The following is a 72089-nucleotide window of genomic DNA, read 5'->3' on the forward strand; positions in this document are numbered from 1 at the left end:
AGTCTCTGCTCATCTGACCCCACCAATGTCCTCTTTAGATAACTCTCAATGACACGGCAGAAGAGAACGTTAAACATTCACTTTAAGGCGGCCATATGTATATAATATCCCAAGGCGTACAAAAAGTCACAATATCCTGATTTTGTCCAAGAAATCTCTAATAACTGAAGAAATCCCTTAATACTTTATTTGACAGGTCCCTGTCACACCTGTCAGGAGATGCTTGCACTATGACACTATTGATTTTAACGGTGTGGTATTATGGGTTGTGTAACAGAGATTCGCACAGAGACAAACCAAAGGAGTTTACGAGCTTCACAGCGCGCCACGGGCTCTTTTATTACAGAATAAGAAGGGACATCGACTGATGGCATCTCCTCATGTCTCTAGGACATGTCAGAAAAGGTATTAAGTAGATCCTATAAGGGGAAATCCACTTTATCTTGCAATTACAACTCAAGGATCTTATACAATACATAGAAAAGTGAGACGAAAGCATCAGCAAAAATGGATAGGTGAACAGTTTACATTCATTTGTGCATAAATCAGTTTACCGCTTGGCATCCATAAGTGGTCACCTCAGTTGTATATGACGAAGGAGCTCAAAGATCCACGTTTCGGGTTTTCTATACATGGTGTTGGCTGTCTTGAGGGAACACTTTGGGCAAAATTGATATAATGTGATATATATCTAGTGAAGGGTCTTAAGGGGCGGTGTAGGACTCAAGAGATTTAAAGACTATGAAAGAGATCATCTCCTGTGTCATGCACCGCCCCATAGACCCTACACAAGTTGTGTCAGTTTTGCCTGAAGTGTTACTTTAATTTAGATAAGCTCCTTGGAACGAGGTGGAGTCCTATATGGATTTGGGCTTACAGCATCTCTGTACATGTTCCTGTAGATTTTCTCCATGCTCTCCTCGAATATGATCCTATGACTCTTTCCTTTGTATGTGGCCGCTCTATTGCACCAAAACTCCCCATTGTCCAAGTGAACGGACTTATCCTCCAAGAATGAGAGGCTGCGGGTGAAAGGTGGAGAAGTATTACTTACGGTACATCATTCCATGGAGGAACAGTTGGGAAACAAAACTTTAGCCAAACTGAAATACAGTTCATTTCAAGTCTAGAACCTCCATTGATTAGAAACCAAACTTTGGAAATCCACCTACATTACCTCTTACCACCACTTCTTCTCCCAGCAGTTGTACCAGGACCAAATAAGCTTCAGCAAAATCAAAGAGGAGTTAAATGATAGAGAAAATAACTATTGAAGTATTGGGTACGTTTGGGTAGTGCTGGTAGATCTTCAAGGAGACCTGCTTCTTGGACGGTGTCTCACATTTTCTAATCAATGAACCATAAAATATAAAAGTGGATTCTATTGAACATAGTGCTCATAATATTTGCTGCACTGAATGTCATGTTAGGTGGTCTTATCAGTGGGGGTAAAGAGCAGGAACCCAACAAATGTTCTGGAATAATAGCCAGTAAATAGATGGCCACGCATTCCCTCTCAATTGTAGGCTTCTGCTTTTTCCATTTTTTAGAATAAAGAAAAATGACCACACATACATGGTCTCCTCTCAAAAGACCCCTATGACTAAGAGCGTATGCATGACCACCTTATTCCGAAAAGTGGGTAATAGGACATCCCCAACTCCTGGATGTACCGTATACCATTCGGACTACTGACATGACAGGTAATACCATTGCCAGAAGGCCAATTTAATTTTCTAGAATATGTTGGAAAATGTGTGACTCACTCTCTTTCTGCTCCCCCTCCCTTCTCCATAGAATTGTATTGGCAGGTAGTGAAGTGACACCTCCCACGTACTGCAATCAGTCTCCTCTGCTCTGTAACTAGGGATGGATTTTGCATGACTACAGGAGGTGGACAGCAGATTACAGGAAGGGAGACACCTAGTAGCAGTAACTATACACACAATTTGAATGGATAAAACAACAAAATTTTAACAGTAAGTAAATGACTAAGTTGGTCTAGATCAGGTATACTATTCGATTAGCGTAAGTTGTTTGAAAAGTTAGTGTCCATTTAAAGAAAACATGTCACCTCTTGTGACGTGTCTGTTTTAGTAAATAATTGTACTCCCCATGAAAAAATGCTCTATCAGATTTTCTTAGAACTTTACATTGTGCTGTTCCTCTGTTATTCCTCTTAGAAATAAATGAATAAATTGACAACTGGGCTACTGGTTGGGGAGTGTCCCTACACAAACTGACACGGTCCAATCAGTGCAGACAGAGTAAGACTATGTGGAGGGACACGCGTCTTTGACAAGGGGAGTGATAACACCCAGTCGTCAATTTACTCATAAATGTCTAGGAGGAATAACAGAGCAATGGCACAACGCAGTGTATGAAAATATGTTCCAGAAATGTTATTTCATGGGGTATACAAGTATCTACACAAATAGACGTGTCCGGAGTGCTGACAGCTCCTCTTTAACTGTATTGAGCAGGTTACACGCACCCTATGTACATGGCATATATCTTGAAAAAAATAATAATAATTGATGCGGATTCAGAAGCCAAGAATGTCTGCTGGGGACCTCTTCCAAGTCCCCTCCAAGTTAGGCCTGCAGGCAAATAATCTCTCCAGGTTCTTTCTGAGCACAGCTCTGCAGCTTCTAACCTCCGGTAATAAAATACATTTTTAGTACCAGTGGATTTAATTAAAAGGAGTTGTTACCTAAATAGACTGTACAAGAGGGAACGACTCTCTGAGGACTATTAACATACTGTCCCATTACACAAAAAGTGTGCCCACAGGCGGCACGACTAGATAAAGAGGGAACAGAGCGGAGCACACGCTCCATCTCACAGTGCAGCTCCAGCTCCGAGGGAGCAGGCAGGTAGAGGGTTAATGATCAGTCTATGTATAAACTGGAAATATGTCATAATAAAAGATTGAAAGAGGAGTAAATGAGCAAACCGAAATGTAATATGGAAAAAAAATGGGCGGGGGTGGGCGTGGGGGGGGGATTAAAATAGGATCATTAAAAAAAAAAAAAAAAAACTATAAAAAACACAACTAAATGAATTCAGGATGATAGAAACACCTGGGAGTGCATAGAATAGAAACTGCTGAATTGTATAAGGTTAATATCTCCCCATGTGCCACATGTTTACTTATTTATATACAGGGTCACTATCATTACACTGCGGGCACGTGCCAATACAAGGTGGCATAGATGGTCAGACATCCTGCAATAGCCCTACAGATTCATTGTCTCACAACTCTGCTGACAGATCTGCAGGGAAATGGCAAAGATAATAAAATATATTATGGATATAGAGCTATGCAGTTCCTCTGCTATTCCTCCTGGAAACGTTTGAATAGATGGACTACTGGGCGTTACCATTCCCCTTGTCAATGGGGCGTGTCCCTACACACACTGACCAGATAGTGCTAGATTGTGTATGTACACTTGTTTTATGGGGAATTATAGTATTTACAATAGCAGACAGGTCCTCTGTGCTTTGACTACACCTTTAACCTCTCATGGGCTGAGCGGTATTGCAGAATTAAATGGGGTTTCCCATGAGAAAAAAAGTTTATGGCATGTATACTGGATAAGGTCCTACCACTGGGACCCCTAACACATTCCAATAATAGGGGGGGGGCCGGGTCCTCTGGAGAAGTAGCTGCACTTTTGTAGTCACTCTCCATTAGCCAGTGCAAGATACAGAAACAGCACATTATATGCCATAAAAAGAACGATCTCCAGGATGGCCCTTGGGAACATTTGCCCCAATATATGTCACTTAATCCTCTTTTTCTCATTGGTAATTTAGTTACCTAAACTTTACAATTATTGTGGTCACAATTCTGGTCTTGCTGCCATGACATGGACATCCTGGTGAGCTTGTGCTTATACACAGGAGCTAAACTGCACAGGCAGAGCTGCAATTTAAAGCATGATGAAGGGACCGAGCGGCATCCTGAGCCTCTACTAAAAAAAGAAATAGATTCCAGAGTAATCTCAGACTCGGATAATGCAGCTAAGCTGCCGTCACAGATTATTACTCTTCCCTCACAGAGCTGAAAACCGCACACAAAATTGTATATTAATTATTACAAAGCTTCAAAAAGGTCAGACCTCAAAAGTAAGTGAACCCTCACCTGTCCGGCAGCTCCATGGTGTTAATTAACTCATCATTCGCTGTGTTGCAGTGATCCGGTTCCTTCCAGGACACATTCTTGTCCTAGTAAAATAATTATAGTATTGGATGTCACAACCACAGTATATACAGCAGCCTATGGGGCATATTTATTATAGTCAATAATTTTAGAATAATTTGTTTGTATATTACGGTCATTTAACTGCAGATTACAGATCCGTTATGAAGAACGAGCCTCCTCTGGAAGTTTTAGGACATCATGATTGACTTTCTTATTCAATAATCCAGCGCCTAGCAAGTCTCGTGAATGTCAGATCAAAGAATTTGCTGTAGAATTCCCGCATGTACAAGTGCTGACCTCACCAAGAAGGCTACAAGCTGTGTCTTAGGTCTATCAGTGTGCTTGACACAGGGATCAATAATCAGAATAATCAGGTTAAGCGGCTTCCACCGTGCGGACAACAAAGCCGGACCTCGCAATATGACGAATGTACGATGGACGCCGCCATTAACGGATCCTGCTAAGAAATGTTCTACATATCAAAATGGCTGAGAGTGAATGATAATTACATTTCTATGTGAAAAAAACACATCTGGAAAGTGGGAAAATGATAAGAATGTTCTTCACCTGCAGGATAGAGGGACAAGTGTCTTCTGTAGCTTCGTCACACGACGGACTTGTCTAATAGCAAATGAATGAATGTCCGTCACTGGTGATCACACAAGAGCATTTTAAGTTCTGCATGATTTGGCAGCCATCTTGTGAACTAGGTAACATGGCAGCCATTCGGTGCTCTGCATGACATGGCAGCTATTTTGCACTATGGATGATATGACAGCTATTTTTATACCCTGTATTACATGGCAGCCCATTTATATCCTACACAACATGGCAGCCCATTTATATCCTACACAACATGGCAGCCCATTTATATCCTACACAACATGGCAGCCCATTTATATCCTACACAACATGGCAGCCCATTTATATCCTACATAACATGGCAGCCCATTTATATCCTACACAACATGGCAGCCCATTTATATCCTACACAACATGGCAGCCCATTTATATCCTACACAACATGGCAGCCCATTTATATCCTACACAACATGGCAGCCCATTTATATCCTACACAACATGGCAGCCCATTTATATCCTACACAACATGGCAGCCCATTTATATCCTACATAACATGGCAGCCCATTTATATCCTACACAACATGGCAGCCCATTTATATCCTACACAACATGGCAGCCCATTTATATCCTACACAACATGGCAGCCCTTTTGTATCCCACATAACATGGCAGCCCATTTATATCCTACATAACATGGCAGCCCATTTATATCCTACACAACATGGCAGCCCATTTATATCCTACACAACATGGCAGCCCTTTTGTATCCCACATAACATGGCAGCCCATTTATATCCTACATAACATGGCAGCCCATTTATATCCTACATAACATGGCAGCCCATTTATATCCCACATAACATGGCAGCCCATTTATATCCTACATAACATGGCAGCCCATTTATATCCTACATAACATGGCAGCCCATTTATATCCCACATAACATGGCAGCCCATTTATATCCCACACAACATGGCAGCCCTTTTGTATCCCACATAACATGGCAGCCCATTTATATCCCACATAACATGGCAGCCCATTTGTATCCCACATAACATGGCAGCCCATTTATATCCCACATAACATGGCAGCCCATTTGTATCCCACATAACATGGCAGCCCTTTTGTATCCCACATAACATGGCCGCCCATTTATATCCCACATAACATGGCAGCCCATTTATATCCCACATAACATGGCAGCCCATTTATATCCCACATAACATGGCAGCCCATTTGTATCCCACATAACATGGCAGCCCTTTTGTATCCCACATAACATGGCAGCCCTATTGTGTTATGGAATACGATTTCAATTTTACTAAGTAAAATTTGGCAATTTCAGTTTTCTAATAAATTCTTCTAATTGCGGCTTTGCAAACAAGATGGCAGCTTCCGGTTTATGCGGTAACAGGCATGCGTTCGGATAATACAAGCTAAGATGTCCATTGCCCATTAAGGTTGCGTATTTCACCTATAATTTTATCATTAAAAAAAATGTTCCTCGGCCTTGACACAGACAGACACACAGACACACAGACACACAGACACACAGACACACAGACACACAGACACACAGACACACAGACACACATTTCCATAGAGTGTTATAGAATTAGAAAAGGGAAAAGAGAAAAAAGGAAAAAGCAGCAATGTGAAGTAATGAGCCACAAATTGATGAATATTTTTAATTAAATGTTACCGAATTGAAAGAAGGAAAGAAAATTCCTGTGGGTTATAAATTTGAGAGAATCTACGGAGGCCTTGGAATCGCTGGCGCTTGCCATTCACCGCTCATGCCTTTAAACTCCCACGGCAGCTGAACATTTGTAAATCTGAACATCAGAATCAAATTTCAAAGCTCAGCGAGCTCTCCTGCTAATATGTTCTTGTTAGACATCTGATCATTTGTACTGGTTAGCTGTAATTACCGGCTTCTCTCAGCTATTCTATATTTTTTCAGAAGAACTTCATAGTCTTCGCTTCGCGTTACTGACCCCCAAACGCCATTAATGGTAAAATACGTGCTGGATTATCAAATTGTCAAAGAAAAATACATTAAACTTTATTGTAAGGGTATGTGCACACACACTAATTACGTCCGTAATTGACGGACGTATTTCGGCCGCAAGTACCGGACCGAACACAGTGCAGGGAGCCGGGCTCCTAGCATCATACTTATGTACGATGCTAGGAGTCCCTGCCTCGCTGCAGGACAACTGTCCCGTACTGTAATCATGTACATAAGTATGATACTAGGAGCCCGGCTCCCTGCACTGTGTTCGGTCTGGTACTTGCGGCCGAAATACGTCCGTCAATTACGGACGTAATTAGTGTATGTGCACATGCCCTAAGGATATAGAACCTTTAGGCCCTGTTCACACAGAGTTTTGTTATAGGCGGAAAAGTCTGCCTCAACGTTCCTTCAGGAATTTTGAGGCAGATTTTGACCTGCCTGCACTCATTTTGCCGAATTTTTAGCTGCGTTTTTCGACTGCGGGCAAGTTAACGCCACGAAAACCGCTTTCTCTGCCTCCCATTGATGTCAATAGAGATGGAAACGCCTGGGAAAAGAGCATGACGCTTTTTTTCTCGCAAGCGTTTTTTCCGCTCGCGGGAAAAAAAAACACCTCCGCCACCCATTGAAATTCATGGGAGGCGATTTTGGAAATCCTGGATGCTCTTACAAAGTCTCGCTCGACCAACCAGCCAAGTGAAAAATGAAGTTCACATATGCGGCATGCATTGTAGGTGTAGGAACACCCTCTAGCGGTATATTCTAAGGGAATCTAATAGGTTCCCTAAAGAGACACTCCAAGCAAAACTAATAGACTGTGTTAGGCCTAGCGCAGGGCCTGAAGGCGACTGACACAAGGATCTTCATGTCATGCATCCCCCTAAAGCATGACCCATGTTTTGTCCAAAGTGATTCTGTCCTGCATGCAGAAATTAGTACAAGAAAAATAAATTAAACATGTAATAATATATATATATATATGTTGTGTCACAGACATATTATTACACTGCCTAAAAACCAAAAATACAGTAATGTGGCACCCATTGTCAAAAAGTCAAGACACAGGTGCGGTGCACATAAAGTTTAACATCAATTTAAAGGTGTTCTACAGTATTACAAAAACTTGTCTGCTTTCTCCCAGAAACAGCACCACACCATTTCACAGGCTGTGTGTGGTATTGCAGGTCAGCTTTACTTATTTCAATAAAGCGGAGCTGCAATACCAAATATAACCCATGGGCAGGTGTGGGGCTGTTACTGGAAAAAGGCAGCCAGCTTTTCCTAATCTGGACAGTCCATTCAAGGTTGAGACCCTAAAAAAGTAGTCAAAACTCAATCCAGCAGAATTCCCCTTGAGGCTAGTCCTGGAGTGTCCAGCCAGGGTGTCCATAGCTGTGCAAATTTAGAACAAGCTCGTCTTCTGAGGTATATTGTTTTTTAATCAGCTTTATTATTATTATTATTAAGCCGTTTATTTTTTTTTTATCAGGTGGGAACGTCCACACGTAGCGTAAGCACTGTGGATCTTCCGCAACGTATTTCATTGCGGAAAATCTGGAGAGTAATACAGTAGTGGCAGGGTGGATGAGATTTTAACAAATCTCATCCACACACTGCGTAAAAAAAATTAATTGGCTGCAAAAAAACGTAAAAAAATTGCGGGGTGGCTTTTCTGTTGCGGGTTTTCTCCATTTAAATCAATGGGGATGTAAAACCCGCAACAAAATAGCAGATGTTGCGATTTTTGCAGCGAAAAAGCTGCGATTACAGACTGCAATTGTCATATGGGATGAAACGCCAACCCAGGAGACCAGGCTGCAGGACATCAGAGGTACGCCTTGCCATGACTATGGGTAAGTATAGGTTTTTTTGACCGCCGTTTTCTGCCATGGACCTTCCGGCTCCACAATTTAGTTTGTTTTTTCGGCCGGAAATCCCTGAGGGGTCCAGGGCAGATACTCTGTGTACTTTCAATGGAGGACAAACGCTTTGAGGATTTGCTACACTCACAGGTGGAACAGATTATATCTTACAGAACACCATAGCATGTACCGATAAATAATGAAATATCAGTCAAACTCACAAAATGGAGCTTCTGCCGGGCACTGTGCGTCCTTAATATGCTTTTAACTCGTTCATGGGTTTCCTTCCAGTTAACGGAGGCTCGGTGATCCGTCTGGAACCTTCAAGAATCAGATGTACAATGTTTTATCAGCATTATTTACTGTCCTGGTGTATGCAAAGGTAATGACATTCTAAACAGATGCACATAACGCATGGAGAAGTGGAAAGTTACAACATAAATGGTATGCACAGTTTACATACACAATTTTCTACATAAAAAGTTGAGACATTTTGGAAATACATTGTATTACTGATCTTGCATTGATCCGGATTGTCAGCTTGTATTATATTGCATCGCTGCATTCACAACTCTGCTGGTTGTCATTGGAAACGGTCAACAAGCTTGTTGTCAGACACAGCCCTAACATCTCACCTGAGCTCCTATAGTGCAGTGGGACAATCTGCTTTTCCTACAACAAATTACAGTACAATACCTGGTGTATAGCAGACAGAGTCAGTAAGGAATGCTGGGAGACTTTAGCTCTGAAGCCTACAGAATTATGAATGCAGCTCTGGAGTATAATACAGGAGAAGTACAAAAATAAAAATAAAAATAAAAAATGGAATCATTTTTTTTCCATGCATCCCAAATGATATGTATGCCATGTAAGCTTTCGTCGTGACGCAACAAAGCCCTGTCCCCTCCCTGCGGAATCAAATCCATTTCTCAATAAAGTAACCCTCCAGGGTCATAGCAATCGCCTGACCTGTCACAAAAACTTTTTAAAAGACAGAATATGTGGGGGGTCCATCCATGACCGAAGGGCACCCCATTGTTATAAGTGTAGTGCTCCCTTCTTTTTGTTTGGAGTCCAAATCTCTGAACTCCTGTTGATAGTGATGCTATGTGAAGGGGATTGTTATACACATAAGCACTGCATTCCCCTTATAACAGCATTGTGTACATTACAGTCCCATTCATTCCTATGGCAGCACCATGAAGATTAGCTCAAAGACCTAAAAAACAGAGCACTGACTATTACGAGCTAAAAGGTCCTTTCATCCAAGGGAGACTTAAGTTAGCAGTGATACATCCTTCCTTCCGTCACAATTGCACTGAATTTTTCTTATTATAAACAAGACCTTCAGTGAGTTAGATTTTGTAATTCCCAGATCAAGCCACTAGGGTGCGCTGTCACCTCACTAATATAGAAAGCCGTAGGCACCGCCAGCATCAGCCGGGAAATAATTAGCAGTCCTTTATGGCACGATCTTAAAAAATTTAAATAAAGGGATTAACGTTAACTGTGAAGTCGTAGCATTATAAATTGTATGTTCACATTACGTAAATGCATCAAGACTCTTTACCGCTGCGCAAAATGACACTCGCCCCAAGTGCTTAAGCCTTAAACTGCAGAAATATTTGTGGATTTTGTCTCTGTGCTCAATACTTACTAGATGGAAAATAAAATGTGTGTTTCTTTCAATCTGATCAAAACAGAAGCTACAAAATTCAGGAGGACTGCAGTTGTGCTTGAAACACAATCTTTGAGAAGGAAAATTTGGGAGATTTCGAAACGCGTTGCAAAAAAGCGGCAACATTTTTTTCCCTCATGCCTTGGCTATTTATATAGGACGTGGCCGTAACTAGGTCATTTGAATTATACATAGTGCATATGACCCCTCTTCATCACACCCAAGATTAATACAGACCCCATAAACTAAAACAGACCCCCTAAACAAATACAGACTGGGAGTAAACAATGAGGGAATTCCCTTTAAATCCTATAACCAAATCCTACTGGCCAAGAATGACAAAAAGGCAAAGGGGCAAAATTCAGAGAGCGCCATCATCTGTCCTGGCTTTATTTAACACCATTATGAGGCTCTAGCATGCCCTGGATTCCTTCATATATTCTCATTTTAACCCAAATTGATTAAAGACGATGTTCAGATGGTGCAGTGACCAACACGGTAATTTCTCTAGATTATAATCCATTTCTTTTCACATCTACCTAAATATTGTGAGGCTCGTAACATTCACACAGTGGGATGTGGTGACCACCAAGTTATTAAGGCAAGAGAATACCGCACCTTTAAATGATGTTGATACAATGCCTAATATTGCCTGCACAAACAATAGCTGGGGGCGTTGCATACGTCACCACCATCTCTGTGCTTAGGTTTGAGGTAGTTACCCTGCTAGGGGGAGATGTGCTTCCAATAGACTACAAAATCATATAGACACATATAGTACTGCCTTCCTATCTCTTCCTCGAAATGATGTAGCTACAGATAGTACTGCCTCCCAGTTTCTTCCTGTACATGATGTAGACACAGATAATACTGCCTCCCAGTCTCTTCCTGTAAATGATGTAGACAGATAGTACTGCTTCCTTGTCTCTACCTGCAAATTATGTAGATACAGATAGTACTGCCTCCCCGTCTCTTCCTGTAAATAATGTAGCTACAGATAGTACTGCCTCCCTGTCTCTTCCTATAAATGATGTAGGTGCAGATAATACTGCGTCCGTTTCTTTTTGGAAATTATATAGATAGTACTGCCTGCCTGTATTTTCCTGTAATCAATGTAGCTACAGATAGTACTGTCTCCCGGTCTCTTCCTGGGAACTATATTAGGTATGGATAGTACTGCCTGCCTGTGTCTTCCTGGAAATCATGTAGGTATAGATTGTTCTGCCTCCAGAGAAACAAGCACCATATTGGATGGCCCATTTTGATCTTTGCAATGGGGCCCCCTCTCAATGTACGTCACTGCCTAGAGCTAAAATGTGACATGCTTTAGGTGCCATTTTGTGGTGCCATGGGGTGTGTTGCATTCTTTCACATCAGTGTGTGAAGGGAGGTCTCCTAGTTAACCCTATATAAGCCTCCTGCTACTTACGACTGGAGGAGAAAGCAGAGATGCACGGCGCCACATAGTGCAGGTAAGCAGTGGTAAAATATGCAATAACAGATGAGCAGGTCAAATGCTCACCTTTTGGGGTTGTGCAAACCACAGTCACAACTCTGACGTCGGCTATGAAATAAATGATCAGGAAAGTCAGCTGTGGCCCGGTCCCTTCCGGTACCACAAACCAGTTACCGCAGCAAAAGGGTAATGCAAGGTTAGGACAACATTTTGAATTCTCTATCTTATAGTCTCATTGAGGCATTAAATAGGTTATCCGACGCGACAATTTAGATTAAGATGTCAGAACAGGCCAGCGTGTCCATTTCATCAATTTTCTGTGCGGAGATGTACTGATTACTGTATGGTTATAGCGCCCCCTAAAGTCGAGTCTCCTCACCCTTCAGTCCATCCACTTTCCGTACCCTGTACGGGTGGACATGCATGCGCAGTCGATTGCCCTCTTCACTGTATCTGCGGCAGTGGTGGAGCGACCCCTGCTGGTGAGCAGGCTGCAATTATTGTTGGCTTAGAAAAAAACGAGCACGCACAGCGGCATCCTCAGCGTCTCTAATAAGCAGAGTTATTGCCATCTTCTCCGCTTGCAAAAGAAGTGTAGCGCGCACAACTTTTGCCATAGCATGGGGGGGGGGGGATACACATGAATGAATAGCCGTGGTGATAATGCCCACCCAAAAGCTCTCACCGCAGCGGTGGCGCGAATAGGCAGACCAAATAGAGGAACATTTAAACAAAAAGATAAATTTTCACCCAAAACATTTAAATCTTATCTTTAGGTGGATGTAGGTGGTTTTCAACAGAATGGATTAATTGGGATAACCCCTTTTTGGGGGAGAATATGGAGGCAGCTCATGCAATACTGACCGGAAGGGTCCCTGTGCGCCGCCATACTGTCCCTATGAATTCAACCTTAGAGGTGCACCACCACCCACTAAATATCATGACTCCCTGTGCCGCAAGCAAAATAAATAAGTCTGGGAAGACCACTCACGAGCGACCCCACAGCTACCACGTATCGCCAAGATCGCATGATCCAATTCAGATATAGTGGGGGGATAGTTTGCCACGTTTACTGGGTCACCCACAGACTCCCCTTCAGAAGAAAATCCCAAAAATATTTTAAAAGCAGCTACATTCTTGTTTTCTAGTATAAAAATATGATTCCAATTCCCCAAAGATGTATAATCGTTAATTTAGGTGAATATACACAAAATGGAAATTTATGGCGACAGGCACAAGTGGTTATAAGATCTACAAATTGCATATAGTGAAGTGCATGGGACTTTCAGGCGTTAATCACGGTGGAGGTGGCGGCAGCGGCAGGAAAAGGAAATGGCAGCATTTACAAAGGGCACAAAAAACCTGTCCAAACACCAACACATAACACAGCCTGCAAATGTCGTGTGTTTGCCATACAGGGCAGAACTCTGGGATTATAGTGTTAAAATAACAGGGTGCTACACATGCTTATGCTGCTTAGGTGAACTGGACCGAGCTGCAATACCAGACACAGCCCATGTAAAAAGAGTGGCGCTGTTTCTTTAAAAAAATAAAAATTCTAGTATCAAACAGCCCCTCTAATACAGGGTTATCATCATCATAGGGACAGGAGAATACTGCATGCAGTATTTTTCAAAATGATGGACATTAGTTTTTCCATCTGCCGTCTCACGGATTTAAATGTAAAAAAAAAAAAACACACAACAGATTGATTATCCCATTAACTTCACTGATGAAAAAATTGTACGTTTCTGTATTCTTTGAGGCGCATGGGATGACTGAACAAACAACTACATTAAAGAAACACGCCGGTGATATTTTTTTTGCCCATAAACCCCACACCGGTAACTTAATTAAACAATTGCATAGTTGTAATAATTAGTGCAGTCCTCCATCTTACCGCGACCTCTTGAGTTTCTATAGCGGCTGCCATGTTGGGATTTTGTTCTTCATCAGCCCCTGCTCTTGTAGGGGTGTGGGAGCAGCAGCCAGCAGGGAGGTGTTAGCGGCCTGGGAGGGCGGCAATCAGACAACGCAACGTGGAGGACGCACATTGTAACCATCAGGAAGGGGGTCACCCAGGATGATGGTGACCCCCGGCTCATGCAGAAACTGCTATAAAACACAGGGGGCCGGCCACCTTAGGGCTTGTCCACACACAACAGAATTGCTGCAGAAAATTTCTGCAACAATTCCGTTGAGAATAGCAGACATTCCGCTGCGGCAAAAACACACCATTTCCTGCAGTTTTTACAGCAGAAAATGGTGCGTATTTTGCAGCGTTTTTCGCAATGTTAGGAGACGGTGACATCTCCTCTGAAAAACGCAACAATGCAGTCCATTTTCCGCAGCAGGAATGGACATGCGGAGGTCCGAAAATTTCACACCGCAAATCAATTTCTGATCTGTATTTGTTAAATCTCATCCACTATGCTGCTACTATATACTGCAGCGTTTTTTCCGTCTGCAATCCCAGACGGAAAAAACTTTGCAATTACGCAGCGTGTGGATGAGCCCTTTCAGTCACGTGACCCAACAGCATTACAACGGAACAGATTTTTGTACTGTACTTGTTGTCAACAAGTAATAATTACACACTATTATTAGAATAGGATCTATGAAGGCATGCAAAAAAAAAAAATTGTCGGAGTACGTCTTCAATTTGCCACTGGAGCTGATCATACAGGCTACAATGCTGTGATGTGACAACGTCGGTCTACGTGGGTGATATGATATTGCACTTTCATCCCACTGACAACTCGAAACAATGGTCAATCATGCTGATGATTGCAAAGTCTCCACGTTACTGGAGGGATGCTGTAGATGTACCTGCCCCAATCCAAAGAGGTTGTCAGGACAACCTCAATACATATGCTGAATTATGGCATATGGACTTCATAGACGGGGGTCACTATTTGGGACTTGTGTCTTTTTGCAGTTGCTCTTCACTATGGCTAATAAAGGCTCCCACACTGGAGAACCAGTGTGACCATGTATTAGCATATGAATGGGCAATATGTAATACCACATTTCTCCTGCAGTGGCCACTGCAGTCAAATTCATTGCCTGTAATTTGATCAACGGGGTTTCAGCTGCCAGACCCATAGCAATCAGCTAATCGCCAAAACCTAAAAATGGCGGCACTTCCGATTGTCATTTTTACGAAATGGCCACCACAAAAGAAATGGCAATATTAAACAGAATTAAAAAATTTGGGCCTTTTAAATTTTTTTCTAATTTTCAAATGTATGGCCTTCTATTTTTTATTTTTTTTTAATAGAAGTGTGTATCAGTGTTTTTGGTGGAACTTCCTAAATACATTTTATTAAAAATAAATGTTTTACTTTTTGAGTTACAGCTGTTTAGTATCCTGTATACAGAGCAGCTGTATCTAGAGCGGAGCCCTAAATCCGTCAGGTCAGCAGATTCCACGACAGCGGGTCCTGCATGTCTGACACGCAGGCTCGAGCCGTTACCGATCACATCTAAGTTCATAACAAAGATGTTCATTCCCTGCTGAACGCGTCAGTTCCACGGACATGACAGATTCAGGTCCTAGCAAACGATACAGCTGCTCTCTATACAGGATACAAAGCAGCTGTATCTCAAAAAGTAAACATTATTCTAAAAAAAAAAAATGTATTTAGGAAATTGCACCAATCACACTGTTGAACAATATTATATATAAAAAAATAAAAAATAAAAAAGATCTCAAAAGGTGTACATATATAGCCTTTAAAAGGAATCACCCACGAGAATTTACATTCAGGATCATTTCAAATTTCCAAGGTTACTCTATCATACTGCTGTGAGAAGCACGATCGTTAATGATTTGTTTTAACGTTCCCTATGAGGTTTGAATACAAATTCATAACACAGATAACGCAGAAGTGTAGCGATAAATACGTTTTTTTTAGGGATTTTTTTAATGCATGAGAGCAAAATCTCGACAAAAATGGCTCCTTTGTCATATATGGGAAAATCTTACAGCAAATGATTGTGTAAAAAATAAATAAATAAAAATGACAGACTGCATGTAGGCCAAAGACTAATATTCAGTACCTTTTCCATATGGAATCTGAACGAGCTCATGGGTATGTGCCCTCAAGCTATATATAGAGGTTACCATTGTCCATCCACAAATACAGATCAAAAGAGGCGAATGCATACTTTTTCAGGGTGAACTAACATTAGTTCCATAATCTGTACCTTCTTATTAAAGGGGTCCTCCAATCTGGACAATCCCTACTTTCTAGAAGAGTCTCTCTAGATCATAAAGTGTCCACCTACTGGGACCCGTAGCGATGAGCTGGAATCTGTGGAGAGACCTGGCAGTAAGTGTTCAGTTTCTCTGCAGCACCACCACAGGGGAAATTATGCATTACACAGTGCCCATTTATATCAAAGGGCTGTCTGTGTAATACATTACATGACAGAACAGGACCTCCAGGGCGAAAGATGCTCTTTGTCATCACTCTTCTCTGGACAAGAGATGCGGATCCGGAACAGAGGACTCCCCTCTATTAACGCAGATTTCACAAAAAGGATATATTGAAACAGGTTTTGGAAACTGGACAACCCCTTTAAAAAGGTGGCACTGGTCCTGGATTTGAATCCGATCAATGGCAAAATCTGCATGGAGTCTGAATGCTCTTTGGGGTTTCTTTATTTCTCCCCCACCCCCCCCGAGTTTCAATTTTTGCGGCGGAATGTCGCAACACTTGGCTTTCTATTGCATGTTTTGCATCCCCATTGAATTCAACGGGGAAAACTCGCAACGAGAAAAGCAACGAAAACGCAGCATAAATTGACAAATAGGGACCCCAGTTTATGCAGGTCACGATTACGCAGAGTTTTTTTTTCAGCAGAGTGGGCATGAGATTTTCTACATCTCATCCACTTTGCTGCTGCTGTAAACGCTGTGGAATTTCGGCACAGAATTTCGGAAATTCCACAGCGTTTACACTACGAGGGAACCCGGCCGAAAAGCCCTTTTACACCGGCCGATGCAGCGAGCGATAATCAACGAGACATCGTCGATCTGCGCTCGTTTGCTCCTGTCACACGGAGCTATGGATGGGGACGAGCAGTCGTTACTCCGATCCCTCATCCCCATCCATTATTATCATGTCGGAAGCGCGTTTACACAGGGAGATGTGCTGCCGACAACGATAATCTTTTACTTTTTTAAAACGATACGACCAGCAGATGAACGAGCATTTGCAGATTGCTGCCCTTTTTACACAGGGAAATGATGGGGAACGAGCGTTATAGGAGCACTCGTCTGCCCGATAATCGTCCTATGTAAAACCTCCTCTTAGGCTACATGCACACGTTGCCTAATTTGGTGTAGAAAATATGCATAAAACCGCAGATACACGCAGGTAATTCTGCAGGTAAAATCCGCACTTAAGGCCTTATTCACACGAACGTGTCATACGCCCGTGATTTTCACACGCGTTGCACAGAACTATGCTAGTGAATGGGGCCGTTCAGACTATCAGTGATGATCACGCAGCCTATGTGTGCTGCGTAAAACTCACGACATGTCCTATACTTGCCCGTGTTTCGTGCAGCACGCAAGCATTGAAGTCAATGGGTGCGTGCAAATCGCGCACGGCACACGGAAGCACTTCCGGGTGACACGCGTGATTCGCGCTACAGCTGGTAAAGACGAGAAGGGAAACATAAAATCCCCTCCTTCTTTAATGTGTCATCACATAAAAAGGGAGTGTCATAATGATGCCGGCTGCGTGAAAATCACGCAGCCACGCACCATATACACGTCACACTGAACTTTTGCACGCGCAAAACGCAGCATTTTTTGCGTGCGCAAAACGGACACGTTCGTGTGAATAAGGCCTCATGGTGCATTTTTCACATTTTGATGCAGAAACAGGTGCATATTTTAGTGCGTTTTTTTTTTCTTTTTCTTTTAAACTTGTCAGATACAATTCTGAGATGAAACATAAGATAAATGGATATTGCTGCAGGATTTAAAATATGCACCGCTGTCAATTTACATGCAAACAAAAATTCTGCAATGTCCAGATGAGATTACTAGAAATCTCATTTACTTTGCAGGTACTTTATTACGCGGACACAGGAAAATCTGCACGTAATACGCATTGTGTGCATGTTGTCTAAGGCTGGGTTCACACTACCTATTTTCAGGCGTAAACGAGGCCTCGAATTACGCCTGAAAACACGGCTCCAATACGTCGGCAAACATCTGCCCATTCATTTCAATGGGTTTGCCGATGTTCTGTGCCGACGACCTGTCATTTTATACGTCGCTGTCAGAAGACGGCGCGTAAAATGACAGTGTCGTCAAAGAAGTGCAGGACACTTCTTGGGACGTAATTGGTGCTGTTCTTCATTGACTTCAATGAAGAACAGCTCCAAATTACGTCCGTAAATGACGCCCCGCAAAACTCATGTACGAGCAATTACGTCTGAAATGCAGGAGCTGTTTTCTCCTGAAAACAGCTCCGTAATTTCAGCCGTAATTGTCAATATCGTGTGCACATACCCTTAGGGAAACAAGATTGTGAGCCACACTGGGGAGAGTCACTCTTGCGGGTGAGGACAATGTCTGTACAGCGCTGCAGAATATGTCGTTGCTATATAAGCAGTGCGCAACTAGTATAGACATGAAATTCTGTCCTATAAATTAGCTCGAATATCAGGGAACGAGGGAAAAAAAACAACATTTTCATTAGGAAAACCCCTTTCCCCGATTATATATAAAAATAAAAAAAACGACAATGCTTCAGTCGCATTCATGGTCATACTTTCAATGTTCCTCGGACCTGGCAAACATTTTGCGGTTACACCGGTTTAAATTGTTTATTGATTTCAATAGATTGTATAAACACTTAGGAATTATTGCTCAGCGACCTGAGAAAAAAAAAAAAAGAAAAGTCAGATCAATAGGAGACCTTCTCATAATTCATTTCAAAGATGCTCTGTCAAGTGTGATCAACCGGCCTCCTCTCTGGTGTGGCGGTGAGGCACGCTTCGCCTCTGTTTGCGTAGCGATAAAGACACAAATAAAAGAGAAAGGACAAAAATAAAGAAAGCAAATAATCTTCTCTCTCAACAGCAAGATTTCTTGATTAGCTGGAGTGACAATGGTGAGACTCTCCGCGGGATTAAAAGCTGGTTACTACAAGCTGAAACACAGGAAAAGAAAAAAAAATCCACAGAACGGTTCACGCTCTGACGGTTTATCACTCGATACAAAGTCCTGTCTCAAATGTCAAACAATTATCTTTTTAAAACAATGACATGCTGGAAACATCTGTGGGGATCGCAACGAGCACGGGAAAAAAAAGACAAAGCACACAGAATCTCTGCAAATAGAACGCTCAACTTTTCCAGCTTCCCCCGAGGGTGTGCATATAGGAGGAAGAGAGATCGCGGGACACTGGCACAAAGGGGCTCATGTTATCAATGGTGGAGTTTCTTTGACACATCGGTTATTAAAGAGAAACTAAATCTTGTAAAACATGGGGGAGGGGGATTGTAAAGTAAAGTTGATCTATGCAAGTTGCTACAGTAAGAAGTTGAGCAGAAATCTAAGGCCCTGTTCGCACGGAGTATTTTGACGAGCTTTTTGGAGCGGAAACCGATGCGCAAAACTAGTCAAAAACCTGCCGAAAATGTGTCCCATTGATTTCAATGGGAGGCGGTTTTCTCCGGCGAGCGGTAAAACCGCCTCGCAAGTGAAAAAAGGACATGCCCCATCTTCACGCGTTTACGCCCCTGACATCCCATTGACATCAATGGGATGCAGAAAGAGCGTATTTCGCAGAGTTTTTTGCCCGTAGCACTCAATGGCCGCGACCGAAAAACGCGGCGAAAATCACGGCAAACGCCGTGCAGGAAGGACAAACTCTGCCTCAAAATTCCGTTTGGGATTTTATTCCTGCGAAAAACTCTGTGATCAAAGCCTTACAGGCAGAGAAATAACTCCCGTCTCCCAACCTCCTCCATCTTTAGCTGCAGACCGGCTAATATCTCTCTCTCTGTGTGGGCTTAATGCGGATTCGGGTTCTCCAGGATATTTACATTGATGGCCTATCTTCAGGATCGGTGGGGGCCCAAGTCCAGGCACCCCCGCCGATCAGCTGACTGAAAGGGCCGTGGCAACAAACACTGCAGCCTCTTCGGTGTTTACCAGGCACGGTGCCATATGCTCCCGTAGCGGCTGTGCCTTGGATTGTAGCTCCGTCCTATTCACTTGAATGGTACCAGAACGGCAATCCCAGGCACGGCGTCTACGCAAGTGTATGACACGGTGCCTGGAAAGTGTGACAAACACTGCGCCCACTTCATTCAGCGATCGTCAAGCGTGCCAGGACTCGCAGCCCCACCGATATGATATTGAAGACCTATCCTATGGATATAAAACATCAATATAAAAGTCCAGGAGAACCCCCTTAACCCACACTGGATAGCGCCCTGTAGAAGAGGTTTACACTAAGAGACATCACCCTGTATGAGTGTACAGTATGTATGTATGTATACTATATAGTATCAGCGCGACTGTTACTTTAAACTCATTTGGGGGAATTTATTAAGACTGGTGTTTCATACTAAAGTCTTAATATAAAGCGCAGTGGAGCAAAACGCGCCTAAATTATTACGAGCTGGAGTAGATTTCAGCTATAATGCACATCAGTTTCTGGCGTAAATTATAGGGACTGCGCTGGGCTGCCGTGGCCCTGCACCTCCCACCACACCCCGCTCACAACGAAGCAGAGGTGGTGTAAAAATGCAAAAAAAAAATTGTGCAAATTGCAACTTTTCGACGCCAGTAAACCACCATAGAGTGCTTAATAAATTCCCTTCGAGCGACCTCAATTTTTTCCTAGGAGGGAAAAAGTTTCGGGGGACTAGGGACTACGGTAAGAATGGCGACTAGGTCAGAATTCGCGTGACTTTTCTCCCCATCAAGGTCCAGCGTGAGTGTCTTTGAGTAGTGGCTTTGATAAAGTAGGTGGAAGGAAGCTGAAAGGCCTAAATCAAGTGCATCCACGTGTGAAGCTTGTACAAGTGGCTTAGCGACCAGGTATCATCACACCGTCTGTTCCATGTTCCATTAAATTCCAGGTAACAGGGTCTGTAAATTCAGTTCAGTACAAGGATAAAGCACTGAGGAAATTTCAGCAGTAAAGGCTAATAAAATATCCTATTCCTATTGTGTTTTTACTGTCGAGGGGGAAATTGAGGAAGCTGCAAAAAAATGAAATTATAAGATCTTAGGATCAGACATCATGTTTTATTCTGAGCCAGAAAGGAGATTTTGATTTAGAGAAGCTTTAGCACAAGGTCTATTAAAGTGGAGCTTCCCCTCATATTGACTGTAGTCCGAAAAATATCAAAAACAAACACCTCAGCGATATATTTTACTACGTTTATGCTTCATTTATGGATGGTTTTACTTGAAGCTGAGTGCAGCATGTAATGGCGAGGGCTGCACAAACCCTGGGGCACTTTACATTTTTTTCTACCCTCCTTCGTTATTTAGATATCGGCACAGTAATATTTGGCGCCCGATATTTAAATAACGCCCTGAGCTGTCAATGGGGCGTGTACTGTCAAGGGGGCATGTTACTATAGCTGTGACACTGTCCAATCAGATATGGACAGTGCCACAGCATGAGAGAGTGTGCGATTGCAGTCTTTTCACCCGAACAGTCAAGGGGGCGTCAGTGCTACGGACAGTGTGAGCGCTCCCCAGCTCTTACACTGTCCGTAGCAGTGACACGCCCCCTTGCCAGTTCGTCAGGCAAAATACAAGACTGATCTCTCACAAGAGCTGAATAGACGAGAGCGCGCATGCGCACTCTCCTCTCCAGCTCACACTGTCCGTAGCACTGACGCCCCCTTGCCTGTTCGGGTGAAAAGACTGCAATCGCACACGCTCTCATGCTGTGGCACTGTCCATATCTGATTGGACAGTGTCACAGCTATAGTAACACACCCCCTTGACAGTACACGCCCCGTTGACTGTTCAGAGGGTTATTTAAATATCGGGTGCCAAATATAACGGCACCGATATCTAAATAACGGTGGGAGGTAGAAAAAAAAAATTCATGTGCCCCAGGGTTTTTGCAGCCCTCCCCATTACATGCTGCACATGTATGGGGAGGTGAAAGGGTCTCTTTAACACAAACGGTAAGCTGCTGTTGACAGATCTTATAATTGAATAGCTTGTATTAATACCCAGGAGAGCTCAACTTATTAAGGCCAGGATCACACACACAGTTTTAAAGCAGTTTTTGGAAAAATTTTGGAACCCAAAGCCAGAAGTGGAACCAAAAGGAGGGGGAAGATATAAAGGAAAGACTGATGCATCTCTTTTCTTTAGTGCCCACTTCTGTGTTTGGCTCAAAAAACTGCATCGAAACGGTGTGTGTGATCCTGGCCTTGTACAAGAACACCCAAATGACCACAATATTATATGAGTCATGAATATTCGCACTGGATATTATTGGGTTAGTCGAGCTGCCATGGGTGTTAAAGGGGTTTTTCCACCCCCGTCCATGCGTGCTATTAGGTCCCCCTCCAAAGCAGAGCTGCCTCAAGGAGTATTTATTGCGCTTGTGGACTAGGTGCATTACTCACTGATCAGGCACCGTGTAATACCAGATTTGGACAAAGTGGACGAATCAGCAGCTTCCCTTAGCAATAACAGTTTATCACCAGGAGGTGGACCCCATTGGTCAGCCCAAAGGGAAGATACATAGCTTTACAGTGCCTTTAAACCAGGTTCTCTCCCTAAATCTCAGTTTTCTCTGAGCTACTTGGTGGAGCCTAACTGCTATCATGTATATACACTGCACACATAGAAGAGGAGAATCCATATACATAGAAGCTGCATGGAGAAGATTACAGCAGTAACAGTTGAGAATCCAGCATCGGAGTAACATAATATTTACAAGAAGCTGCTGCAGAATCTCGGTGTGACTCTGCCTCTCTCACTCTGCTCCTCTTCCCTACTCACCATAGACTTGTAAGCCGATCCTTAACACCTCTTGACATGAGGAGATCGGGCTAAGAAACACGGTCGGAGTGTCGGCTGGATTTCCCGGTCCGACCGCGGTATAGGTGAACGGGACTCCTGGCATCATAGACATTTTATTATGCTAGGAGTCCCTGCCTCCCCACGGAACTGCTGTTCTGTACCATTTTGTTCAGTTCGGAACAGCAGCTCCGTGGCGAGGCAGAGACTCCTAGCATCATAAAACGTCTATGATGCCAGGAGTCCCGTTCACCTGCACCGCGGTCGGGCCTGGAAATCCGACTGACGCACGGGCCATTTTTTACGGCCGGAACTTGGTCGCGTGCAAGAGGTGTAAGTGAGCCAATAATCCGTCTGGTCTTGAGGAGGTGGATTTAGCAGTAAATTCAGAGTGAGTGAACAGTTAGGAGGGGGAGGAAAGGAGCATCAGAAGTGGGGAAAAAAAAGAGGAATTTTTCTCGAATAACATATATTACAAAGTTTTTTATATTTGCTTGTACTATTAATTTATGCAAAGTTGGTTGAAAAGCTAGTGACTATTTAAAGATGCTACTGAGCCAAATCAGAACCACAGCAAGATATCAACAAGCACCCAAAGTATTAAAGGGGTTGTACAGCCATGAGGCGGTTTTTCATACGGATGACCTATGCACAGGATAGGTCATTACTATATAATTGGTGGACGCCGCACCGATCAGATGTTCCGGCTGCCTCCGGGCACCAAACGTTATGCAGTAGTTGGTGCCGGAAGCAGGTTGTTCTGCTCCTAATCACTTGAATAGGAGCAGAGCTGCAGTACAGCCGCTGTACCGTGACCAGTGCAATCTTCTTCCGGGCTGACCACTGCTTAATATTCGGTGCCCGGCGGTAGCCGGAACAGCTGATCGATGCGGCGTCCAGGTGTCGGACCCCACCAATCATATACGGATGACCTATCCTGTGGATAGGTCGTCAATATAAGAGAATGGCCCAATGTCTGGAAAACCTCTGTAACCGAGATTCAAAGTAAAAATAAATCAGATCTGTCAACACCAGCTTGCTAACAGTTTCCAATAACGAACAAGAGAATAGTATTATATAGCTTTATATGTAATCATGTTAAATCAAAAAGATGGAAGTTAGTCTTTAGGCCTGGTCATTTTCCTGACATGGTACAATTTAAAGCTTGTACCGAATGGTCGTTTTGACTGAAATATTAACTATGCCCATCATTACAACCATTTTATTTGTTTTTCCGATGCATCTAAAATGAAGCAACTTTGCAGAAAGTCTTAATTCAAAATCTAGCATTTTGGGTTTACAGTTCCTATGCAGACCTGCGTGTCTCCATGGTTACAGACTAGAAAGAAACTCTATAGTCTAATCCTGCGGTCATATCGTCATACATCTGTCCCCTACTTCTTGCGGACTTACCAAATGTATGTTAATAAGAAGAGACAGATGGAAGAAGTAGGACTGAAGGAACAGACTACACAGGGTTTGTTTGTAGTCTGTAACCATGGAGACACATGTGGGTCCAGAGCTCCTATGCAAACCCAAGACGGAAAATTTTATTTAAGAACATCTGCAACATTTCTCAACTATAGATGTATTGGAATAATTAAAAAAAAAAAAAATAGCTGCAAAGGAGAATCTCCCCTTTAAATAGGGTGCTCTCTGACTTTTGCACAAAAAACACTAAATATATATATTTTTGCTTCTAAGGGAAACAAATATAGCAGTGAAATGTTGCTTCTTGTCAGGGTCTATAATTCCAGCAGGAAACCTTGGCTCGCAGGGAACATTGTTTGTTTAACAGCATCCCACACATTTGAAAAAAAAAAAAGATCTGAGTTCCGACTCACGGTAATTAGAATTTTTATAGCGCTGTGCGGCTGGATGATCCGAAAGTCATTTTCTGACAACCAGATATGTCTTGGCAGCTTTAGTGGGGAAAGTATGATAGAACTGTGAGGTATATAGATCAGAGACGTGCATGCTGAATAACACGAGGAATTAACGGGAAAGGAGTCGGACAACGAATACTGCTTAGAGCAACAATCACTCAGCTTTCCACAAACCCCGAATGGCCGACAAATCTCGATTTAAATCAATGTAAAACAGTAGCAGGCACTGAAAAGGGAGAGTGGAGGAGAGAGCAGAGACTATGAAATTCTATGAAGCCTAGGTGACTGTCTAGAAGGCACTAACACCGAGCCTCCATGACTCTTGAGAGTTTGGTCTCCTTATTAGAATATCACACATAAACCCAGTTGAAGGAGAAGGATCAAACTTGTTTAGCTCATTAGCATCTCTTCATTAGAGGATCTTACAATAGTCCTAAGGGCAGCAAAGTTAATAAATATATATATATTTTTATTTAAAAACACAATACGCACCTGTTCAATCCCACTGCAGCTACAGCCCCATCGCCCCAGTGTTCCCGCCGGTCTTTATTGATTTCCCTGCAGCAATGACCTTCCGTTCATCCATGTGACCACTGGAGCCAATCACTGGTACTGATACAGCGGTCACGTGCAGGTAGTTGGCCCATCATCGCTGCAGAACAGCTAACAAAGATCGGCGGGACCATCGGAGCAGTGGGGGATATACGAGCTAAGTCATGTTTCTTTTGTTAGTTCATCACATTCCCTGCCTTTAGAAAAAAATAAAAATATTCTCGGAAAACCCCCTTAAAAGACGAAACCCATAAGAAAATGGCGGAACTGCTGTTCTTTTCCAATCCCGCCCCATTCTGAATTTTTTCAGCTTCCCGGTACATCACACACAATATAAAATATTGCCATTCGAAAGTACAATTTGTCCCGACCTTTTGAAGGCAGGTAGGAAAAAAACAAAGGCATAAAAATGAAAATTGGTCTGTTCCTGAAAGGGTTAAGGTCATGTTCAGACGAGGCAGAATTGATGCAGATTAGCGGTATTTGCAATTGCAATTTACAGTACAATTCATGTGGATGGGGATAACAAAAACTCCACACACAGGTCGCAGAAAAATCCAAAAAAGAATGAGAGAATGCTGCAGATTTCTGGTGTCTAATCCGCAGCACGCTCATTCTTGTGCGCTAATGTTGCATAGGATGATGATATCTGCAGCAGATCCACAGCACAATCAGAGCAAAATCCACATGGAACACAAGACATTTGCTGCAGATTTGCCACGGCATTGCAGCAAAATCTGAGGCGGAAAAAGTCTGATACATGTGGACGTACCCTAAAGCTTCTGATACCCTTTAAAATGGCAGAGCCGGAAACGTAGACAACAATGAATAGAACAAAATTACAGACCAGTATACAGACGTTTACTATACATTACCCATACGTTTATATGGGGCAGAGGGTCGCCTAAAAAGGGCTGCCAGACGCAGTTTATTTAAAAACTATTATAAAATCCAAATACCCCCATACACTGCACAGAATAATGCATTCATAGAGTATGATCCCTCCCGGGCCATGGCCGGGTACACAATCGCAATTTGTAAGAGGATTACTTAGGGCCTCGTTCACATCAGCGCTCAGTTTCCGTTGATGGCTTCCGTCAGACCTTTCCGCGGGAGGCACCTATCAACGCAAACGGAAACCATAGCTTCCGTTTGCATTATCATTGATTGCAATGGTAACGCTTCAGTTGATAACGGTTTCCGTTTGCCTTTGCGTTGATGGGTGCCTACCGCGGAAAGGTCTGACGGAAGCCATCAACGGAAAGCGAAAGCGGATGTGAACGAGGCCTTACTTGTAGACTGATTAGGAATCTGTGTTATAATATATGTAGGTGAATATGGCGATTGTCTTCTAAAACCCCTGCACAAAATCTTTTTTTTTTTTTTTTTACAAACCCGTAAAATGAATGTCGTTTTTAGGTCCAAACGCCTGTGCTGAATCATTTCTTTATTGGGGTTAAAGCTCTGTTTTTATAAGGGCCTGTTCACGTCAGCGTTGCCTTTCCGTTGAGGGGTTCCATCGGGGGAACCCCTCAACGGAAAGGCAAACGGAAACCTTTGCTTCCGTTTGCATCACCATTGAAGTTAATGGTGATGGAAACTTTGCTAATGGTTTCGGTTTGTCACCGTTGTGACCGGGTTCCCTTGTTTTTGCCCACAGCCTAATAATACAGAGGTTTCCAAACATTTACAGTGAGTAGGGAGAGCTACAGGCTGTAGGAAGCTGAGGAAAACGTCACTTTGAAATGCACCTCATTAGTGTAAAGTTTTATATATTTAGACGCACTAATGGATTTCTAAAAAAAACTATATGTACGTAAGATTTATTTGCATAAAATATTTAATTTGGCATCCATAGGAACCGACAAAGATGACAGATTACAAACTATTCCGTTTTATAACCGAGGGGAAAAAAAACAAAAAAACTTTTTGTGGGATTACTGGGTGCTAGATTAAAGGAATTTCACTGTATTAAAAGTCTGGTGACAAATTGTTCTTATAACAAAATGCCAGGCTCCTCGCACTTTGCCTCTACTTTGCTTTCAGCTATGACGGACGGCGAGTGACATCTTCCATGAAAAGACTGAGATACGGACCTTTCCTTTCAGAAAATCTAAGCGCTCAGCAACTTTGTATATTGAACAATTAGGCGGCAATTCTGCTGACTGCCTTCCCACAGTTGCAGATGGGACAGAATTCCTGAGATAAAAAGATTACATAAAAACAACACCTTGAGATTGATTTGTCCGCAACGTATCAAGGTCGTGTGCAAGACGTTCATTGCAATTTTGCGATGAAGAATTATAATAAATTGACCAAATATTTTTCGTGCTTATACAAAAAAAAAAAAATTAACACAGCAAATACATGAGGCGTGATGGTTACCTGTCTCTAAGGGAGGATCGGTTGAGAACAGGACTGGGTGGGTTTCTTAGGACTGATGGTGGAGCTGAGCGAGACAGTAGTGATGTAGTTCTGCACGGTGACCCCTGGAGCCTTTTGTGGTTTACTTTGTCCAAGGACATCTGAAGGTCATCGATGTGAATCTTCCTCAAGTCCTATCAACAAACAGTAAAGAGGAGACTGATGACTGTTTTTACCTTCGAAACAACAATTTTAAAAGGGAAATTATAGTAACGGAACGATATATACATGTTTGTATGTATTCTAAACTGGCACACTATAAAGATGTGGTGCATCTAGGATTCAGTGTAACAGTATGGTTTCTACAATACAACAGCTAGCAACTGTTTATCTACCATGCAAAAAAAAATTAAAATAAGGCTCCACAAACTTGTTACTTTTCCTTTACCTACAAAGGCGTCATTTTGCAAGTGCACAAATCGAACAGTGACAAGCGGGGGGATAAATAAATCCTTATTCTCCATGTCATTGTCTATATTAGAAAATTCCTGAAATCTCGCAGCCACTAAGGGCCCTTTTCCAAAGGCCAATGATCGGGCGAATGAACGCACTTTGAATGCTTGTTCTTGATTATTGGCCTGTGTAAACATGACATGTGATCAACCAACAAACAAGCAAATGCTCGCAAATGCTGCTGATCACATCATTGGTTGCCGACAATGAAACCTGTATGTGCTCGAACGATCGCACGAATGATCATTCGGCCTCATACAGTACCGATGATAGCTCCATGTAAATGGAGCTAATTGCGCGCCGATACACTTGCTACATCATCGATCAGAACTAGTTACGGGCAGGAAATCGGCTTGTGTAAAAGTATATTAAGTCCTCATGATAGACTGATCCTTCCTGTTCTATAGAGATCACTTCTCAGCAGTCATCTTAGTATCACCACAGGCAGGATTACAATGAAAAGTAACAACTCTATTATACAGCTGGAGGCAGATAACAGAGAATCACAACAATAGCAATAACTGATGAACGCAGCTTACCTATTCTTTCCTCCTCCCATTCCCTCATAGACCATGCCCACAACAATCTCCCATATAAGGCAATGATCTGTTTTCCGACTGTTCTATCATGACTAGGTGTCTGCTGTAAAGCAGATCTCTGGAGATGCTGGTGCAGCAGCTCCCGCGAATTGGCTGCCCCCTTAATCATGTAAAGCAAGGGGAACAAAAAAAGATATATATATATATAAAACTAAATTATTAAACTATGAAAAAAAAAACAAAAAAAAACAACATGTTAATTTTTTTTAAAAAGTCAAAAAATTTATAAACATACGAAAACTGTTGATAATTCCTTTAGCACATGGAATGCAAACTCCATACACACGACTTCCAGTTTGTGTTTCTATTAAAAAAAACAAAAACTAAATATTCTCAAATTTCAATCCAGAGAATCCAGATATTAAAAAAAAAAAAAAAAGGAGTTATTCATGGTCAACATCAATTCAACCATCAAAATCCACACAAACGACTCTTAAAGAGTCGCGAGACTACGCCTGCTGTGCTGTAAATCACAGAGACGCTACAGAAGTGGTCAGGAGAATGAATACACATCACGTCCTGGCTGGAAGTAATGTATAGTCACTGTCATGACACTTCAGTAACGTTATAGTGTGTTTATGTGGCTGCACATAGCGATATAGCTATATTGCTATCTGCAGTGTAAATGAATGGAGGGAAGTGTATGACGCTGATTGGTCACCGTCATACACTTCTCTGTACAACGCCCACTTGGTCAATAGTAAAACACGCCCAGTTGTTCATTGAGAAACTCATTAGCATAAAGCTAATATAGGTCATAAACGATCGTTTTTCGAAATAAAAAACACTGCTGTAATCTACATTACAGCGCCGATCACATCATGTGCAAGATAGGCCACTTATAATGTGGTGACAGAGCCAAATTCCAAATGTAGACTCTTCTTGGCATAGCAACACATCACGCATCCCCATACCTATAGCTGAAAAAATAATCAGAACAAAGAAAGAAAAAAAAATCATTGGCTTTAGGCTGTGACTGAGCGAGAGGGATGGAAATTAAGAGGAAAGTAATTTAGATTTCTGTGTGCTGATGGGAAAAAAAATCCATTAATCAAGCACCATCAGCATATCGATATCTGGCATTTTGCATCTTGGAGAAAATCTTTTTATCTGCATCCGGAAGTGGCCGATATTATGTTTATTGTTTATGCTCGGAATTTTCTTGCTGTCAAGTTAATTCCGAACACGTTCTGCGTTTAATTTCAAAGCCGCGCTGTGTTTTCAGCTACTAATAAAGGTAGATTTCAATCTCCCGTTAGTTTGCTGGGAAGCTCAGCGGCTCTGGGCCATCCAGGGAGTGATGAATTAAAGACCTACCATGGCTGTCTAGCAGCGCCCAAAAGTTCTTGCTGTTAATATAGCTTTTTTTTTTTTCCTTCAAACAAATCAATTTTAATTAAAATCTCTATGATAAAACAGTCATGAATCATCAGGACAGTCCGAGGAAAGTAAATTATATGGAGAAGAGAAAAAAAAAATATTGCAAAGCATTCTATGAGGTTATCATTAACGGTGCGAAGCTGGAGGCGGCAAGACAAGCAAATTGGAATTTAAAATAATGGTGTATGCACGCTGAAACATCGCCACCGCTAGACCCGGGTTGCGTTCTGTATTCCAGCTGCTGACAACACAATACTGAATTAAGGTTTGTTTATTAAGTTTTCAATTGCTTATATAGCACTAACATTCTGCAGCGCTGTACAGAGATTGTCACCATTCACATTAGTCCCGGTCCCCAATGAGGGGGGGGGGGGGAGGCACAATCTAATTTCCATATCTAAGACACATACATTAGGGCCAATTTCATAGGGAGCTTTAAAGAGTAACTCAACTTTAAAAAAAACGTTTGATCAGTGGGGGCCTGAGCACGGTGACCATCACTGATCGCTAAAATGAAGCTGCAGAAGTGCTCAGGTGAGAGTCATGCTGCTTCGTTTATGATGGGCTTTCCTCAGAAAGCGAGCGGTGTACGGGCTCATCTATTTAGCCGGCACATCCCTCCGAGGAAAGCCGATCAGAACCGAAGCGGCACAGTGCTCATCCGAGCGCTTCAGCAGCTTTGTTTTAGCAACCGTGGGGGTCTCAGTGCTCAGACTCCCACCGGTCCAAACTTCTGACATGTCACTATGACTTGTCAAATGTTTTTAAAAATTTTCGTTACCTTTTAATCTATAAGTAAGTTTTCGGAGTGTGGAAGGAAACTTATGCAAAACCTTAATGCAGATGCTGCCCTTGGCTTTTCATATCACTGCTCTGCTAAACAATTTGATGTATGCACTGGGGAAGCAACCAGTGCATACGCCAAACATAGGCATGGGCCGCCATTCACCCATCGGAGGACAAAGGCGTGTCCTTTTGGTCTCAGAAAGTGTGTTAAGCGCTGATATACCTTTTCTTTTACTGTATAGAATAAGAGCAGGAGACTGCTTTCCTGCACAGTGGGCCACCGCAAAAACATACCGCACGGTATACATTATTTTTTAACATTGCGGCCAATTGCAGATTTATGACACTGAATGGCATATTTCGGAGGTATATGTTGGGGGGGGGGGGCATATTCCTGACGTATAACCACGGCGTGATGTGAACAGATCCTAAGCGATCAGTCATTTTTTGACTGTCTGATCATAGTGCCCGTTGCACGATATCTAATACATAAATATTATATTTACAGGATGGTAACCATGTAAGGCAGAACAGCGCAGATGTCCTCCTGACATGCCATGAAATTATAAAGATGTTAGGTGGGAAAACCCCCTTTAAGAAAATGCCCGATTCTACACAAACACATGAGTTAAAAACGTACCCATTAACTGCTACAAACAAAAACACCCAACAAACAAGAAACAAGTCCCCATCCCGCTTTTCTTGTTGTGATGTAAGAGCTGTACTGTACGGTGTTCGAAGTTTCCCCCTGTTGCTCCCTCTCTCCCCCCCTCTCACAGCATGCAGACAAACACATACAAATGAGGGAGAGAGACTGCAGCTGCATCCCCCTCATGTCTTCTACTTATTGCATCGTTCAAGGCAGATTTATTTTTTTTGACTGAAGGGGTGTCTGAATATTTACAGAAAGCCTGCAGACAGGGAAAGGGGAACTACAAGCTGCTCAAAGTTGAGGAAGATGGCACGTTTCCCTATTAAGATATATAATAATGTTTCATACATTTACATGAACTACGGATGCTTAAAAAAAAAAAAAGAAAATTAGTTCATGTAGACATTTTCCACATAGGAATCCATTTAAATTCATCTGTCATTGTCATACACATAATCATATGGATTATTCATCTAGAAAACAAATGGACTGTGAAAGTATAAAAATGATCTGAGCAGTTTCTACATCTCATTTTAGCTGCAGCAATTAAACCACTACTAAAATTATCAAAATTATTTCCAGAGCGATCACCTATTTTTATTCATAATGCAATTTTAAAGCGTACCTCCGGTGTCACAGTGCTCTTAGATCCTCATGTAGAGGACTCTTGTGAAGCCTTTCCCCTCGAAGCTCCACTTTTTGTGCGGCAGTTGTCTCCTTCCTCCTAATTCACCAATGAGAAACTATTATCTGCCTGGTTTCCGTTTGTGTCTGTCAGGGCTTTGTACCGACGAAAAGCTCAGACGGAACGTCGGAATGGAACCCTAGCGCAGATGTGAACAAAGCCTAACGCGAAGGTCCTGGTCCCCAATGCAAAATCTCTAACAGGGTCCCCCATCTCATGTGTAATTTACAGTACTAATCTCATATGGGTCCCTTAGACCAGATCACAACCACAGTTTTGATGCTGTATTTGGCTTCGTCTTTTGAGGCAAAGTCAGAAGTTCGATCCAAAAGGAAGGAAAGGTATAAAGAAAAGACTGATACATCTCCTTTATTTCGGATCCAGTCCTGTGTTTGGCTCATAAACCGGAGACAAAAACGGCATCAAAACTGTATGAGTGTTTCTGGCCTTGGGCTCCAGGTACAACCGCAACCTCCGCACCCGTTTTAGCGACGCCTCTGGTCCTGGTCACTACTTTTACAATCATGCTATGTCACGTTACACTATCCTCTTCTTTCCGCCCCACTCTACCTTAGTTTCACCATAAGAGTGTACTAACTAGCCACCTTTTCCCCCAAAAAATACCGGCCAGGTTCAGGGTGTACGTACATGCTAGTCTTGGGCCGTTTTTGAAGCAATTTTTTTACTTTTACTAGCCATCCAGCCAGCCTGGTGGCAACCCTAGGTGTAACCCCTCTTATATAGCAGAGACTGCCTGCTTAAAACAGTGTTGAGGCTGCTGTAACCACAGGAGTTCGTTAGGAGCTGGAATTTACATGCGGAGGTATATATACTAAAGCTGGCCATACACTTTAGATAGCGGTCGGCGGAACAATTATTTGGCCACCAGCTATTGTTCCTGACTCCAACATACACATGCATGCTCGGCGGAGCTTGCATGCGTTTTCAATATGGAGAAAGCATCTGCAGCTTGTCTACTAAAACAATTGAAATTCAACATGCCCGACTCTTCTTTCCACCGACATCTGCCGCCGGGGAAGATTTGGGATGCCGCCATACACATTAGGTCAGCCGGTCCCACCGAAATCAGCTGAGAAACACAGGCGGATTCTTGTCCATCATACAAAACTATCAGTGAGGAGTCTGATTGGCTCCAAATTTATTCTGCAGCAGGACAACGACCCCAAACATATGTCATTAAGAACTAGCGTAAAGAAAAACAGGGAGCCCTGGAAGTGATGATATGGCCCCCACGGTGATGATATGGCCCCCACGGAGCCGTGATCTCAACATCATCGAGTCTGTCTGGGATTACATGAAGAGAGAAGGATTTGAGGATGAAACATCCACAGAAGAACTGGTTAGTTCTCCAAGATGTTTGGAACAATCTGCCTGCCGAGCTCATTTAAAACCTGCTGCAAGTGTAACTAGAAGAATTGATGCAGTTTTGAAGGCAAAGGGTGGTCACACCAAATATTGATTTGACTTTGTTTTTTCTTCTGTTTATTCACTTACTTTTTTTTTTATGAATGAACAAAATACAAATTATTAACACTTCTATTTTTGAAACCATTCTTACTTTGCAGCATGTTTCCACCACCGCCTAAACTTTTGCACATTACTGTATGTTATTGTACTTTCGGCTTAAGATGGAAACTAGTGAGAACCAGAGTTGAAATGATTCATCCATAATGAATCATTTTTTGGCTGCTGAACATATTCAGGCCGCTGCTTAGCAACACCAGGCGCCGCCAGTGGGTGACACATACTGATGTGCGGAGACCTGAATATGTCACTCACATACACCGCCAACGCTTCCTCTCCAGGAAGTGAGGGAACAAAATGGCCACCGCACCCCAGTGCTGGAGGGAGGATAACAAGGAACCTATCCACTAATTATTTTATAATGTGCATTTACAGGGGATGCAGAGAATCCAGCAGGGGGATTCAAGTGTCCCCCCTGCCGAAGAATATGTCCCGTAAAAGTTGTGCCTATATATAAGCCGAGTACCTGTATGTATAGTAATTAATCTGGAATTGAAAAGAAAACACATAACTCAGCAGACAGGAAAAAAAATTCCATCTCGAAGGGAAAAATGTATCCAGGCTACGAGCCGTACAGTCAATATTGTGTAATAAAGTAAATCATCTTGATCACGGGCTGATTGCTTCTTCTTGCTGGATGTACACAGGCTGCTGACAATGATGCAAACTGATGGGCACCGAACGATCACATTTACAATCGTTCGTCCCAATATAGTACAGCATTGGCCCGTGTAAAAGGGCCTGTTTACGAGCGCTGATCGACTTGTTACATCATTCGGCGCTCGTTAAGGGCAGAAATCTGCCCATGTAAACCCACCTTAAGTCCACGCGGGTTGGATTTGCTGCCAATTCGCAAAATTCTACACTGAATCTTGCAGATTTTGATGCGGATTTGCCACTGCGGATTTCATCAGAGGCAAAAAAAAATTAGTAGATTCGCACTTGCGGGAAATCTGCAGCAAAATCTGGAACACTACATTACCTGCGGGTTTAGTGGCAGATTTTTTTCTTCCCCATTGGAGTCAAACTATTTTATAATTAAATCTGCGAGTTCCCATGCCAAAAAAATGATCCATTTGCCTGCTCCAGTAAGCTACTGTGGATTTTACTTGTGCAAATCTGCAGATAAAATCAGCAACTTTTCCGTTTTCTATGGACGTACCCTAATTTTATCTAGTGTAATACTACGCGCAATCTACACCTGAGCAAATGAGTGACCCCCCCCCCCAAAATAAAGCCACAGGGTGCCCCCTCATAAAAAGCCAGAGTGGACAGCCCCAAAAACAGCCAGTCATAGTGCACCCGCCATACACAGACAGCCACAGTGTGTCCCTAAAAAGTGGCCGGAATGCCCCCCATACACATTTCCTTTTGGCTACACTACCCCTCTCCAAATTAGATGTCAGCGGCCCATCTCTTCAGCACAGAAGGAGGAACTTTTTGCAGGAGCGATCTGCAAAAATGTGGTTTCTGCTCTAGGGTTACAGCACATCGGTTTGATATTTATGGCATATCCCATTGATATGCCATAAATGTCTGTGGTAGGAATAACCCTTTAAGCATGGCCAGCCAGAGAAAATAAGGCACCAAGTCTATACATACGGACGAGTATTTGCAGGAAGCCGCTAGTGTCCAGTATCCACAGAACCAAGTTGTTGCTTTTTTTTCTTACTTGCCATATTTATTATGTTAAGTTTGTAGCATTTCAGAGCACAGAAGTATAATACATGTACATCGTAAATCTTGATTTTGACAATCCTTGGAAATTTCGACTAGACCAAAATAAGAGGCCGCCGAAGATCGAAGGTTAGAAAATTCTGTACCATGTACGAGAGTGTCTCTACTAAACCAAGATCACACTGAAGTATGAGATCAGTCAAAAATCAATAACAAGGTACTTTACAAAATAATGGATGAAGTGAGTAGAAAATGGAATGAGCTTTTCGGAGAAATAATGCATGTCGGGCAGATTGGCAACATCCTAGACTCTTTGTGCCAATCGGTGCAGGGACCGAGCAAGTAGGACGTACAGCGAGGAAGTTACAATCTATCCAGAAAGAATCTGAAACTTGTCTAGTTAGTAGCTACATAAAGGAGTATGTGATAATGCACCCGCACTAGGATATAGGGCACATAGCTTAATTAGCAATTCCTCAAAGCAGCAAAATTGCTCATCATAAACATTGGTGGCGTACCTGTTAAGATATGCCACCAATGTCCGATCAGTCACCCCCACCGATTGCTAGAACAAGAAGCGGTACAATCTCCTGTGGGGTACTCCGCTCTTTTCATGTAGCCGATCGTAAAAATGTGTGTGGAGCCAAAAGGCAGAGGAAGTGAGATGGCGCTTTCATAGTCACACTGCCACTTCGTCCTAGCAAATCGGAAGGGGTCACAACGGTCAGACCCCCACGGATTGGACATTTGTCGCACATCCTAACGATATGGCTATGTTTAGATAATCCATTTAACTAGTATCCGATAACCCAGAAAATCTGATAATCCATCACAGAACGACAACATAATGTGGAACTTCAAAAGACCAAAAACTGAGAACTAATTTAAAAGTGTAACTAAACATTTGACATGTCAGAAGGAAAGTTGCTCAGAAACCAGGCAGCACGGCGCTCAGCCGAGCACGTCTGCCGCTTCGTTTTAGGTGGGTGTCTCAGTACTTGGACCCCCACCGAACAAAACTTCTGACTTACCCTTTAAGAATGAAATAACACAATTTTATAGTATTAATTCAAGGGGTATTCCCATCTCAGAAATTAATGGCATATCCAGAGGATTTGCCATAAATGGAGGTAAGACCCCCATCTATCTGCAGAATGGGGGTGCCCAGACCATCTCTCCACTCATTTTATGGAAGTTAGGGAAACATTTGGGCAAGTGCGTTCACTGGATCCAATATACATATCAGGAGCTGATATTACCAAACTCAGAATGAAGTTTTGATATGTGAATGTGATGTACAGAACAAATTTTAATATTTTCCTGCTAAATACTTACACTGCAATACCGGGGTCTGAAGCTGCCGAGCACCGAGGGATCTGCAAAGGAAATTCTTGTTAACATAGTATAATATAGAGCACACAAAGGACTGTACAAAAAAAAATGGTGTCCATTACAAGCAATATAGTCATGTAGACCCACCACCACTTTTACCAACACGATGCCGAAGTCCAGGCTAGAAGGATGTTACATTATGTAAGCAGTCCCTTTAAAATATCCCCTAAAACAGACAACCCAGAAGGCGCTAATTCACTCCACGAACCCTGATATGGGACGCCACAATGTAGCGTGGCTGTATGCTAATGATGCAGCCTTTTTGGCTGATTGGTTAGAGTTACCACCAGGCAGGCATATGGGTTCTGTTTTATGAAAATAAAGCACAAATCTCATGTTAAAGTTTACTACATCTGTATATCCAGCTCCGTAAACCATTTTTGTGCTATTTCTCCAATGCATTATAAATGATAAATAAAGCAACTTGGCTGATAGAGCAGTAGGGTATTTTTAATGGATACTATGTCTACAGCTACTATGCAGATCTATTCATCTCCATGGTAACAGACAACAAAATGAGCCTGTAGTCATACCCTCTTCCATCTGCCCCATACATCTTTCTAAGTTAGAGTCTTTCATTTGAGGTATATGTTAGTGGAATTTCCTAATATATACCTCCGATGGGAGGCTTACAGTGGCATATGTACAAATAGGCTCTAATAGTATCAATTTAAAAAAATTATAGGCGCTAAGTTTTTAACGTACTTTTTTACTGTGTACCTCTGTATAAAATAGGATATTCTACTATACTATTCTATACAAAAAAAACAAACGTTTATACCGGCCTTAGAATTCCCATATGTCGAGTAAGTAGGGGCCTATGGATATATTTAGCGTATGTATCTGGAGATTTCCTGGCACATATGCTGAAAAGACGAACGAGCGTATGAATGCCGGATCAGACTACTCATTGCTTGCTTATTATTACCATGGGGATTTGCATAAAAGCTGTAGACACAAAACAAAAAGGAATTTTAGATACATTGTAGGAATAAAAAAAAATATATATATAATTGATTGCGAAGAAGAACATTAAATGCAATCATTGTATAATGAAAAGTTCTACACCTTTCTTTTTTACTTTGCGTTTCACTTCCTCTGCGTTTCACTTCCTCACCATTCTCAAAATACTGGCTTGCTGTCAGTGAACGGAAATGTTCGTGTTTACAGAGGCTGAAAATCTTCAAAAACCTAAACTGGAAACCCCCTTTAAGGACATAATATCTCTGTTATGATAAGACACTATAAAGGTACCACACGATTCAAGCGCTGTTCAGTACAACGATCCTTCCATGTAACTCACAGGTGAAATGTCTGTATTGTAGACTCTTTCCACTCCTCTCAAACTCCCCCCCCCCCCCTAGATTATATGGTATATAAACATGATGTAAATAATGAAGGATATTTATCAAAACTGGTGCAAAGGAAATAAAAAAAATAACATTGTTGCTATGGGAAACTGCTCCACTTTTTTCCTTTGCACCAGTTTTAATAAATCTCCCCCAACGTGCTCCAGCTCTGCTGCATATGTTATATTCCTAGCACTATAGTGTTCAGTACTAACAAGCCTATTGCAAATGTAGGTCTTAAAACTAAAGAGAATCTAAACCCGGCTGCTTGTTTTGGGCTTTACTGCTCAGTGCTGTATGTGATCCTGACGTTATATATTCCCAACACCCACTTTCCTCATTTACCAGCTCCCACTCACAGACCCGGCTTTGTCAGAATGAAATGACAGATTTATGTGGAGCTGAATCAAAGCCGTTCCCTTGGGACCCACCTGTATGATACATCGATATTTTATTTTTTTATTATGACAGGCGTGCGCGCCCTGACAACACACAGTGAGTGGGCTGCCAGGCTGACCGGGGACACGCTGATCTGTCTCACAGTAATAACAAGTTTCATTTATTGCAAGTTATTATCTGCAGACTTCTAAATAATGTCACATGACCGTGCACTGACGGGTCCGGTATTCATATATGGCATCATTTATATGCCCTCTAATTTTCTGCAGCCAATCGGCAGAAAGCGGCAGGGAAATCCGCACCAAAAATTGTAAAAAAACTGGCACGGATTTCCATTTTGCAGAAAAAAAAAAAAAAAAAAAAAAGGAAACACAATTCAGTTTACTCACCTAACCAGGGTCACTGCTGGACTCTGTTCACACAGCTCCAGCGATGATAAAGCGACACGTAATCGCTGCAGCCCGGGACTGGCTGCAGCGGTCACAGTGACAAGTCATCGCTGGAGGGCGGTAAACAGAGACCAGCGGGTCCACGACAAAAAAAGAAAGAAAATCCGCCCATTTAGGAAAGGTTTTTCTTCTTCCCAATTCTGTTTTTTAATAAGAAATACAAAAGTACAGAGCGCAAATACAGCAATGTGAATGAGCCCTAGTGCGGATATTCCGGTTACACATTATTTTCTGAGGGCACGGAGTAGTGTTACTCACCAGTGTGTAGCCTCGAAGATTCTTCTGATCTCAAACTTCTATCAGAACACGACAGCAGTGAAGTGTCAGAGGACGAGCTTGTTTCTGCCTAAAAAAAATAAAAAGGTGTCTTTACAAATAAAGGTAATAGCCATAATAACAGATATGGCGCGATACCCAGCGGGCTGCTCTTAAAGAGGACCGGTCACCTCCAAAGAAGCAATGAAGTAATAGAAGACCAAAATATAAAACCTCTCAAATATATTCTATAAGGAATTTTTTTTTTTAATCACTAAATTAGTCCTCTCTAATTTAGTGATAAAAGCTCTGGCCCTTTAAGAGCGAAGGCAACTTCAGCTGAAGCGGTCAGTTCGCTTTCCAGCTTGTGAGCTGTAGAGTTAACTGTGGGGGGGGACGGAGTGAAGATCTCTGCTGCGATCTTACTTCACGTGGGATATAGTTATATTAGCAGCAACGTAAGATAGGCCGTATACACCGGAATCTAATTCACACGAGCGTGTCTGATTTGCGTACGCAAAAAAAATGGGCCGTGGTTCACGCATATGACTGCCTGAAAGAGGTCAGTGTGGTTTCCGTGCGGCATCCGTTTTTCTCATCCATGTTTCTCCTGGTTCTACTTTTTGGTTTTCTACATTTCTTTAGCAACTGATGCGTGAAACACGAACAGCGCAAAGATGTCGTCAGTGTGCGGTATGTTGTTTTCTCGCGCCCATTGACTTCAATGGGTGACGAGGTCCGCAAAAACAGACCAGAATAGGACAGGTGGTGAGTTTCACGCAACGGACATACGCTCCGCGGCAAAACACAGATGTGTGAATAGACCCATTGAATTGCATTGGTCAGTGTGTTGTCCGTTATTTCAACAGAGAGCACACGGACGTGAAACGCGTAAGTCTGATTGAGGCCACATGTAGGAGGAGGCAGGAGGCAGCAGCAGAGGAAAATCTTGTCACAGCTTTCTCCTCAGTGGCTGCGGACTGTGTGTATGTAGTGAGAGACTCGGATTAACCCTTCACAAGCAGCTATATCCTCCTCCTTTAGCAGATTAACCCTTTACAAGCAGCTATATCGTTCTCCTTTAGATCTGGGCTAATAAAGTAAAAGCAGCGTAAACTAGAAACCAACAACAATTTCCTACCCCGACTTACGTGTCTGACTACAAATGGCGGCTTGCTGTAAGTTTCCTTCTTGAATTCGTAGGGTCCCAGGTTTAAATGGGCCAGCCTTTGCTTTGAGTCCTCGGAGAGCTCACACATGCGTCGGTTGGTATATGGGGATGGTGAGCGAGATTTGGAGGCGATGGTTGGCTGCTCGTATCTCCTGGAGGTTCTGCATGAGCCATTCTTAGGTGTGGAAAGCTGTGGAATACAGAACTGCATGTCAGGGGTAGATGAATACACAGACTAATCTAAGGCCTTGTTCACACTGTGCAGATTAGCCGCAGAATTTGCATGCATTTCAAAAAACTGAATTAGATGCAGGAGAGGAGACATTGTAAAGCCTTTGTTTATATATTTCTTCTATTTTATATAAAATGAATGCAAAATTCCGTAGAGGATATTCAGTTTGAAAAACTGTAACACAACGCGCTGCGATTTTTCAGACGGAATGTACTGAAGGTTCCGGGTCGGAAACACTGCGTGATGATTACACAGCGTATCTGTCCTGTGGGAACACGGCCTAAGGGTATAGTCACTTGCTGCAGAAATTTCTGCGACTGGAACATTCATAAGAAAGTCAACGCACAAGTTGCAGAAACAACAACATTCAGATCATTAGAATTGATATTCAGTCACAGAAATTTCTGCAATAAATCTGCCACATATTAATAAAAGATGACCAGGATGTACATAGGAAACATCCTATACACAGCAAGCAGAGATTTTGAAAAATCTCAGTAGTTTAAACACAAACTAGATTAGACAGTTGCAGAACTTTACATTATAGGATGAATAAGCTTTATTTACATAAAACTGGAAAAAGCTGGATTCGCAAGCACGCACGCACGCTGTTTTCCTGTGTTTCTCATTGCGTTTTTTAGTTTCAAGTACACTACATACAAACGGTGTTTTGGTTTGTGGCGTTTTTGAGGCTATTTTGTGGTCAGTGCTGTTTTTTTCCCCAAACTCAGCGTGCTCTGTATATGGCGTTTTTTCAAGTGTTTTTTTTTTTTTTGCTTTTTCTGTTGGACTAAAAAATGTATGTTAAATTTCATTAACGCTGGCGGTTTTAAAGCAGTTTAAATTGCCAGAAAAATAGTTTGTGTGAAGGAGGCCTTATGCCCTGTTCACACGGAGTCTTTTAAAAGCAGAAAAATCTGCCTCAATTTCTTCAGGAATTTTGAGGCCGATTTTGACCTGCCTGCACTCTCTTTGCCGTGTTTTTCGGCTGTGGCCATGGAGCGTGGTAGGAGAAAAAAACGCTGCAAAAAACGGCAACTGTGTTTTAGTTTGTGGTGTTTGATTCTTGCGGTCAGTGGCGTTTTATTTTCAAACGCAGCATGCTTTGGATATTGTGTTTTTTTGAGGAGTTTTTCCCATAGGCTTCAAAAACGTCAGAAAAAAAAAAAAGCATGTAGAAAGTGACACTAAATAAAAAAAAACGCCACTAAAAAAACGCATGTTTAATTTGAAAACTGATGGCGTTATTAGAAGCGTTTTTTTTATTCGGTTTAAATTGCCAGAAAAATTGTGTGTGTGCAGGAGGCCTAAGGGTATGTCCACACTGAGTGTTTTTAGCCGTTTTTCGGGCCGCAAACGTCCCGAAAAACGGCTGAAAAAAATCAGAAGCAGAACGCCTCCAAACATCTGCCCATTGATTTCAATGGGAAAAACGGTGTTCTGTTCCGACTGGGCGTTTTTTGTCACTCCATCCATTTTTTGAGCCGTTTTTCATAGACTCTATGAAACATGCCGCAAAAGACGCGACTGATTAAAAAACGTCAGAAAATCAGGAGCTGTTTTCCCTTGAAGACAGCTCCATATTTTGAGACGTTTTTTATTTTGTGTGTGCACATACCCTAAAGAGCATGGAAAGACGGATGCGACAGCAAGGAAGGCATTCACCTGTATCAAAAGTCACACAAGAAATAAAATGCAATGAGGAACTTTGCAGTGTGTACAGATGACCGATCCAATTACATCAAACGTCGCCACCGTTTCAATGTCTCTGCGATAAACTCGCTTACTGTTAATTAAAGTCTAATTGAGCGGTCTGCCTTCTTTAGTACACAGAGACCTGTTGGCAAAAATACAAAAAAGAAAAAAAAAATCCCGTCCGTTTCCTACGTAATAGAAAAGAGTGGTTGATTTGGCTCCTTTTACATAATACCTTCTGTCATTAGACAAACAAGAAGTAGCAGCGGAACGAGCCCTCGCTAACCTGTTTCTGCATTCTCCGCCCGTCGCTGGGTCACTGTTCAAACATACGTTATCCGACAAATCCCTAGAGGGGGCACAAAAAACAATAATTAAACATCAAGGTCTAGGAGAAAAGGCGATTACAGGTAAATGTCACGCCGTGTAACAAACTGGGGTTTAATTGTAAAGCATTCCCTTTGTAAAGCTCCAGACTTTAATAAAGATAATTAAAAAAGACTCGGGACTGGTAGGAAATGTCAAGCAGATAACGTTTGCATTTCTGACGATTCAATTACAAATGATTACATTGCTTTGTACAACAATTAAGATCTGATTTTTTTATTTTTTTTTCCTTGATTGTTTTGTCAGGTTTGACGATTCTAATTGGCACGGTAAAAAGTAATATTTAGAAAAAATTAAAAAATTTAAAAAAAAAAGAAAAAAAAGGATCAAATGTTGCAATTTTTTTTTTCATTTCAGACTAAAAAAAAAAAAAAAAGGATATAATTGTGTCATTTATGATTCTGCAATGGAAACAAACAATAAAAGCAGTAAAAGGTCTGCATGTAAAAAGGTTTTGTTTGGTTGTGTTCTCCTTGATGGATAAATCAAAGCCTGAGAGATACTTTGTGTGTTTGTTATTATTTATTAAACTTGACACAAAATGTTTCATTATTGTGAAAATATTAAAATGTGATGAGATCAATAGCAATCACTTAAAGGGGTATTCCACCATTGATGGGGTCCATGAGCTGGGACACCAACAAATTCCACATTAGATGGTGTGTCGGCAGAGTCGTGGAAGGAGGAGTCTACTAAAAGCCAAAGCAGCATAAGCACCTCCCCTTTTTCTAAACCTATGGGGGAGGGGATAAAATGGCTGCATCCAGGAATAACATGTAAAGAATTTCACGGCACATTTTGCTAGTACATTTTTTTCTTTATTTTTTTTTTACCTTGAGGGTATGTTCACAGGGCTTACTTTCGGCCGTTTTTCGGGAAACAAAAAACAGCCCAAAAAAAATGGAACCAGAAGGCCTCCAAACATCTGTCCATTGATTTCAATGGGAAAAACAGCGTTCTGCTCAGACAGGCCATTTTGAAAAACGGCCGCATAAAAAAAAAAAAAAAAAAAAACACCCGCAAAAAGAAGTTTCATGTCACTTCTTGACCCATTTTTGGAGCCATTTTTCATTGACTATAGAAAAACAGCTCCAAAAACGGCCGTAAAAAACGCCACGAAAAAAACTAGTTGCTAAAAAAAAAAGTCTGAAAATCAGGAGCTGTTTTCCCTTGATGTTTTTTGCTAAGCGTGTGAACATGGGCCTCAATGGAAACATAAAAGGTTGAGTCACTTTGTAAATATGTTACTTTTCTTTCACGGAGTCAAAGCCAGTATTATACTCCAGAGCAGCATTCATAATTCTGCAGGCTTCAGAGTAGAAATCTCTCAGCATCCCTTTCTTGTTCAGTGTCTTCCCAGCATAGAAGTCGTCCACTCTGTATAGTATCACCTTTATACAGGCACAGTACCGTAATTAGATGTAGAAGAAACTTAGGCCTTGTTCACACAGTGCCGATTTGCTGCAGATTTTTTAAGTTAAAACCAGAATTGGATCCAGGAGAGCAGACCTATAGGGCCTCTCTTTATATATTTCTTCTATTTGGGTTACGTTCCTGGCTTAAAAATACGTATGCAAATCTGCACTGTGTGAACAAGGCCTAACAATCCCACTACACGATAGGAGCTCAGATGAGCTAAGGTGGAAGGGAGGGTTCTGTCGACAAAGTTGCAAACTTTTCCCAATAGCAACCAGCAAAATCGAGAGTGCATGGATTAGAATACAGGCAGCAACGCGGGTTCACGTAACGCCATAGGCCTCATTTATCCAAAATGTCCGTTAATCCAGTACCTGAAAATCCTGAGAGATTGATAATCCGGCACTTGTTACAATGTATCTCCAGCTATAGATTTCATTTAATATATGTCTACAGGTTTGTAATATATTTTATTAATGGTCAGAGCTTTGATGCCTACGTGAATCCAGTGCCCTATTACCCGTCACATAAGGGAAATGAATAAAAATCAGTCACTATACCGGCCGCCGAAAGTATAAATTCTCCAGGCACTGACTTCCTGTTGCGCTTGTGTTAATACATAGCAGCCAATCTGAGGAAGCAGAGATGCAGTGTAAAGCATGGCGGATGGGAAGAGCAGCTGCCTGAGCCACTGATGACCCAAAGGTAGGTTTTAGACCTTCTCAGATACGAATACACAATGCAGATAAACTGCATCCATGGATCATAATTGTGCACCAATGGAGCTAAAAAGCAGACGATGCTGCAAAAAACAGAAATATCAGGTAACCCAAAGGTAATGACAGAAATATTTTTCAGGCTACAACTGCACCGTATCTTATCTATTTGGCTCTTCCCGTGGCTCGTGCTATATATGCCGGTTTCCAACAAATCTGCTGAATTGCTGTTGGGCAACAATTCAGTTTGTGATGACAAATTGCAGCGTTTGTGCCGATCTGCTTTATCATTCAAATATTAAAGACAAATAAAGTGATATTAATATACGGGAGGGAAGCGTTCCATCAAACCGCTGTCTGCCATGTCAGAGCATTCACAGGAAAACTTTCCGTATAATCCAGTAATAGGCAGGCGAGTCATAAATCTTGCATTTACTGATAATGACATATATATAACAGCACTTAGGTGAAGTGCCATTTTATTCAGTCGAAATTGTATTTATGAGTACTTGGAGCCATGGGATGCATTCCAAAAATCTTTTCAAGGACTTTCCGCTTAGGACAAATCATGTCTGGAGCTGGTCGTACAATGGCGAGTAATTCGCTTTCAAGACGCCCGGTTTGAAGAGCGTAATCTACAGCACCGACCTCTTCCTTGCCAGTTTACAACAGGTGCCATATTTTATTTGAACCTACAATCTGCCCCCTATAGAAAAAGGGATGGTCTGCTTTTTACGATCTCTTCTTGTAAGGCGGGATTCACACGAGCGTGTTCGGTCCGGGAAATGCATCCGACATACGGACCGTATATCACGGACCGAACACGCTCGTGTGAATCCGGCCTTCGAAAGGACCTAAAAACTCAGCTTAAAAGGGCTGTCTGGGCATGGGGCGGTTTTTCATACTGATGACCTATCCACAGGATTTATCATCAGTATATAATCATGGGGGTCCGACACCCAGACCCGAATGTTTTGAAGTGGTCGGTGCCGGAAGCAAATGGTTCCGTACACTGTATAGCGGCCGTGCTGGGTTACTTCACTTGAATAGGAGAAGAGCTGCATTGTTGCAACACGGCCGCTATACAGTGTACGGATTCATCTGCTTCCGTATCAGATAACTGCAAAACTTCCGGCGCCGGAGGCAGCTGGAGTAGCTGATCAGTGTGGGGTCCGGGTGTCGGACCCCTCACCGATCATATACTGGAACAGCCTGACAAAATGACTCCAGAGGAACAGTGAAGACTTATCCAGGAGGTCATCAATCCTCCCAGGAGTAGATCCAAATATCTGCAGGAGTCTCCGGTCTTAGCTAAGGAACGTGCAGACTTATAGCAAAGACGAAACGCACTTACTGGAGTGAAGGAGAATGATTTGTGAAGGAGACGTGGATCAGGGTTCTTCTAGCAGCTCCATCTCACATGTTGTGTTAGCACAGGGTCATCCTGCCGCTGATCACAGACACACACCACGGACTCTGTTGTTGAAGCCGTTTCCATGGAGGGGACTACTGTACTATACTGCAAATAAAACCAAGAGGAGACAACTGTGTAAACTCGGATATTACTCCACTCCATGGGTCTGAGCGTCCTACATGTGTTACACTGAGCCCACCACAAGTACGGAGCTGACAAAGGGGGTTTCCTATTTATGGCATATCCACAGGATATTCTCCAACTCCTTAAAGGGTAACTAAACTTTCAAATAACTGACATGTGTGACATGTCAGAAGTTTTGATCAGTGGGGGTCCGAGCACTAAGACCCCCACCAATCGCTAAAACGAAGCGGCAGAAGCACTCTAGTGAGCCCCGAGCCGCTTTGTTTTTGATTTTTGGAAAGCCGAGCAATTGGTGTACGGGCTCAATAGAAAGTCTATGAGCCCATACACCAATTACTCGGCTTTCCAAGAGAAGCCGATCAGAAACGAAGCGGCTCAGTGCTCACCCGATCGGTGGTGGTCTCAGTGCTCGGGCACCCACACCGATCAAAACTTCTGACATGTCACTATGTCATGTCAGAAGATTTTTGTAAGTTGAGTTACCCTTTAATAAGTAAGGGTCCCGGAGGTAAGCCCCACATCTACTGCATATTTTTTTTTACTCTAGACTCACCAAAAAAGGGAGACCTCCCAGACAAGTAGATAAGTCTCCTGAGAACCGCACCCTGACCAAATACTTACCTATTAGGGTATGTTCACAATTTACGGACGTAATTCAGGCGTTTTACGCCTCGAATTACGCCCGAAAAAAACGTCTCCAACCCGTCTGCAAGCGTCTGCCCATTGAATTCAATTAGTCTTACGGTGTTCTGTGCAGACAGGCTTTTTTTTTTTTCTTAAAAAGATGCCCGCCTCAAAGCAGTGCATGTCACTTCTTGGGACGTAATTGGAGCCGTTTTTCATTGATTCCAATGAAAACCAGCTCCAATTACGTCAGTAAAAGACGCCGCGAAAAACGCCTGCACTTGTCAAAACGTCTGAAATTCAGGAGCTGTTTTCGCCTGAAAACAGCTCCGTAATTTCAGACGTATTTGGCGTAGTCGTGTGCACATACCCTTATTCCTGCAGTACTCTCCACTGCCGGCGTCAGGACATGGCCTGCGAAGTGACGGTATGTTCACACAATGTCTGATACGCTGAGAAAAAGAACACAAAAGTATGCCGACCTAGAAGCCGCAGGGAATTCTGGCTAAAAGACTGCACCAAATTTCTGGAATCTACGCTGCAGAAAAAAAAAACGTACTTACGCCACTGGCGTTGCCATAGCAATGGGTCCCTGCTCCCCATATCGGGTCTCTTTGCAGCCCGACCTCCTGTGATGACGCTGCATCCAATCTGACCACTACATCCCGTGATTAGCTGCAGAAGTCACATGGGATAAAACGTCAAAGGAGGCCAGCAGAACGGAGCGTAGCCAAAGGAACAAGGAGCCATTGCTATGGCAATGCCAGGGAGGTACATACTGACTTTTTTATTACAGGGAGTCTGTCACCAGAAATGTACCTATCAAACTAGTAACAGAGTAATATTGTGTAGACTCACCTGGGCGCAAATTAGCATTTTGGAGCAACGAGGGCGTCACCGTTGCTCCAAAATTCTTTGTCTTCTTTCCCCAGTCCATTCCTCCCGCACTCCTTTCATAGATTGACAGGGACCAGGCAGTGTAATAGGCGAGTTCACGCTTGACCCCGTAGTCTCCTGAACGTGTGCGCGGCTCTGCTTCATAATCGGCGCATGCGCAGTACACCCTTGACGTTTCACCGGTCTAATCGGCTGTACTGAGCGTGTGCAGATTACATCAGACTACACCCGGAAGAGACGGACCGCAGCATCAGAGAGAAGATGAGGGTGTAGTCTAACGTCATCGGCGCAGTACTGCCGATTAGACCGGGGAAACGTCACGGGTGTACTGCGCATGTGCAGATTATGAAGCAGAACCGCGCGTGCGTTCAGGAGACTACGGGGTCAGGTGTGAACTTGCCTATTACACTGCCTGGCCCCTGTCAATCAATGAAAGAAGGGAGGGAGGAACGGACTGGGGAAAGAAGACAACTTTTTGGAGAAACGGTGACGCCCTCGTTGCTGCAAAATGCTAATTCGCACAATTTTTTCTGCGGATGTGAAAAAGGGAAAGAACGTTACATTCACATGAGCCCGCGCTATATAACCCTGTAGCTAGTTTGATAGGCACATTTCTGTGACAGACTCCCTTTAAATTTAAACAGGGTAAAGGTTTTCATAATTTTTTTTCAGATTTTCTATTTTTACGGCAAACTTTCAGCTTTTTCTCTGCAAACATCGCAACATTTTATAGTTTTTTTTTTGTCTGGATTTTTACCTCCCCAATAAACTCACTGGGGAAAATCTGCAGCAAAAGTGCAAAGAACCCGCAGCATAAATTGACATCGGATTAAAAATCTGCACCGCAGGTCAATTGATGAACATCTCTCTTGATTTTTGCCGCAACGTGTGGATGAGATTTGGTTACTTTGCTGCTACTGTATTACACTGCAGATTTTCCACATTTAAATCAGTTGCGATAAATACAAAGCTAATCCGCCCTGTGTGAACATATCCAGAAGAAGACTGCAAGCTGCAGGGAAGAGAAGAAGAGGTGAATATCTGCAGAGTCTCGTCTGGCGTCTGTATTAGTTTAAGGGGTCTGTATTCATTTTGGGGTGTGATGAAGGGGGTCATATGCACTACTTGTGCTTTAACTACAGACCCATTCATTTCTATGGGCTACGGACACCTTTCCGTATTATAGAGCATGTCCTTTTTTTGTCCGTAATTACGGCACGGACTACCCATAGAAGTCTATGGGCGCTTCCGTAATTACGGATGGCTACGGATGTGCATCTGTAGCAGTCCATAATTACGGAAGTGTTGCTATTTGACGCCAGGGGATTACCCAAGATTCCTCCCTGTTTTTTTGTGGATCCGTAAATAAAGATGCATTACAGACCGTATTTACGGACACCCTTCCGTATATGCTGATGATTTACGGATGACTATAAGGGTATGTTCCCACGCTTAACAAAATACGGTTGAAATTACAGAGCGGTTTTCTGTTTTTTGTTAAGCGTGTGAACATACCCTAAGTATCGCACATATCGGGGGAGATATGTCAAAACTGATGCAAAAGAAAAGTGGGGTTGCTACTTTCATTTTCGAAAAGGTCTCTGAAAAACGAGAGGTGGAATCTGATTAGTTGTCGTGGGCAACTGCTCCACTTTTCCTTTGCACCAGTTTGGATATATTGCCTTCATTATGATGTTTGTTAATATGAGCCAGAGTGTCAGGGCATGTTCACACGCACGGACCAAAAACTTCTGAAAATACGGAGCTGTTTTTGTAGCAACTCATGGCGTATTTTACGCCCGGTATTGGAGCTGTTTTTTCAATGGAGTCAATGAAAAACGGCCCCAAAAACGTCCCAAGAAGTGACATGAACTTCTTTTTCGCGGGCATCTTTTTACGCGCCGTATTTTGACAGCGACGCATAAAATTACACCTCGTGGGAACAGAACACCGTAAAACCCAATGCAAGCCATGGGCAGATGTTTGTAGGCGTATTAGGGGCGTTTTTTCAGGCGTAATTCGAGGCGTAAAACGCCAGAATAACGTCTGAAAACACTGCGTGTGAACATACCCCAAGGGCTTATTCACACGAACGTGTATTACGTCCATGCTATGCGCGTGAAAATCACGCGCGTCGCACGGACCTATGTAAGTGAATGGGGCCGTTCAGACAGTCCGTGATTTTCACGCAGCGTATGTGCGCTGCGTAAAACTAACGACATGTCCTATACTTGGCCGTTTTTCGCGCATCACGCACCCATTGAAGTCAATGGGTGCGTGATAATCCCTTCGGCACATGGAAGCACTTCCGGGTGACGCGCGTGATTCGCGCTACAGTAGTAAAAATAAATGAATGAAACAAGAAAAGCACCATGCAGCCACGCACCATATACAGATGCCACATTGAACTTTTGCACGGGCAAAACTGACACGTTCGTGTGAATAAGGCCTTAAGGTACTTTTACACCGGCCAATTTTGGCCAGTGTAACGAGCGCCGATCAATCAGACAGCTCAATGATCGGCGCTCGTTTGCTCCTTTCACAAGGAGCTATGTATGGGGACGACCGCTCGTTACTCCGATCTCTTGTCCCCATACATTTCTGTCATGTCGGCAGCGCGTCTCCATTTACACAGAGAGATGCGCTGCCGACAACGATAATATTTTGAGCATTTAAAACGGTACGATACGTTTGCTCGTTCATCGGCTGATCGCTGCCCAGAGCAATTATCGGGAACAAGCGTTCTTTGAACGCTTGTTTGCCCGATAACTGGCCCGTATAAAAGAGCCTTTACACATAGATATTGTGAGACATTAATAAAGACTGGCACACTGTATAAACGGGCGTAAATAGGAAGTGGGCAACCACAGCATGTGCCCAGTGGGCTGATTACCAGGGTGGGGCCCCAACAAATCACTTTGCCTCAGCCAGGGCATTTAGATACAGGGTCAGGGCAGCAAACTGAACCTTCCCCTGGGCGAAAGATAGCCTAGCTACAGCGGAGTCTGCCAGTCTCACATCAGCAGGCAGCACTCTAATGGGAAGTTCACACGTAGCGTATTTGTCGCAGGTTTGACGCATATCTCGACCTTTTGCATTGGAAATAGGTCAAATCTGCGATGAAAATCTGTAACGTGTGAACTCAGCCTAAGGGGAAGATTCATAAAAACCTTTCAGAAAAAAATTATTTGTTGCCCGTAGCAACCAATCACAGCACAGCTTTCATTTTTCCAGAGAACTATAAGAAACAAAAGCTGCGCTGTGATAGGTTGCTATGGGCAACAAAGACTGTTTATCTCTGTTAAGACAGTATTTATGCAACAAAACGCACAGGGACTTCATAAATATGGCGATGCAAACACAGTATTTTTCAATGCATTTATGTAAATATTATTGTAATGAATATTTAGAACAACAGTGTGTTGAAGGACTACAAGTCCCAGCACGCCATGACGGCCGTTGAATGACACATTATGCAATCGAAATAAACACAGTCACAGCCATTCATGACATAAGATAAACGATCACAGGACTAGAAGGAGCTGCTCACCCGTGGTGTCCGCCGCAACGGTCCGGTCACTCCACCCCTTCAGGCCCAAATCCCCGTCCTACGTTTGTGGGCGGTACCCGGCAAGTGGGCTCGTCCCTCGGATGTTACATCACTCGCGTCCCAGGCTTCACACTGTGACAGGCCTCCCGTCCTACTGACAAATGGCCAGAGAGGAAAGGTGCGGCTGCCTATAAAGTTCCTCGGGAAGACGTTACTGAATCCCGCGACGAGGAAGCAGCAGCGGCGGCCGCCATCATCATCATCATCATCATTCATCATAGAGGAAGTGATGTGAATGCCACAGAGAAATATACAGCAAGTGGGCATTATTTTTGCTCAAATAAAACACGCCACTTCATTATTTTCCTATTGTTTTCAGCTGTTATAAGTTGGTTCTGTTTTTAGGAAAGTTGGGTGAAGACCAATATGGCCGTCATCTTACCCCCTATAAGGTCTTGTTCACACAGCTTTTGCAAATTTGCTGCAGATTTTCATGTATTTTTTCTAAAGCCAAAACCAGGAAAGGAACCTAAACAGAAGAAATATATAAAGGAAGGCCTAATAGGTCTGATCTGCTGGATCAAATTCTGGTTTTGGCATTAAAAGGCCTTAGGAAATTGTAACCCAGCTTTCCCAAAGTCCTGAACAGTACATCTGCCTAATTATGGGCCCCTTGCTGGCAAATCATAGAGAATCCCCCTTATGTCTTACAACATTTCACCAGTGGGGCCCCATGCACACGGCAGTGCCCATAATCATAGGCCGCGGGCACGGCCGGCTGCGGACAGCCACCTACGTTTACAGCCCGCACTGCCTTACAAAGTATGGGAGCACAATCCGTTAAAAGCAAAAGATAGGACATGTCCTATCTTCTGCGGTACACTTCTACGGGAAGGTGTCCGCGGACAATAGAAGTGAATGGGCTGACTTCACACTCCCCCCCCCCCCCCCCGGGAATTCATCAAATGTACCCATAGGACCGCGTCCACACGACGGAATCCAAAAGAGTCTCCTCCAGTAGACCTTTTCTCAGAATAGTGCTTTCCCAAACAGACATCCCGCAAAAAAACTAATGTTTACTTGGTATACGTTTTTTAACATGGGCGCTATAGTGCCGCTGTATTTATATACAATGATGTCCTTTGGAGGTTTACACCAGGAAATGCTCCCAACCTTTACATCCAATGTATATTGAGACATATAAAATTAATTTGCTCAGTCCCTTACAGCCCATCTAATGGACAGTAGGATTCTGATAGATCCTTTTTAGGATACCGGCTAAGCCCCTGCGCAACTTCACAGGTTACACATACAGTATGTCCTCCCCTGTCTGACAGTATGTTCACAGGTTACACATACCGTATGTCCGCCTCTACCGGATGGTATGTTCACAGGTTACACATACCGTATGTCCGCCTCTACCGGATGGTATGCTCACAGGTTACACATACCGTATGTCCGCCTCTACCGGATGGTATGTTCACAGGTTACACATACCGTATGTCCGCCTCTACCGGATGGTATGTTCACAGGTTACACATACAGTATGTCCGCCTCTACCGGATGGTATGTTCACAGGTTACACATACAGTATGTCCTCCCCTGTCTGACAGTATGTTCACAGGTTACACATACCGTATGTCCGCCTCTACCGGATGGTATGTTCACAGGTTACACATACAGTATGTCCGCCCCTACCGGATGGTATGTTCACAGGTTACACATACCGTATGTCCGCCCCTACCGGATGGTATGTTCACAGGTTACACATACAGTATGTCTGCTCCTACCGGATGATATGTTCACAGGTTACACATACAGTATGTCCGCCTCTACCGGATGATATGTTCACAGGTTACACATACAGTATGTCCGCCTCTACCGGATGGTATCTTCTCAGGTTACACATACAATATGTCCGCCTCTACCGGATGGTATGTTCACAGGTTACACATACAGTATGTCCGCCTCTACCGGATGGTATGTTCACAGGTTACACATACAGTATGTCCACCCCTACCGGATGGTAAGTTCACAGGTTACACATACAGTATGTCTGCCCCTACCGGATGGTATGTTCACAGGTTACACATACAGTATGTCCTCCCCTACCGGATGGTATGTTCACAGGTTACACATACAGTATGTCCGCCCCTACCGGATGGTATGTTCACAGGTTACACATACAGTATGTCCTCCCCTAACGGATGGTATGTTCACAGGTTACACATACAGTATGTCCGCCCTACCGGATGGTAAGTTCACAGGTTACACATACAGTATGTCCGCCCCTACCGGATGGTATGTTCACAGGTTACACATACAGTATGTCCACCCCTACCGGATGGTATGTTCACAGGTTACACATACAGTATGTCCGCCCCTACCGGATGGTATGTTCACAGGTTACACATACAGTATGTCCGCCTCTACCGGATGGTATGTTCACAGGTTACACATACCGTATGTCCGCCCCTACCGGATGGTATGTTCACAGGTTACACATACCGTATGTCCGCCCCTACCGGATGGTATGTTCTCAGGTTACACATACAGTATGTCCTCCCCTACCGGATGGTATGTTCACAGGTTACACATACCGTATGTCCGCCCCTACCGGATGGTATGTTCTCAGGTTACACATACAGTATGTCCGCCCCTACCGGATGATATGTTCACAGGTTACACATACAGTATGTCCGCCTCTACCGGATGGTATGTTCACAGGTTACACATATAGTATGTCCGCCCCTACCGGATGGTATGTTCACAGGTTACACATACAGTATGTCCTCCCCTACCGGATGGTATGTTCACAGGTTACACATACAGTATGTCCACCCCTACCGGATGGTATGTTCACAGGTTACACATACAGTATGTCCGCCCCTACCGGATGGTATGTTCACAGGTTGCACATACCGTATGTCCACCCCTACCGGATGGTATGTTCACAGGTTGCACATACAGTATGTCCACCCCTACCGGATGGTATGTTCACAGGTTACACATACAGTATGTCCACCCCTACCGGATGGTATGTTCACAGGTTACACATACAGTATGTCCGCCTCTACCGGATGGTATCTTCTCAGGTTACACATACAGTATGTCCACCCCTACCGGATGGTATGTTCACAGGTTACACATACAGTATGTCCTCCCCTACCGGATGGTATGTTCTCAGGTTACACATACAGTATGTCCGCTCCTACCGGATGATATGTTCACAGGTTACACATACAGTATGTCCGCCTCTGCCGGATGGTATGTTCACAGGTTACACATACCGTATGTTCGCCCCTACCGGATGGTATGTTCACAGGTTACACATACCGTATGTCCACCCCTACCGGATGATATGTTCACAGGTTACACATACCGTATGTCCACCCCTACCGGATGATATGTTCACAGGTTGCCATGTGATGCAGAAAATATCTGGCAAGGTTTCGTATCTAGGACTCTGATTGACCTTCCTCTCTTATTACTTCGGTGCCGATGCGACATAATGACATGTTAAGAGACATCTCATCCGTACTGCGTGAAAACTATGGACCAAGACAGCGCCCAGAATATGGAAGTATGATTCCTCCCTTCACTAAGGTAATTGTAATAATTTCTGCTTCTATGCACACTGCATCAAGGAAACGCAGAGAAAATCTCAAGCAAATTTAGCAATTGCGATCTTCCCTATTCAAGTCAAAGATTGATCATTAAAAGAAATAGTGCCACCAATAGGGTATACTCTGGATTTCAAAATCTTCTGCAATTTTTTTCCACACTGTATAAAAGGGAATGTTTAACAAACTCACTAAAACTGAATTTTCAGTGTGAAAATCCACAAAAATCCCACGTGGCAGGTCATTTTATTTAACATTTTTGTAGTGGTTTATTTTTTCCACAGTGTGGGCATGAGATTTTCAAAATCTCATCCACTTTGCTTCTACTGTAAATGCTGCAGAATTTCCGCACAGAATTCCGTTGTGGAAATTCCGCAGCATTTACGCTACGTGGGAACCCGGCCTTTAAGTGGTTGTTTGAAATTAGAAAAAAGTTTAGCCACTCTTGACATGGGTTGTGTCTGGGATTGTACCTCTGTCTGGTTTAATTTAAGTGTTTACAACTGCGTTGCAACGCTAGACATGGTCCGCAGTCAAGAGTGGCACTTTTTTTTAAAAAAAACAACAGACCTTTTATTAGGCCGGTTTCACACAGGCGTGTTCAGTCCGTATGTCAGCAGTATTTCCCGGACCGAACACGGTTCGGGAAGGCGGACTCCTAGCATCTTACTTATCTATGATACTAGGAGTCCCTGTCTCCCCACGGGAATACTGTACTATACTATAATCATCTTTTCATTGCAGGACAGTATTCCTGCGGGGAGACAGGGACTCCTAGTATCAAAGATAAGAGTCCGCCTTCCTGAACTGTGTTCGGACCGGGAAATAATGCCGACATACGGGCCGTATTTTATGACCAAAAACGCCCGTGTGAATCTTAATCTCATGCATTCCTCCAACACTTCCAATGTTTTTTTTAAAATATATTTTTACTGCTTTTGAAAGGCCATTTATTTGCTTGAAGACCTAGCTCCAGAGCACATGAGACGTTGTTATAGACCCTGCATCCGGACGCTAGAGGATAAATCACAACAACAGCCCGTGCGGATGAGAAGCAGATCCGTATAAGGTCCCAGCCACTGAAATTGGTTTACAGATGACATTTCAGAAGTTACACTGTAGTTGATCTTTAAGTCCTGTCATTTAAAATGTCCTTTAGAAGAACTTTTGGATGCCGGTAGCCGCGCTAAGGTCAGGCTGCCAAGATTTACAAATTAAATATCGACAAAGCCCACTTGAGATGCAGAAGTATTTGTAGATCTTGTCACTGAAAAATAAATACACTTTGGTCTTTACGTGTTCCTTTTGTTTTGGGAAAGAACGGGAGACTTGATTAGGATGAAAAAGCTTATACATTGTATTTTTTATGCTGACTCAAGGGGTTTTGGTAACAAAAATATTTCCGAATTTAAACTTTAATATTGTGTATAGTTTAGCGAAGACAAAGGACACAAGAAAAGAAAGATGATCTAAGGTGCCCCACGAATAAATTCACCTGTATTACAGTGCCCATTGGGTTCGTCACCCAGCTTTCCAAAGTCCCTGTGTGAAATACGAATACGTATCCTCAGGGTAACTGGTATTCCTGACATTTTAATTGATGGCCTGTCCTAAGGATATGTGTGATCAGTGAAGATCTAACCACCGGGACCCCCACCAATGAGCATAGTGAAGGAGCTGCAGTTCACGGTTTAAGACTCGACAGCGTATTTCTACATGTAACTGGTACTTTAAGGGCTCATTCAGGCGAGCATGTAACTCATCCGTGAGATGGCCGTTAAAACAACGGCCGTCACATGGACACATGTATTTCAATGGGTGGGAAGGGTCCGTGGAACAATAGGACATTTTCTATTTTCGTGCGTTTCACACATCCCTCCATAGACTCACGTACGTTTTTCACGTCCGAGGTTGCACACGCTCGTCTAAATGTAGCGTTTGCCATGCTATTTGGCCGTGGCAATTGAGAATTGGGCAAAATACGCAGTGAAAACCGCTTTCTCTGCCTCCCATTCATGTGAATGGGAGGTCAAAGACGGAAACGCCTGAAGAAAGGGCATGACGCTTCATTTTCCCCGCAAGCGTTTTTTCCCGCTCGTGGGAAAAAAAATGCCTCTGCCTCCCATTGAAATCAATGGGAGGCGTTTTCAGACGTTTTTTTTTACATGGTTTCCGGATCAAATATTGCGCCAAAAGACCTCTGTGTGAACAGGGCCTTACTCACGTGGATGGGGCTGAACTGCAGTACCAGGTGCAGCATGTATGAATGCCCCACTGTGGTTGAAACATAAGGGTTAACAGTGCCTTTATTCTGCTGATTAGTGGTGTTCAGAATCCCACCAATCACACATTAATGACCTATCCTAAGGATTTTTTTTAGAAAACCCACAAAAGGGGTATTCCCAACGTAGACCTTAATATGCCATTAATGTCTGATAGATGCGGGTCCTAGCTCTGGGACCTGCACCTGTATCGAGAACGGCGGTCACCGACCCCCTTTGGCCTGCTGAGGTGGCCGCTGGCTGCAGATTCCAGAGGGGACTAGTGGAAGCTTTCTGTTTTACGGGAGTTACGGAAACAGCCGAGCAAAGATTTCTCTGCTGTTTTCATCACCCCCCATAGAACCCCTTTCCACTGGTTCCCCTCGATTTACGTCTGAAAAAACGGTTCTAAACCGCCGGCAAACATCTGCCCATTGCTTGCAATGGGTTTTTACGATGTACTGTGCCGACGAGCTGTCATTTTACGCGTCGCTGTCAAAAGACAGCGCGTAAAAAAGACGCCCGCGAAAAAGAAGTGCAGGTCACTTCTTGGGACGTAATTGGAGCAGTTTTTCATTGACTCCAGTGAAAAACAGCTCCAATTACGTCCGGAATGGACGCTGCGAAAAACGCGAGTACGAGCAATTACGTCTGAAATTCAGGAGCTGTTTTTGCCTGAAAACAGCTCCGTAATTTCAGACGTATTTTGCTACTGCGTGTGAACATACCCTGAAATAGGAACTGCAATTTCAGCAAACTTTTGATATATCAAAGAGACCTATCAGAAGTTTGGATCAGTGGGGGTCCGGGTGCTCAGACCCCCACCGTTTCCTGAAACAAAGGTGCAGAAGCGCTTAGCTGAGTTCCCTGCTCCTTCAGCTGTGATCAGCGCTCCTTGTCATGCTGAAGACGTCTCACATAGAATGTCTATGTAAGCCGTCTTCAGCCCGATGATAAGCGCTGATCACAGCTGAAGGATTAGGGCACTCAGCTAAGCGCTTCTGCACCTTTGTTTCAGGAAATGGTGGGGGTCTCATTAGCCGGACCCCCACGGATCCAAACTTTTGATACTGTATGCCCCTATGATATATCAAAAGTTCGATGAAATTGCAATTACTTTTTAAGGGTTGTCATGGGATATTTTTGAAATCCTACAGGTTTCCTACTTTAAAATGACTTGTTCTTAAAGGGGTTGTCCAGGCATTTTTATATTGATGGACTATCCTTATGATCGGTCATCAATATCATATCGGTGGGGGTCAGACTCCAGGCACCCCCACTGATCAACTGACTGAAGGGGCCACGGCGTTCGGCGGCGTGGCCTCTTCAGTGTTTATCAGGCACAGCACTGTACGATTCCGTAGCGGCTGTGTCTGGGATTGCAGCTCAGCCCCGTTCACTTGAATAGGACTGGAACTGCAATCCCAGGCACGGCCGCTATGGAAACACCTGTAAACTGGGAAAAGTTTATCAGCTTATCAGTGGGGGTGCCGGAAGTCAGACCCCCACAGATCTGATATTGGTAACCATCCTAAGGATAGGCCATCAATATATAATACCCGGGGAACCCTTTCAACCTCCTCTCCCATTGGAATGCATCTGTCAAAGTCTCTTCTCAGCCTGGTGCACCATCTTATAGGCGCTGCTGCACAGACCTTGGGTCACTTTGAATTAGCTGTGTAGGCTATGCCGTTCTGGAGAAATTTAGAGGGTCTGGTCTGGGGTCTAATACATTTAGGGATTCTGAACTGGAGTCTAATAAATTGATGTGGTCTGCTCTGGGTTCTAATAAATTTAAAGGTCTGGGGCCTGATTTTTTTTTTTAAGGGGATTTGTCTGGGGCCTTATTAATTTAGGGGGTCTGGTCTGGGTGCTGATCAATTTAGGGGTTTAATTATTTAAGGGATCTGAGGTCTTATAAATTTAGAGGGTCTGGTCTGGGGTCTTATTATTAAAGGGGTCTGGTTTCTAGTCCGGATTTACCTGTGCAGCTGTAGAGGCTGGAGATTGATGCAGAAGCGAGGGGCAAAAAATGTCTGGGTAGCAAACTTTTGCTGTGGTCAGAAGAAATAGTCATAACGGTCTGGGATAGATGGGGAAGAAAAGGAGAGAGAACGTCTAAATCCTGTGTCTCGCAGGTGACGTCTTCTCTGATTGTAAAGAGGATCTGTCACCTCTCCTCACGTGTCTATTATAGTAAATCCTTGTATTGCCCATCAGACAACAATTCTGGAGCAACTTTACTTAAAACTCTGTGTTATAATGTTCCTCTAGTATTCCTCTTGAAAATGTATGAATGAGACCTGACCAGTATCGAGACTTTTTGTAATGCAACAATTCAATTTTAACTGCTACAGTACAAAGCAATACATTGAGTTGCATCCAATCTTGTGGATTGCAGCTGTCACTCAATAGTTAAAATTAATCAGTGTTGCTTTGGAAAGTCTCTATGTAGTACAGGGGTTTCAAACTCGGCCGGGTAAATGGGACGCACATAGAAAAAATGTGAAGTTGATGGACCATATTACTTTCAAATTTGATAAAATACAAAATTATTTTTAATCAATTCGTTATTCTAGCTACTATAAAAATACTACATTACTATAATACTACATTACTATAACAATATTACATTACAATAATACTACATTACATTACTATAATAATACAGTTCGGTTTAAACTTACCGTAAATTTGCCAGTTTAAGTGTCGCTAAATGCAGTATGGCGGCTCAGTTGGCAGCGTTTGGCAGACACACGAATGTGAAGATTGGGCAGCCCCTTTTTAGATAGTGCCACAGTGCCCTCTATACATAGGATAGGTGTGTGAAATGTATGATCGCTGGGACCCCAACGATCACTAGAAGGGGGCTGCTGAATGCCCCGTTCCTATTCACCTGCACCACCGTGGTGAAGAGGAGTTTGAGAGCAGCGTCGTCGAGCATTTCTGCTGACGCTCAATTCATAGTTAAAGGCAGCTCAAACTTGAAACCCCCATTCTAGTCATCAGAGGGGTCCCATTCTAGTCATCAGAGGGGTCCTAGCAGAGGGGCCTCCAGCCATTATACATTTATCACCTATCCAGTGGATAGGTGATAAATGTGATTGGTAGAATCACCCCAATTCAATAATAACACTATATTTCTGAATTTAAGCAGCGACTGCTCTATTTTACCTGGTCACTGGTGCTGTTACCTAATAGCTTTCAAAAGTGCACTTTCCCTTTAATTTCTACAAGTACTAAATGTGCTATTCCTTTAGGATCTTTTCATTGCGTTCAGGCTGTAAGATATGAAAGTTTCACCTACTGAATAGGTGATAATAGCAGAGATGAAAAAGGCATTGGTTTATTGCTAGAGCATTTATGGAAGGAATGCAGCCATCAAAGAGACACTTAGAGAAGAGAAATTGTCCCTGGACACTGATGAAAGTGATATCATTGCTTCATTTATTCCAGTCATTTCAGTGCGGCTGAAAAATATATGCATTGGGAGTAAAATGGAAAAAGTCACTTTCTGCCCTTCAGAAATAAGGACACACGTCTGTGATCTACGTATAGGAGAGCTCAATTACAACGGATTCTCCCCGTGTCTTGACGGTTTGTTCGGAAAATTTTGGTGAACGGTCTTTTTTTTTTTTAATTACTTTTTTTTTTCAGCCTCCGTTCCTCGGGTCTACCAGAGGAAATGATGCTGAGGGGTCACCCTCCATCTATACAGAACATGTGCAGGTAGTTGCATCGTACACATATCCTCAATAAGGTCTTAGGCTGGGTTCACACGACCTATTTTCAGACGTAAACGAGGCGTATTATGCCTCTTTTTACGCCTGAAAATAGGGCTACAATACGTCGGCAAACATCTGCCCATTCATTTGAATGGGTTTGCCGACGTACTGTGCCGTCGACCTGTCATTTACGCGTCGACGTTTGACAGCTGTCAAAGGACGACGCGTAAAATGACTGCCTCGGCAAAGAAGTGCAGGACATTTATATACATTATATGCAGGACACTTCTTTGCAACGTAATTTGAGCCGTTCTTCATTGAAGTCAATGAAGAGCAGCTCAAGATTTACAAGCGTCAAAGACGCCTCGCATAATGCGAGGAGGAGCTTTTACGTCTGAAACGACGCAGCTGTTTTCTCCTGAAAACAGTCTGTCTTTTCAGACGTAAAAGGTAGCTAGCGAGTGCACATACCCTTAGAGGTTATTTGTGGATCATTCCATACAGGCAAGAGATTGGCCCCAAAGTCACCTCCAAATGGGGTTTTCTGCTGGACCATTGGGGCACTGTTGTATGAAGGGCCCATTTCTGTGTCAGAAACTGGACGCACTGGATTATCCTATGTACTCTATTGGGCCAGTCTAAGGCCTTATTCACACGAGCGTATCCGATTTACGCGCGTGAATCGGGTCCGTGTATGTTGTGTTATGCATCAGTGCATCAGTTTTTTTTTTTTAGAATTTTCAACTGAATTGATGTGCTAATCACACACCGCACACGCATGTGCATCCGTGTGCGGTGCGTGGTTTTCACGCACCCAATGGACGCACAGGTGCACCAATATAGGACATGCAGTGAGTTTCATGCAGCGGACTCTTGCTGCATGACAAATCCCGCATGTGTGAATGGCCCCGTTGAAATCAATGGGTCCGTGTGCTGTGCGTTTTTTCAACACTCGTGTCTGGGGCCTAACCCTGTCTCTATCCTTTTTTATTATTTTGTAAATAGCCCTGAGATACAGCAAGATCACACAAGATTTCTCCTATTTGATTTCACATTGAACATTCTCTTCATAAATCATGGTCAAATTAAATCCCCCGCCTTGACATGCTGACTGTGGGGAGTCATGCTGCAGAGAAATCTGCACTGTGACTACTTAGAAAAATGATTCATGGCGGTCACTGATATCCATGGGCTTCCGTATCATCCAGTCATGAGAAATACTCTGGACAGTAAGGAGGTCCCAAATACGGACCCATCAGTCATGCATGCATTTAAAGGGAATATATTGCATATTTTTTTATTTTATTTAATAATTTAAACCAGATACTGATACATATATTCTTTTTTTTTTTCTAGTTCACTTTTATTTTCTGATTGTAGACTTTTTTTTTTAATGTTCTGTACATGATTATGGGGGCAGCCATCATTCCTTAAAGGGGTTGTCCAGTTTGGGGGCGGGTGGATAGTGAATAAGAGCAGAGCTGCATTAACCCAGCATGACCGCTATACAGTGGTCAGAGCCTTCAGCTTTTGGCACCGACCCCTGCATAGTTTCCAGAGGCATCCAGAACAGCTGATCAGTGTGGGGTGCTGGTGTTGGACCCCTACCAATCATATATTGATGACCTATCCTGTGGATAGGGTTTTCAGTAAAAAAAAAAAAAAACAGTCCCAACCTGGACAACCGCTTTAATATTTAGGGTATGTGCACACACACTAATTACGTCCGTAATTGACGGACGTATTTCGGCCGCAAGTAGTGGACCGAACACAGTGCAGGGAGCCGGGCTCCTAGCATCATAGTTATGTACGATGCTAGGAGTCCCTGCCTCTCCGTGGAACTACTGTCCCGTACTGAAAACATGATTACAGTACGGGACAGTTGTCCTGCAGAGAGGCAGGGACTCCTAGCATCGTATATAACTATGATGCTAGGAGCCCGGCTCCCTGCACTGTGTTCGGTCCGGTACTTGCAGCCGAAATACGTCCGTCAATTACGGACGTAATTAGTGTGTGTGCACATACCCTCAGAGATGCTTTACAGCAGCCAAATGAACTGTAGGAACCTGTTAACTGGAGAGGTTTGTTTGAGTTCTACATGAGTGTTTTCTAGGCATGCTCTATGACCTGTGCAGAGGTCATTGTGCAGGGAGGAGGGGGAGGGGAGCTGTGTCTATCACCTATTGTCAATGATGGATCCTGTGTTATCTATATATGTGTTACCTGTCAGTGTAATCTTTTCTGTGATGTTAATGAGAGGACTACTGAGAAGTGATTGCTACAGAACAGGAAGAGTCAGTCTATTGTGAATGGTGGATGCTGTGTTATCTATATATAGGTGTTACCTGCCATTGTAATCCTTTCTTTGATGATAATGAGATGACTACTGAGAAGTGATGTGATCGCTACAGAACAGGAAGTGTCAGTCTATTGTGAGGCTCAGTGGCCGTAGTGAAAACTGCAAGATTTTAGGATTATATTTGAATAAAGGTAATGGTATGGATATTTAAAAAAATAAAAATTGGTAAAAAGAATTTTGGACAAAAAACTTTATTTAAACCATAGTTCCTTTTCTGTTGACCCATTCCCTTTAAATCTCATATCTATGGTCAACTTTATAAACGCAGCTATTTGTGTTCAAGCCTTCTACTACCATCACTTTCTGGGACAGCAAGTACTATAGCTATCTGACAACTAACATTGTCAGCCATATTAGCTCTCATGGTGCTTATTTCTCTGTCACAGACATTGAATCTGTAGAATGTAAAAAATGGTTTGGGTTCAGTGACCAAATGTCTACTTGTCCATCAAGGATGTGTCTGATTTAACAGAGCTTTCAACATATAAGCCTATGGTGACCGAGGGAGGAAGTAGCTGACTTCCCATAATTTCCAGTGACCGCATGGTACATACCCGTAGATGCATGAAAAGAAGAATAAGACGTGGGGTTTTCAACAAACATATGAAGCAGCTTTATTGTACACCCAGAGACACAGACCCTAAACAGTTTTTGTTCCTACCTCTGAAAATACGCCCTAATTTATGCTCTTGATTTTAATGCATGTGATAAAACCAGATTATAAGGAGCATAATGACGTTCTATGGTCGAGTTTCTTTCATTGTAAATCACTATTATCTAGTTAAGGCAGCGCTGAGTTTCATAGAATTCATATGGTAGATGCATGGCCAGAATTAGGGAATAATTTTATTTTCCATTGTCTAAAGACCCTCAACAATAATTCCGGCTGTTGAATTTCCCTTCCATAGCACTTAATGTGTCCGATTCTGCAGAATTCCCTCTTTTGTAAAAACTAATGACTCTCAACTAGAGTAATGTTTTCCTGTGACTCCAAAACCATTTTGCTTAATGAGGTACTAAGTCTTTATAATTAGACCCAGAAGGGAGCAAGGACCTGCCCAAACGAACAATCATTATTTAGGTAATTTATAGTAATGCAGAGAACAAAAAAAAATATTCGGAATTCTTCCTAAGAAACGACTGTTTCCGTCTATCCGCACTCCCTAGCATCCAATTACCCTATTAAGGCAGCATTTTGTTGCTAAGGACATTAATTGAAATGTAAATTAATTTATGCGGGATCGCCTAATTAAGTTGATATGTGATGATCGTGTCAGGATGGCCTGTGTGGTTCATTTTTATATTTATTTATTTTACTCCACGAGTACCGCGGTTACATTTCGCCTGCAAATTCATTGATATGTAAGATCTCAGCCTTCCCCTCCTTTGTGGTTAAAACTATTTAATAAACATGTCAACCGCACTTTTTTTTCACATTTTCAACACCAACTTGACTCTTGATGTTGAGGAATACTTAAGTCTGAAGTTTACAGAGCAATTAAAGACTCTCGCGGGAGACCCGATACGCAGAGACTGTCAGGGAACGTAAATTAGTCGTTCTTTTTTTTTTTCTTCCCCTACGGCTTAAGAGTTAACAGTAAAATTCCTGAGATCCTCAACTATTTGTGTTTCTGCGGGACTTGTGTCATATGTTACATCCTATTGTAATTACGCTACAATATTCTTCATCAGAGAAGAAGCTGGAACGGCGCAAATTCAATTAGATTATTTTAATTAGTTCTCAGGTCATAGATTGATCTTCACACTAAACATGGGTTGCCCTGCTCGTGATGAAGAGGCTGTGGTTGTAATCTATATATAATGTGCTTTACACTATATTTTTATCAGTTTTTGTATTTGTATACTCTGGGCCAATGTTCCCTGTGTAGCTAGTTCGGAGCCTGGCCTAGACAGAGCGATTGTCATTTAGCACCCAAATAATTGGCCATTCATCAGCCAGGCAGGGATGGTTTAGGGGGTGGCAAACTGGGCAATTGCTCAGGACTTACATTTCCTTGAGCGGGGGCCCTCCAGGTCGGGAATTTCAAGGACAAACTAAAACCACCCAGTATTATTCATCGTGAGGACGATATGGCGGTATTATGTGGGCTCTTTAAGGGAGTATTATTTGTATACTGCATATTTGGGCACTACATAATGGTATCATGTGGATTCTATATGGCAGTATGATCTTGGCACTGTATGGTGGTATTATGTGGGCTGTATAGAGTATTATAATCTTGGCATGGTACGGCGGTGTTACGTGGCTGATATTATAAGAAAAACTTTCTAAAGCAAGCCATGGGGTCCTACATTGCTTGTTGCCCAGGGCTCGATTTTGTATTAAACCAGCCATGCAGCCGAATACACAGTGCCACATAACAGTGCCCTCATCTATATCGAGAATGGGGGTCCCCTGACACTTTCCCCACCAGTTAAGGTGGCCGCTGGGTGCCAGACGCAGGTCAGTAACTTTGTGAAGAGGTGGCCGGGCCTAGGGAAACAACATAGCTCAATTTGCTACGCTGTTTCTATAACTCCCATAAAAGTGAACGGCCGTCTCACCAGGTAGGAAGAGGGTTGGGCGAACCCAGTTCTCGAGTTAGGTATGAGCCCCAGAGGTGGCACCCGCAACTATCAGATATTTATGCCACATGTCGTGAGACAACTCCTTTAATACATGGAGCTGTCAGGTCTGCCAGAACGGGATCCCTTTCTATCAATTCCATGGCCTGTGTAGAGGAGTTCTTGTTGCGAGACTACCCCTTTAATTGACCGCTCCGAGGTTCTAATAATTAACATTTGATTGCTCGATTAATAAAGATAAGATAGAGGGAAGGTTTATTGTCTCTTCCAGCTATTTTCCAAGCCACTTTTTCATGTATGCCGCTTCTCTTTGTGAGCAAACAATCCTTTAGTTGTTTTCTCGGGAAAAGGAAACGATACGTGACCTTGCAACTATTTTTGTAATAATCGCAGTTGATTGCAACTTTGTTTCCTACGGGCAATAAATTGAGGAAAAAAATGCATTTTAAGTTTGATACTTTTGTAACTTCATGTCACCGTGCAGCCTTTGCCTAAAGAAGTCTAATGGGTGGGGCTTAATCTTTTCTGGCTTCTGATGCTTGATGCATTTGTATCCATGAGTTCAGCTTTTTTTTTAAATAAAGAAACACATCATTATGTTTGCCTTTTTAATTAAATGAGAAAAAAACTGACAATAAAACCAACCAGTGTGAACGCGTGTAGATACAACAGAACAATGGCCGACTTAAGAAGCTATAACAGTTGGGATCAGTACTGGATACAGGATCTATGTAGACTTGGGATGATCTCTGTTACTAGTTGAAGTCTTGCGAGTTTTGGCCGACCCTCCAGTTCGCTGCCGACATATTCCAGAAGCAGCTGATGTCTTCTCTCTGCTTAAATAACAGAAAAAAAAGTCAATAGGGGAAAATCCGCTGTGCTAGATAGTGACTTGTGCCTAAAAGAAAAGCAATACTATTGACTTAAAGGGTAACTCTACCCAAAATCCATAAACACCCACAATGTTATGTTCTGCCTAGTTTACCCGTGTAGCTGTTTAGTCATTTATCAAATACACAATCCCTTCCTATCTGATACATTGTTACAGCTCTGCCCCTATTAACATTATTGAGATGTTCAATTTACCAAATGTTACAATAAAAACCTGTGTAAAATGTTGAATTTGAGCTCCCACAATCCACTGCTTTCTGTACACAGGAAACCTGCACAATCCTACCTAAAATTGGCCATAGACATTAGATAAATGGCAACAATATTAGGCTACGTTGACACTGTGTTTGCAGTGTACGTCCGATATAATCACAGGGTGATGCTACTGGCACATACAGAGAACGGGTCCATAGACTCTGGCTCAACGGACGCTAAAATATGGCCCTTTTGGAAGTTTTGGCATACCTGACTGGTATACATTGACATACTTTTTTTTCTGTATAGGAAAGCATGGCCAGCTGCGCTTTCGTGTCGTCCACCAAAATAAAAATGTACACTGCGCGGTGTACTTTATTTTACATTGTTATAACAATAGTAGCCTATGAGCGACTATATGGCATACATGTGCGCAAGTCAGCATATTAGAAGTCATCGGAGCTCTGTGACCCCATAACAGCACAAGGCCCAGGAGACTTCTAATGCCTCATCCACATGACTGTCTGCGCCGGCCGAGTCCCGTCATTGATCCGTGGAAAGATAGGACATGATGGGTGCCACTCACATCACGTTAAAAACGGCCCAAGTGGCACATCGGTCTTGCGCGACTGGCATAACATTCTTTATAATTCATAGTAAGGGATACATTATTTCTAAGGCTCTGTTCACACTGGTGTTCAGGGCTTTCCAGGATATTTAAAAATAGATCTTCCACAGTGGTCATAGCTGCATTATAAATGTAAGTCAGGACACTAGTGTGAACAGAGCCTTATAATACCCAATCAGCTGCTGCAGAACCTCTTTATGAAGAGTAAGGGAGAGCTTCCTGTCCACCATTGATTGATCAATGGATATGAAACACCTTTATCCTTATACTGTAGACTTTTTTTTAAAGATAAAATACATTCTGCAGCTGCTGAAGAACCTCTTCTAAGGCCATCGGGTTATGGCTGCAACACCGGACCTTCCGCAGTTGAACTTCACTGAACCTAGATCAACATAGAATGTTTTGTAAGTTCAATTCAGATGAAACCTTCGGAGGTCCGCGTGATGCGGCCAAAATAAGGATGCTAAAACGCCTCCCGCATTACAGCAGTCTGAAAGCGGGCTTACATAGGCAGCACTACATGTCAGTCAGTGGTTGACACGTTAGAAGGAACTTTCCATGAAAGTGATCAGTGACATACCGCTTCTGCAAGAAGAGATAAGCAGCGCCTAGGTAACACCACTTATCTCTGTATAATCATCAGGTTCTGACATCAGACATAGAGAATTACCATACAAATAACCCTTTTTCTTTTTATTAAAAATAGACAAATTAAGGTTACTGAATATTATTTCTTTTGTATTTCATTCTACAATCGCCTCGCACACGTTTCCTCGTTGATAACGGCCAACGCAATTGTGTCCTCTTTAAATTTCCCTCTCCTACCGATCCTGTTTAGAGTGGTCCCTATTCACGCAGAAATATAATAACGTCAGTGATTTTACAAAGTGGAATTGTAAAGCTACAATGTGTGTTTATATCAGCGCTGTGCACCAACAAAGTCGCTTCCGGTGGTAGCCCACCAAATCCGTCAGACTGCGGAGACGGAGCTGGGCAGCTGTTGTGCTTTCAGTAATATAATGCAGTTCTGCTCCTAAGTGTAGATTCTGATTACTAACTACTCGACAGGGTAATTGTAGCAAAATGATATTTTTGTAAGCTCTCCGCGGGAGACTGTCCGAGGCGTACGGTCGCTATGGATTCCTTAATGGACACTTTTAGCTAAACCTATGTTTTCCGTTAGACAAAAATGCTCTATATTGGTGACAGTCACACCGAGTCTTCTACAGACATATAATAATTATATAAGGGTTGACATGATGAGCCGTAACCCCCCCCCTCCCACACACATAATTAGCCTGTAATCTGAAATTACTCCTATTAATGGAATGTTATGTCTGGGAGAAATGATTCACAGTACACGTCGTTCTATCGCTTTTTAAAGAGACCGCGTACTATAGAAATATATTGTGTATTTATCCATTTGGGGGGGTTGTACCAGCTTTCAAAATAAAGGAGCTCATGATGTCACTGTCTTTTTTGGTTTGGGACCCACTTAGAAGAGGTTGCCTGGTCGTGGCAGGTGGGCTCACACAATTTGATCGAATGTGAGCTAAGAACCCCACATTTATAAGTAAACTGAGCAGTATTGCGTAACGGAATAATTTCGGCAGCAATTCCGTTGAAAGTAACAGACTTTCCGCTGCGGCAAAAATGCACCGTTTCCTGCGTTTTTGACCGTCTTTCTCAATGCTGGGATATGGTGACATCTCCTCGGTAAAACGCAGCAATTCAGTCCACTTTCCGCAGCAGGGACTGACATGCTGCGGTCCAAAAAATAAGCACTGCAGGTCAATTTCTGGTTACATCTCACCCACTTTGCTGCTACTGTATTCTGCTGCGTATTTTCCGTTCGCAATTCCGGACGGAAAATACGCAGCAATTCCACTACGTGTGGACAAGCCCTTAAGGCATTCGCAGAGTGCTGTTGCAATGTGTTTTTCTGAGATGTCAATGCAGCCTATGAATTCCTTAGGCCTGGACCATACTTACCAAAATGTTAAGTCCAAATTGTGAGACGTTTTAATCCAATGTTCCTTTTCATGCAATTTAACATACATTTTTCAGGACTTGTTTGCAGGACGATGCCTAAAATCGCAGGAGCATGAAACAGCATGTACACATTCTTTTTCATCTGATCCACATAGACTAACGCCGTGATTAGAAATTACGATAATTGCGGCTCGTTATATTGCTGTTAAAGACCTAGCCTAATATTGCCTTTCCTCAATGTCACAAGCAGGAACAGACAAAAGGTACAGACAAAACAACTACAGTATGAGGATCTCATCAAATCGTTCCCCATATCTCCGCTTTCTGGACCCCTAGAGGGGTGGGATACTAAGGATAAAGAGGATCTGTCAGCTCTCCTGACATGTCTATTTTAGCCATAAAATAGCAATGCCGGAGCTCCTTTTATTAAAACTCCGCATTGTACAGTTCCTCTGTTATCCCTCTTGGACATGTATGAATAAATTAACTACTTGGGCGTGTCCTTGCAAAGTCCAACACTAGCCAATCCATGCTGACGGTGTCGGACTGTTTAGGGACACACCTTATTGACAAGGAAAATGGTAAACACCCGTTTGTCAATTTATTCATATAATTCCAGGAGGAATTACAGAGGGACAGCACAAAGCAGCGTTATAAGTAAAGCTGCTGAGAAAATATTATTTTATGGGGAATAGAAGCATTTACTAAAGCAGACCTGTCAGGACTAAATTTTTGGGTGGAGTTCGGCTTTAATATGATTATTTTATAGGACTGAAAATGCTTGATTTGGCAGTGCAACAGTTAAATATAAAGTCGCTGGCTATTTCTCTGCTCGCATATGCTGTAGCCTGTTGTACGCTACTTTTACCATTACTTTAACTGTACGTGTATGCGGGTGTTCAATAAATTGGCACAATTTTCCCCATAAGGTCCCTGAAATCTACTTATCCAGATGTATTATAAAAGGATTATAGCCTGCGTTTCTTGTCCCTGCTGTTTTGTTTATGCATTAAACCCTACTGTGTCTTTGAATAGTGACCCTTTCCATTGGATAAAATTATTCACGAGTCTCCTGGACCCATCACTTTTAAGTGAAACGAGCTTAAATGAGCATTAATGAATGGAAAACAACAAGGTGTAGAGTCCCCCTGGTTTAATTACATAGCCTCGCACAAACACTATATTCTAATTAAGCATCATGTCTGGCGCTCCCAACAATGCCAACCATTCATGCTAAATCAGAGACTCCTAACCTTTTCTTTCAGCTGAGGCAGCCAGTCACTCATCTAATCCCACAGGTCTGAGTAAACCTACAGCAAGAACAATAGCGTATTTCTATTTATACCACAGATCATTCACATCACATGCCCCTGAGACTCCGGCAAAGCAAGAGTTAAAGAAAAAAGTTAATTAGGTAGCCGTACTGCACTGGTAACTTGCTATGGGCTTTAGCTCTGGCAAAATTCCAATTGTCAAGAGTGTAAAAAAAACTCAATGTAAAGTACCCCGCTCCCCAAAAATGTTTTGAGGATGTGGCCAAGCCCTTCTTAGACCATGACTGACATATATCTGTATTGTCTGCAGTGCACTCGGAAACCATGGCTGTAACTACTAGGGTAGCCGCTGCTTTGGGGTCCAACAACTAAGGGTACTGTTACATGGGCCGTGTAAATGAGCGCCGATCAACGAGACAGCTCGTTGATCGTCGCTCATTAGCTTCTATCACACGGAGCAATGATTGGCTATCGGGATAAGCACTCGTTACTATGATCGCTCGTCCCTATACATTTGTATTATGTCGGCAGCGCATTTTTCTGATTTGCTGCCGCCAACGATGATTTTTAATTCTGCATAAAAGAGCAGATCAGCCAATGAATGAGCATTTGCTCATTCAACGGCTGATCGTTGCCCTTATTACACAGGGCAATGATCGAGAACGAGCGTTCTTATGAACGCCTTAAGGGGGCCCATCCCCACACAGAGGTAAGGTGCAGTTTGTGATGGCTATGATTGATGGAAGAACAAAATGAATGGAAACCCATGGTGAATTGCTGAGCCCCTGCTATGTGTATCCCTCTACTGCTGCAATATCCTCGTGCTGTAACATTAGAGCCTCCTGACGAAGCCGGTCTAGGCGAAACGCGCATCAATGCGTTTTTTTTCTGTGCCACATCTCCTGACGTGCCCTTCTCCCTCTACCATGTCTTTAGGTACGGTTAATTATTTTTGATGATTTACTTCACTTTAGTTAACCAGTGCTTGAT

The 72089-nt window shown here is 42.8% G+C and overlaps 2 protein-coding genes across 4 annotated transcripts in view; both read right to left on the reverse strand.

The window, feature by feature from the left end:
• Positions 1-299: 299 nt before the first annotated feature.
• Positions 300-51851, reverse strand: SPATA6 (spermatogenesis associated 6). Its single transcript, XM_075832969.1, has 10 exons — positions 51566-51851; positions 46291-46455; positions 42704-42766; positions 40471-40680; positions 39323-39410; positions 36811-36851; positions 27660-27832; positions 8892-8991; positions 4148-4230; positions 300-1022 (listed from the first exon to the last, which is right to left on the reverse strand). The coding sequence occupies exons 3-10, from the start codon at positions 42713-42715 to the stop codon at positions 827-829; spliced, it is 903 nt and encodes a 300-aa protein (XP_075689084.1). The 5' UTR covers positions 42716-42766; positions 46291-46455; positions 51566-51851; the 3' UTR covers positions 300-826.
• Positions 51852-66726: 14875 nt separating this feature from the next.
• Positions 66727-72089, reverse strand: part of AGBL4 (AGBL carboxypeptidase 4) — a 1201113-nt gene continuing 1195750 nt past the window's right edge. For 2 of the 3 annotated variants that reach the window (XM_075832129.1, XM_075832131.1), the window contains exon 13: positions 66727-66955. In XM_075832129.1, coding sequence (XP_075688244.1) covers positions 66847-66955 — 109 coding nt within the window. In that variant the 3' untranslated portion in view covers positions 66727-66846. The remainder of the gene's footprint in view (positions 66956-72089) is intronic. The other variant, XM_075832130.1, reaches the window with a different exon arrangement.

Source organism: Rhinoderma darwinii, chromosome 7 (assembly GCF_050947455.1).
Source record: "Rhinoderma darwinii isolate aRhiDar2 chromosome 7, aRhiDar2.hap1, whole genome shotgun sequence".
NCBI lineage: Eukaryota > Metazoa > Chordata > Amphibia > Anura > Rhinodermatidae > Rhinoderma > Rhinoderma darwinii.

Coding starts and splice junctions, on each gene's coding strand:
- SPATA6 (XM_075832969.1), bottom strand. Junction 36,852..39,322: donor ATCTTCGAGGCTACACACTG/GTGAGTAACACT, acceptor TTTCCTTTGCAG/ATCCCTCGGTGCTCGGCAGC. Junction 8,992..27,659: donor CGATCCTCCCTTAGAGACAG/GTAACCATCACG, acceptor TGATTCTTGAAG/GTTCCAGACGGATCACCGAG.